This window comes from Anguilla rostrata, chromosome 13 (assembly GCF_018555375.3).
Source record: "Anguilla rostrata isolate EN2019 chromosome 13, ASM1855537v3, whole genome shotgun sequence".
Taxonomy (NCBI): Eukaryota; Metazoa; Chordata; class Actinopteri; order Anguilliformes; family Anguillidae; genus Anguilla; species Anguilla rostrata.
This window is the reverse complement of record NC_057945.1, coordinates 31,605,611-31,677,699: the sequence shown is the minus strand read 5'-3', so window position 1 is coordinate 31,677,699 and position 72,089 is coordinate 31,605,611. Positions and strand designations below refer to the sequence as shown.

Below are 72,089 nucleotides of genomic sequence, written 5' to 3'. Positions count from 1 at the left end.
AGCGTGAAGCGCGGCGGCCCTGCTGACTGCACTGGAATAACCGCCCGCTTCTCCCGTCCGAGAGCGGCGGCGGCGGCGGCAGATAGAGCCGTGAGGACGGCGAGGGGCCGGGACGGGACAGGCAGGGGTGGACGGGGGGGGCGGCGAGGGGCCGTTAAAAAACAAACCGTCTCCACTTTAACTGGGACCTCTCTCTCATCCCCCTGACCCAGGAGCATGCTGGGATGGAAACACTTTGGGGGCATTATTCTGTGAAACTACAGCCAATGTCCCCGCCCACAAAAACAGCCACAAAACCCCTTCTGAATCAGTATCACATCAGGGAACGCGTACGTTCGGAAGGCTGACGCTGAAACGGAAATGAATAGTTGTGTTATTTCTCTACATGTCCTATAGACCGTGGCATCAGGAGAAGCAGGTGAATATTAGCACACCCCAAGCCCCCCCCACCACCACCCACTAGGATTCTGCATGAACGCGAGGGAGCCACGGGTGACTCACAGGATGCTGCAAGGACAAACATCATGGCCCGCAAGCAACCGATATGATACGATCTAGGCCGTTATACTGAGGGCTCACAGCTTGCATACTGAATTTTAACAATCTGGAAACTCAGTACAGCTATTAAAAGAGAGGGGGAAAAAATGTGTGCACTCTGAATGAGGGGGGGTTGATGGTCGTATTTTGTACACATAAAAACGAACGCACAGTACGTTCCGATGGCAGCTTCAGATGACTGTTTGCGGTGTTCATTTTAAATTTCCATTTGGTTACCATGTGTGATTTAGTGACCGATGGAAAGAGGTGGCAAGCACTGGCAGATTCCACCTGACCGACCTTTAAGATAAATGCAACGGCTGTCTCTCTCTCTTAAGTTCCAATGCTACGCTACATTACAGCATCAAGCTTCTGCCTTTTACAGATAGCGAATGAGGGCAAACGTGCGGGTGTGTTCTTCTGAACGTGTATAACTGCACGTGTCGAAATGAGAATCTGTGTGCGCCTATGTAAGTCAGCTGTTTGAATAGGAATGAATCTGTGTGTGTGTGTGTGTATGACAGAGACAATGTCCCTGAATATAAACGTGTAAAGGCAACTATGCATGTGTAAAATAATGAGCAATTGAGTGTTACAGAAAGAGAGCTAGACAGAAATGTAAAGCCTCCTTGTTTATAGGATTTGACTATGAATGTGTGCGTCTGTCCTTGCTTGAAAGAGAATTATGTACCTGTTTGAATACAAATGTGTGCACGCAAGTGTGTGTAAGTGTAAGAGTGCATGTGTTTGTGAGAGAGAGAGGGAGAGAGAGAGAAATGTAAAGTGCTCTCATTGATACAGTAATGCTCAGTGACGATAGTCTGATTCAGTTATTCTCTTCCCCCGTTCCTGTCAAAGGTTTGCAGACAGCTCATGCAAAGACCTCTCAGCTAAAGCTTGTTTTAATGTCTAATCCTCGCTGCTCCATTTATAAAGGGAACAGCGGGGTGGAAAATCTGCTCACGATTTGTTAACTGGATTAGCACCTAATGAGAGCCACCATCCACAATATCCAGCAGGAGAAAAACAGACAGAGACCTGCACGTTTTCCCAAGGACTGGGAGGGGGGAGGCCCTAGCAGAGGCCCTGGCAGTGGGCACCGGAACGCTGTTGTGTGTTTGGAAAGGGGCAGGGAGGCCCTAGCAGAGGCCCTGGCAGTGGGCAGCGGAACGCTGTTGTGTGTTTGGAAAGGGGCAGGGAGGCCCTAGCAGAGGCCCTGGCAGTGGGCAGCGGAACGCTGTTGTGTGTTTGGAAAGGGGCAGGGAGGCCCTAGCAGAGGCCCTGGCAGTGGGCAGCGGAACGCTGTTGTGTGTTTGGAAAAGGGTCGGGAGGCCCTAGCAGAGGCCCAAGCAGTGGGCAGCGGAACGCTGTTGTGTGTTTGGAAAGGGGTCGGGAGGCCCTAGCAGAGGCCCTGGCAGTGGGCAGCGAAACGCTGTTGTGTGTTTGGAAAGGGGTTGGGAGGCCCAAGCAGTGGCTGGGGAACACTGCTGTGTGTTTGGAAAGGGGTCAGGAGGCCCTAGCAGAGGCCCTAGCAGTGGCAGGGGAACACTGCTGTGTGTTTGGAAAGGGGTCGGGAGGCCCTAGCAGAGGCCCTAGCAGTGGGCAGCAGAAGGCTGCGGTGTGCTTGGACAGGGGCCGGGAGGAGGAGCAGCGGTTATCCGAGCAGCGTAAGTGGGCTCCTGCTCACATCTGCAGAGGGCGAGGAGCTCCACAGCCCACGCAAAGTCAATTACCCAAACTCATTAAGCAGGCAGCGACCCGGCTTTGAGACACTCGCGCCTCCACGTCGTTACAGCACTCATTACCGCCAGGCTCGTGCTCAGATGCGCACCCGCGTCCCTCTCACAGTGTCAAACACGACGCCATGATGCCAAAACAATCGCTCTCCGGCTCATTCCACCCAAATGTGGAAAAACGCATTTTCCAAAAATAAAGAAACTTTACCGGCTGCTGGATGGAAAGAGGAGCTGATGGTAGCCGGGATGAACAGTGAAAGGAGAGCCACATCACGAGCGAGTGACGGTATAGCACACTTCACTGATCTGAGTGGATGTATATGTATATACCCATTTGTGCATTTTGTGCTCAATATTCAGTATGTTATTCATACATACTGAACTCAACAAGACCCCAACAGGCTTCTCGACCTGAAGCCAGGACTTCCTCTCACAGTCAGGCTCCACTTCCAGCTGGGTGAATTCTGAGCTACCTGCGCTGCCGTTAGCAACCGCTGGGTCCCAGTGAAACATGGTCCCAATTTCCCACAGCACACTCAATGTGGCCACTTTCTGGAACTGAACCTGCAGTGATGGGCGTGTCACTTCTGATGTCATTGTCCTGGCGCTGTCAGTGGCCCATTGAGCGCTGCAACGTGGCTCTGTAGTGTCAGCGGTCTACCTGCGTCAGCGGTCTACCTGTGTTAGTGGTCCAGCTGTGTTAGCGGTCTACCTGTGTTATCGGTCCAGCTGTGTTAGCGGTCTACCTGTGTTACCGGTCCAGCTGTCTTAGCGGTCTACCTGTGTTAGCGGTCCAGCTGTGTTAGCGGTCTACCTGTGTTAGCGGTCCAGCGTCTAGGTCTACGTAGGCCAGCTGTTCGGTCTACTGTGAGCGTCCAGCTGCGTTAGGTTACTGTGTTACGGTCTACCTGTGTTAGCGGTCCACCTGTGTTAGCGGTCCAGCTGTCTTATTGGTCTACCTGCACCAGCTGCACATGGAGCATACTCCCTCCTCCCAGACAATGAAAGCAGACTGAAGAGAAGCAGCTGCTCTTAGCCCGGAGGACAGCGTGCGTTCGCGCTCTCCTGAAATGACCGCGGACGCTGCGGCGAGGAGAAGGGCAGACGGAGACAGACACACTTTGGGGATTAAAAAACGGTCTAAACCAAAAAAGCGCCGGTCGTTTCTGGGTGCGAACGTGCTGCGGATAAATAAGAGAGATAACGTTTCTCATCGGACTGCGGGAGCGGGGTTTGACACCCGCACAATTGAGACCAATCCTAAGGTCAATTTTTTAGACAATTTGTGTCAAAAAATCTCTTGACCGCACTTGTGTTGACAATGTCTGTATCAGCAAGCTCTGAGCACAGGAGCTACCGCGTCAGATGCCACCGCTTGCAGTGCTCCAGCGAGGGCAGCCTCATCTCCGACCACAAAGGCCCTGGGCAGGAGAACAGCAGCGTTGCCTTCTCTTTTGCAGATGTTCACTGCATTTTATCACGAGAGCGCCCTTTTTGCAAATGCATTCCACCTTCCCGAGCCGCAAGCTGAAGGGACTCTCCGCAGAGCCGCACAGAATCAGATATGAGCAGTGCTTGAGAAAGACGTGAGGACAGATGGACACAGCGCCAGACCCGGGAAAGGTCAGATTTGTCACCGATTTCAGGCCGGTGCGTGTAAACAGCCATTAATCAGTCTGCCCCCATTTCTATAGCTGGCTCATTGGCGCATCGCTATTTCCCACCAGTTCCCTGTCCGCTTCACCCTAATTTCCCATCGTAAAAGATAGCCTAGCTACTGTAGCCACGCATTCGTAATCAGGGAAGGATACCGATCTTTCATTCACAAAGCGGTGTTTCAAGGGCGTGTTTGGAGTCATCTCAGCACACAGCCCTCCCCCCACTCCACTTGACTACACGCACAGGAATTGAAAAATGTTCCATTTATTCCTATGAAGAAACATGCAGTTGTTTACATACTTGAGAAGTGTATTAACTGCATCTCCACTTGGTAATATTTGGTTCATCTTCTGTCATTTTTGATAGGAGTCCTACTTATTCTATTATATATCTTATGAATCTGAAACTCTGCAAAACAGTTCTTTCTGCTATTGTCCATTTGGCTGAGCAGTGCGGTTGTTGCACAATTAAGGAGACATGCATTTAATAAATCATTAATGTATTAAATACATGTCTGATGCCATGTTTGAGGTCAATTTAAAGAAATCAAACAATATTGTGAGATACAAGATGCCTTAACCATCACTAGTTCGCACCACTGTACCAATGAGGAACCTTATGACAACCTCTGCACTTGCGATACTGGCCTTCCCTACGGCCAAAGCACAGCCTTACATTCATTCTGGTGTGAAAAGGGGTCAGTGTTCTAGGGCACACTCAGACCACCCCCACTATCGCTTAGTGACAGCCCTCAGAGCCAATCACGGCTGCTGGACGTCGCCGTGGATCACCGAGTCACATCGGAATGCTTCTTGCCACGCCATTTCCCCAACGCTAGCCATCCCCAGCACGCCTGCAGCGCCTAGCCCTCTAACTGCATGTGCGTGTGGCTTTACTTTACTTTACATTACGTTACATTACTAGCAGACTCTGTGCTGTGGCTAACCTCCCCGAACACACTGGAGCATGTGCTGGAATGCTGCAGCCTGTCAGGATGTTCATATGAAAAAAAATGTAGAGGTTTACACAAAAACATTTGGTTAAAAAAAAAATCTTGTCACAAAGCTTGTAGTGAGTGAGTGAATGTCTCTATTTTCTATGACACATAACACAAAACACATGGTTCACCATACAGCAAACTGCAGTATACTTTTGCACACTGTTTTGACTGCATCCATAAAAAAAAAGTTTCAGTCTATGTAACACACTTAAGTATCTACAGTAATAGAGCAGACGCTTGGCAGCAGGCCAGAGTAGAGAGTAAAATGTTGGGTCGATCCCCTATAACACTCATTCATACACTCGGAGAAGCCAGATAATGCCTTTCCATGGACGCAACTCTCTCCTGGTGATACGCAGGACTGGACATACAGTATGTTTTTTTTATGTGGATTTAGTCCATTTACACCCTAAGAGTAACAACCTTTTTTAATTTGAGAAAAAAACCAACCTAACTAACTTACACAAGAAATATCTGGCATTATTAGACAAATGTACATTTGAAAGGAGATTAATTGAAATTCATCAGAAGATTGGGATTTTAATTACTCACTGCTATACACAAAGTAACACTTAACTGTTCACATTGTGGCCATGATAGTTAATGGAACCTACATATTTCCAACAAATTTCGAGATTATCATTCTGCTTATAATCTGCCTGTTTTGCCAACCATATTCAAAACACATCAGTTAGCTAACTAAGGACTTAGGCCTGTCTTGTATACAGTAATACAAAGGATGTCCCTGTGAAAAGGCAGAATAATCTGGCTATTTTATTTAGGTAGCTGCCACTAAGCTCATTCCCAAGCCAACTAGCCCACCTGCTATTAGCTGGCAAACAGCTAGCACACCAAGCCACTTCAGTCATGGAATTTTTGAACAGGCAGATATGAGCGATATAGCTAGCTAGAGGTTGGTAGACGGCTTTTGGCAGGCAATGCTAGTTTGCTAAATCTTCTCATTCATTTTGCCTTTAAGGTGAAAAGGTGGATTTAACCTTGGATACAGACTAATTGGCTGTGCAACGTAGATTATCCCAACTGATTGCTATCCAATTAGCTATCACAATAAACTGTGTAATAACTAGCATGCTTGTGATCTATGAAAATGGCTAGCCAGTAGCACCAGACAAAGAATCAACTGCAGACATTTGAACTTGTCTCGTGTTTATTACCACAGCTAATATTAGTTAGCATGCTGGTCCAGGATATAATTGACCATGCTTGCTTTTTTTTTCCATTCATGCCTACTAACGGGAATGGTGTGTGCACTTTTACACACAGCACTGGAATGGTACAGTAGGTTCTTCCAGGTGTCTGAATCCTAACTTTGGCATGAAAGAATGATGTGTGAAAAGAGTACTGAACAGGTGTAGAGTGTATAAGCAGCACTGTGTCATTACACACTGTGCTGCTCCAGCCCGTACACTCATTACACTGAGGGTCTAATAACCAAAGCAGGCTTCAGAGACCTGCATCTACGTGCATTTAAATAAACATCACTTCAGATCGCCTAAATTACCACATTATTACTGAATTATAATAAAAGCAATAAGCCACAAACAGAGAATGTCACACTCAGACAACAATCAAATGTTCTCTTTTTCTCTGACAAGGTGAATTTCAGTTTTTACTCACATTTAATATACATATTTTCACTGCCCCCTGGTTTGAGATGACGTGAAGACTAAACTGTGACTGAAGAGAGTGTGGATCTGTCTCTGGCGAGGAACAGTGCAGCACCACAACCGCGCCATTTATATCTGAATCATTATTAATACTGACATTCGCTTCTAATGATGCTGTCATGGTGCCTACATGGCCTGTGAATGCATGCTGTAATCCTGGCTGTGGTATGAAAGAATGACGTGTGAAGAGAGAATTGAACAGGTGTAGAGTGAAAGATAAAGTGGAAGGTGTTAACACACAACAGAATGGGGGGGGGGTTATGGTTGCTAGGGCAGATCACTGGGGGCACGGTGGGAGGGGTTAAAAGGGAAGAGGTTCTACTGGGTTTCTACATTTCCTGCAGCAACACATCACATGGAGTAACCTCCACTGCATTCACTTCCTAGCAGTCCACCCTGTGCCTCGTAACAAGCCCTGAAACACAGTGACATTACAGGGAGGGGGGCGGGGGGAAAGACAAAAAGAAAAAAGAGAAGAACAACTCATAAATAAAGGGAATCGATATGGAAATACACCACCCTGACGTCCTGAACGAACATGTTTAATGTAAAATATTTACCAAACAAACCACCGCCTTCATAAAATAAATAGAAATGTCATCCCTTCAGACAGTATAATGGCTATGGTTTTATGTCACCATAAATGCACTGTTGATTTCATGACCTCTGCATGGTAATGTGACATTTTTGTGGGTCTCTCAGTGATAACGTTGAAAAGATAAGACTCAGGAATATGAACACTGCCCTCTAGAGTTCGCTTAACCCACCGACCCACCCAAATACATGCATGCACGGCCAAATACAGACACGTATGCACACACGCACTCACACACACACACACGCACACACGCACACACGCACACACACACCCACCCAACACTCTCACACACATGAACTGACACACACACCCACACACCCAACACTCTCTCTCTCTCTCACACACACTCACACACACACACGCACACATACCCACCCAACACTCTCACACACATGAACTGACACACACAGCCACACACCCAACACTCTCTCTCTCTCACACACACACGCACACGCACACATACACCCACCCAACACTCTCACACACACATGAACTGACACACACACCTACACACCCAACACTCTCTCTCTCTCTCACACACACACCCACCCAACACTCTCACACACACATGAACTGACACACACACCCACACACCCAACACTCTCTCTCTCTCTCACTCACACACACACACACACACACACATACACCCACCCAACACTCTCACACACACATGAACTGACACACACACCCAACACTCTCTCTCTCTCACACACACACACACACACACATACACACACACACCATGGCTCCCCCTCCCCTCCACTGGAGCTCGTAAATAAAATCATCACAGCCCTGCCTCACAGTGCCCATTCAATAACACTGACATTTCACCTCGTGCATTCAGACAGGAACCATTCACAGCGCTCATACTGCCCGGATGAGGGCGAAAACACAGCACAGCTGCCAGGCGGGGGTTCATTCCTAATCCCCGAATCCTGCAAACCCCACCATCAGTTTGCACAGCATTAGTGTACGTTTACTCATATGTCACATGCACATGCGCAAACAGGAAAAGATGCAGATACAACAAAAAACACCAACACAAGAGCACATATGTACATACTCAACAAACAAAAACACATGCACACACGCGCACACTCACACGCACCCACACACACACACACACACACATATGCACACACACACCCATGCATCATACGCACGCGTGCACTCATTGGTCGGTCAGACACACGTGACTGACAGCGCTGAAGCACTCAGACCCCCGCAATTACCGGAGCTAAAGGTTATTAACTCTGCGGATTAGATCACTGTATCAAACTATCGATCGCTTTTTTTTTTTCCCCCTCCCCCAAGCATCTGCGATTTGATTGGCTGTCGTCTGAAAGGCGGCGCACGGCCCCCCACTCACGGGCCTCATTAGAGCAGGGTGGGAGGAGACCCCGCACTCCGCTCCACTCCGCTCAATAGCACATCACACTCCAGCGCTCCGCCACTGTCAGAGAGCCGGAATCTGATTATGGGCCAGGAAGAGCACAGAGGCAGCGTCACTACCCACTGTGCTGCTCCAGCCCCTACGGTCATCACACCCAGGGCCCAATATCCAAAGAGCTCCTCAGAGACGCGCATCTACGTGCATTTAAATAAACATCGCTTCAGATAAATCACCACGTTATACCGAATTATGATGAAAGCAATGAGCCGCAAATAGAGATAAAGACGCATTCACTACGATCGAACGCTTCCTTTCCCCTTTCAAGGTGAATTTCAGTTACCACATAAAATACATATTTTCACTGCCCCCTGGTTTGAGATGACGTGAAGACTAAACTGTGACTGAAGTGAGTGTGGGTCTGTCTCTGGCGAGGAACAGTGCAACACCAAAACTGCGTCATTTATATATCTGAGTCATTATTAATACTGACATTCGCTTCTAATGATTCTGTCATGGTGCCTGCATGGCCTGTGAATGGATGCTGTAATGTGTGGCTGAGAGAGGGAGAACAGTCATGTAGATATTGTACTAATTCGAGCGAAGACTATGATGCTGCTGAGGGTCAGGGCAGGAGACACCATACAATGGCAATAACATTTATGCAAAATCCAAAATTTCTTCATCAACCCACTGTAAACACGTGAGACAAAAACCAAAAAATCACAAAATACACAATACAGCTTTTGTTCTATGAAGTATGAGCAAGCTCCAGATGCACAGAGGAAAGGAATCAGCATTACCCTCCAAACCGGCAGAGGCAGGGATTCAGGGATTCAGGGATTCAGGTGGGGTCTCGTGGCTCGTCCACACGGCCGGCCCGGACGCAATAATGACCACCTGCCCGTATCATTCAGCTTACGGCAAGACGACCCACCATTTTACTTTCCCCGGTTAGAATGCCAGAGCTCTCAATCACAGGCACGACGAGCGCAGCAGCGAACATTTCGGCGCCGATGTAACCGCTCATTCACGCGTCGAGCGTGCCCCTCCTCCAGCTGGCAGTCGGCACGGCCGGCCTGACGAAGAGCAGCGCGGCCATCGCAGGCTTATCACTCGAAGCAAAGGCCAGAGAGCTCTATGCACAAAAATGACCGGCCCCCAAAAAGTCTCCATCCCCGTATTCACTGAGCAATTCATCTCAGACCGCGCCCCCTGTCCATCCTGACACTGCAACCCCCGCAGCCAGCAACCCCAGGGCCCCCGAAGACTCGCGGCTGCAGCAGCGAATATGCACCCGCCTCCACAGCTCTGCTGACGCCCGCGCAACTCCAAACGGGCGAGCAGACACATCTCATGACTAAGCCTCTCCCCCTCGCCTGATTTATAACGTGTGCAGGGCTGCTTTTCTTTTATTATTTCTCCGTCCGCTCATGTGTTTTACAACAGCTCAACAGCTGATAGATGGCTGCAATTATAGCACAGTAAAAAGATGCTACTGTCACTATTTAAATACTGTGCGCCGTCAGGACACACAAAACGGCAGGCCCCCCATTTTTGGGTGTAGCCTAGCTAGCATTAGGGAACGGAGGAAAATATATCGATGCGCTTTCAATAAACCCTGTGATGAAATTACAGCTACTTTATTTTCAACTGCTTACAAACCGTATGTACACCCACATGGTCACCATTACACCATTAGAGAAGAGCAATGTGGACGAAATTACCCTCTCTACCATAAAGGACTCACACAAATGCCTAATGATCGGTTACAAAATACATTTACAAAAAAAAAAACAATAGATAACTATAAAAATTCTCATAACTACATCTCATTTAATTAAAAAAAAAAAAAAAAAAAAAAAAAAAAAATAAAAAGCTATGATCTACGTGCAGGTCATTAATGCTGCCATGCCGGGCCTCCTGTCTGTGATGCAACAGCCTCAGTCTCCCACCATCCCCCAGCCATCATAAGAACTGCATTATCGTCTCAGTCCGTTACGGGAGCGGGGTCACAAGGTGCGCCGGTGCCCGACCCCGGCCCGTCCATTTCTCTCCCTCCGAAACGACAACAGATTACCGGCGATTACGGTCCATTAAGAGGCGGGCCGGGGCCGGCCGCGCGCCGACCTTTGAGAAATGGAAAGGGCTGCGTTCCTCCTCTAGCCCGGTCCGACCTCTCCTCACCGGCAGGGAACGGAAGGGCGAACAGAGGAGCACCGGGACTGGGGCTCCCATTAGGAAACACATTGAGCTGTCAGCTCCAGGCATTTATCAGCACCGCACACAGCTAAAGGGCTGGGGCGGCCTCTGCCCGCTCCCCCACCCCTCACCCCACACACCCCCCACACCCCCCACCCCCCCGCACCCAGAATGAAGACGCACGAGTCAAAATATTAATTACTGCACTGGCGAACTCTGACCTTCATCCCAACAACGTTTGTGCAGAAGGATGGTTCGGGCGACCTGACAGTGATGAATGCGCTGCGCATACGTAATGCCGAGCTTCTCCGCGGCCGCGCCGCGCGAACGGTAAATTCATTACCCCGCTACAATCATTTAGAATCGAATGAATTATAATTATACCTTCTACCGCAGCGTATAGGACGTACGGTAAGGCAGAGATTTAGCTTTAATTAGTTTAAGGCGGTTTGAAACCCCCCGGCGAACGGGGGGGCGCGGCTGAAAGACGATGAAGACGCCGCTACCTCTGAACTAGCGCCTAACGCTAGCGACGGCCCCCTCCCCGCGTTTCCTCTCCCGGCGACGAGCTTGGAGACGGGCGGGCGGACGCAGCGGCGCCCGCCTCGCCGCGGCTAACTTCCCCGTGTCCGGCGAAGAGGCGCGGCCGAACGAACGTGACGCGACCGTCCCGTCCCGCGGCGCGCCGTTCCAGCGCCGGCTGAAATAAGGAGGGCGGGCTCTGACGAAGCGTGCGGCGCGTGCCGCGTCTTCTCAAACAGGCTCCCCCGCGTCAACGCCCTAAACGTCAAGCGGTGATCAAATTTACAGGCATTCTCCTCCCCTCCCCCCCCCCGCCACGACACATTACCCTGAATACGTACTGGAGAAATTCACCATGGATCCAAAATATGGATCCAATAATGAATCCAAGACAGCACGTCGGTATGTAATCCTGTTACATATGCGATGTGTGTCATCTAACATTTAGCAACGGCAAACATCGTCACGCATTCACGCACACGTGCACATACTAAGCATACACAACCACACACACGCATGCAGGCACGAATGCACACACACACACGCACACACACACACACACACACACACGCACACACACACATGCACACACACACACACACACACACACGCATGCAGGCATGAATGCACACACACACACGCACGCACACGCACACACACACACGCATGCAGGCATGAATGCACACACACACACGCACACACACACACACACACACACACCACAGGCACGAATGCACACACACACACACACACACTCACGCACCAGCCTTCTTGGACTATGGCGGTTATCTCCGTTCAAAGTAAGGCTGGGGAGGGGGGGGGAAAAATGAGCCTAGTTATCAGTCCTGACACACTGCCCTGCGCTGGGAAATAAAAACATGCCTTTCGCTCTGCGGCTGCTGGCGAAACAAGCCCATGCATCAGCATTACACAGGGCTGCCCGGACCAAGGTCAGCTCAATTTCCTACACATGCTATTTCCTATCAAAATCCCAGGAAGGGCAGGTATTTGAAAGCTTTAAAGAAATCATTTTGAAAATGGAGAGGGAGAGAGGCAGAAAGAGATTTCACAGACAGCACGGGGACATGGTGTGAGAGAGAAGGGGCGGACGGGGTGGGGGGATTTATGGCCTGCATTCAGCCCAAAGGAGCAGACTTATCAGTCCCTCTTCAAACAGTCTAAGTGACCATAGAACCCTACTGAAAAATGGATTCTCTGTGATCATCTCTGGCCATTTCAGAAAGGCCCTCCAAAGTCAAGAGCAAATAGCAGGCGAATACCAAGCACAAGCGCAGGGTAGCAAGGCAGACCGGCAAAGGAGAAGAAGAAGAAGAAAAAAAAAAAGACATTTCACAAAATGGTTCCAGTAGAGAGAGACTATTTTATCAAAGTGGCATTCTGTAAGGCAAGCTGAAACCATAGAGAGGGGAAATATTAAAACAAACCGCATTTCAAAATCCCGGAGAAAATGCAGACCTCTGGTGTCAGGATGTATTATTCAGTGAATATTAACTAAGAAATGAAATCTCTCTCTAAACTGCTCCCGTTTCTATTCGCCATAATTATCTCCACTCGATGAGGGAGCAGAAACCCGTACATAAATTAATTTTTTTCATTTCCAGGCACGTTCGAGGACTTTAATGAGAAAACAGGAGCGCGTGCAATATTTATGTGATTGTGAGGCGGAGTGGGGCTAATTAAACCGCAGGGGACAGCAGGCGACACGGTAAAGTCACCTGTGACAGGTACTGAGAGCTGTCGCGGGAGGCAGCGGTGCAGAGGGGCGATTAGGGAGCTGGGCCCGCCCGGCGAAACGATCACAGTCGCCGGTCCCCAGGTGGGACGGGCGCTGCCGCGCCCCCGGGCGAGACGCTTAACCCGAAATGGTTCCACGCATCGCCTAGCAACATCAAGGTGGAAATGAAAACGTTTCCCTGCCCTTGTCTGGGGCTCGGGCTAATCGCATAAATAAATATGAATCTAACGCTCTGTTCATACGTCAAGCGGGCTCTTATTTGCCTTCCATAGCCTAAGCAGTAGTCAGTCGCGGGGGGGGGGGGATTTCTCCTAAATCACCTCAGTTCAGCTCAAAGCATGTGCTGCAGAGACGCACTGACCTGTTACGTAGCCGTACAGTGCCAAGAGGGCTGCTCCTGAACCAGAGTCCTTAAACAGCAGCGCAAGCTCAAATAAACGCTGCGCTTTCTCGCGATCTTTCATGCTCGTTTTATTAGACCCCGAATATATTTCACAACGCCGCAAACGTTGCAATAGCGGGCCAAATTAAAGTAATGCCCCCTGCGATTGCTGTTGTTCCAGGAGACATTTCGCCCAGGCCCGAGCATCGAAAATAACGCTTAGAGCGCAAGAAACATCTTCACTGTAAATTTAGCTAGGCTGTCCTGCACTGCAGTCTAATTCTGCAGATGCCAGTGCTGTTTTAACAGACCGGGGTTTGAAAATCAAGACTTGTTACATATTATATACAGAGGCATCTATACAGATGTTACTGCAGTAAGAATGTCGTATTTAAATCCATCATCGCAAAAATAAACGTAAAAAATTATATTTGCCAATCGTCTTCCATGTTATATTTGAATTTGAGGGGAAATGGTACAGTAAGAACGCAATTTTAAGAAATTAAGCACAGAAACAGCAGGGCATAAATCAAGCGTATGCTATACCATGAGCTAAGTCATCGCCAGTCCTCATAGATTTATGGAGGCAACGCAGTTGTGCAGTTTATGAAGGCAGGGCCTATGCTCCTACATACACAGACTAATGGTGAAACCAGTTCAAGTGAAACTCGTGCCGAAACTCTGAAGTGTTTTGTATAAACAGTACAGTAAACATTTAGTAACCTTACAAAAAGCCTTGCTCTTTTAACAGTGCCACAGAACGTGCACTGACTGTAAATAAAGGTGCAAAATGTCAGACGACCTCCAAGAGCCGAGATATAAATCTATGATCCATGTATCACTACATTTCAAGAGAACTGAGCTCAAATGAAATCCACTTCCCTCGATGGATTCTCAGACCCGACTATGCCATTTTTTTCCCTCTTACCTGCTGGTGTACAGGTCAAACAGATTGAAACACTCAACAATGGCATTTATTTTAACAGTAAAAAGTGAATTCCATCAATGCAAACCACATATCTCAGTCTCATTTGTCAAGAATCCCTGGCTGGCATAACTCCTTAGTTCTTGCCAACTCTTACCTTCCCACAGAATTTCACAGGTAGCCAATAAAAAGAATGGATTGCAACTTCAACACAGTTAAGAGTGTAGAGAGCACGGGCTACATTCAAACAGAATGGAATACAAGGACACACGATGCAGACATTTAGTTAAAGGGAATGCAAACTGTGTTCTGATTGGTCAGACTATAAGTTTACTACAGGTGGGCTGGACTATAAGTTTACTACAAGTGGGCTGGACTACAAGTTTACTACAGGTGGGTTGGACTATAAGTTTACTACAGGTGGGTCCTGGTCAAGTTCTCATAGGCCGTAGTATTTAACTTAAACAAGATGAGGACATTCAGAGCACTGTACATATCTGTATAACGTGCACTATGGCTATTTTTACGGTCAGATTCATACCTGCACATTTCCTGGTGTAATTAGTGTCTTCAAAAGGACACATAATAAAATGAGGCAATGTTCAGAAACTGGATCATGTGGTAGTGTATTTTATGAGGATTCTAGTAAATATTTTCCTTTAAAAGATTCTTAAAAATTGTTTAAGCAAATCACTCCTGCTAACCCCAGACATTCTGTGACTATTGTGAGTTTTATGGTGGACAGAAGTGACAGAAGGGCTTAGAGTGAGACTCCAGGTTAGTACTGCCGCCAAGAAACATGCTTCTTAGTGTATGTGCCCGGAAGGAAGGGCGAGAAAATAAAAGGGAAAAAAATGAACAACAAATTTAAAAAAGCCTCATAACTTGACAATACTTCCTCAATCTCTCCAGCTGAGTTCAGGTAAGACGCAGCAGAGAGCAGAGAGCTTTGGAAATGCACTTTAAAAAAGCTGAAAAGGAGATGGAGAGCGAGCCGTTTAGCCAGAATGAGGGGGGCGGTTTGAGAGGGACGGGCACAGCACACGCCTCTCCCAATGTGTGCCTGCGAGAGAGAGAGAGGACGGCACCGCTCACGGACGGGCCCAAGCGCCGAAAAAGAGAGGAGGAATCGGGAAGGACGCGGAGCGGCACAGAACGGGGGGCCATCGCCGGCCCGCCGCGGGGCGAAACGTGCCATTAGCATCCTGGCGCGCCCTTTACAGCCAAACATTTTGGGCTCGCCGGCAGAGACACATCGTTACCGCCGAGTGCCCGTGAAAACGTGGGCCGCACTCCTCCAGACGCTGGAGCACAGGCGGCCCTTCGTCCGCGGCCCAAAAACAGGTGTTTGCCGGGGTGCTGTTGTGGCTCGGGAGGGGAGCTCTTAGAGCGCATGTGAATTTGGGCCGCTAAGTGGGGGACGGCCTGAACGGCGGAGAGAGAGGGAGGGGGTCAGGGGCGGCGGGAGCTCTCCATCCTGAATAGCAAGCCACGGGAATAAGAGCAGGTAAGGGCGCTGGCACGTTCCCCTGTAGGGGGCGCTGTTTTCGGAGACCCTGACTCACGCCCCATTCTCTGTCACACCTCTAGCCCGTGTCAGGCTTGCCCCAGCAGAAGAACACCAGCGTCCTCTCCATTCGCTCTTTCCTCTCCGCTCCATCCTGTCTCCGACTTCCGCCCTGGATCTCCAGCTTCCATTTTGACGCACGGTAACAGATGGAGGAGAAAGAGGGACGTCAGTAATTAACAAAACCTTGCAGCCAAACAGCCCGGCGCAAGGGCTGTCACCCCCGTGGACTCCTCTATTGATACTGGGAGGTGACGAAGCACTGGTCCGCTTCACCAAACAGAGCCAGCGCTTCGGTAATTACCCAGGAAGAGGAAGGGGGAGGGGGGGAGGGGGGGAGGGGAGGATTATGAAGTAAAGGTCTCAGGAGGAAAGGAAACGTTTCCTGCAGTGACCTCTGGGCCAAACTGTCATTCTGAGTGCCAGCTAAGCACAAGAGAGGAGAGCGCGCTGTCGCAAACGAGGAGCTTAAAACACAGCGCAGACAGGGTGCTGTCGCTCTTACAGTCTGCGCAGCGCGACTGCGCACACAATACTGCTGCTGCTCTTACAGTCTGCGCAGCGTGACTGCGCAGCCACAATTCTGCTGCTCTTACAGGAGTACGGCAGAGTGCACGACTGCGTGTCTGCGCAGCCACAATGCTGCTGCTCTTACAGGAGTACGGCACAGTGCACGACTGCGTGTCTGCGCAGCCACAATGCAGCTGCTCTTACAGGAGTACAGCACAGTGCACGACTGCGTGTCTGCGCAGCCACAATACTGCTGCTGCTCTTACAGTCTGCGCAGTGTGACTGCGCACACAATGCTGCTGCTCTTACAGGAGTACGGCACAGGGCACGACTGCGTGTCTGCGCAGCCACAATGCGGCTGTTCTTACAGGAGTACGGCACAGGGCACGACTGCGTGTCTGCGCAGTGCGTCGGTGTGTCTGCGCAGCCGCGTCCGCATGCATCCTCCCCGCGCGTTTGCGTAAGCTCAATCACGCCCATTCTCCTCAAACCAAAATCAATCGGTATTTTAGGTCAATTCTCTCCAGGCCACACAAGACCAAAAAAAAAAAAACACACAAATCCGCCCAGCTGTATAATCTCACATAAATATGTATGCATACCTGACTGAATAACCTGCACTGCACCGAACTCTACCTGTGATGGGGAGAGGGGAGGGGACACATTGTGACAGGTTAGCCTGTAATCCACCTGAACTCCCGCCCATCTCACACCTCCACACACACCCGCACCTCACACTTCATTTGCTCTCCTCCCCAGGGACGTCGCGCTCTCTCTCTCTCTCTCTCTCTCTCTCTCTCTCTCTCTCTCTCTCTCTCTCTCTCTCTCTCTCTCTCTCTCTCTCTCTCTCTCTCTCTCTCTCTCTCTCTCTCTCTCTCTCTCTCTCTCTCTCTCTCTGCCCCCGCCAGCTCCACTCACCCACCAGGCCATTACAGCCTGCCACACACAGGGGAGGGATTTTAATTAAAAACTGTGAGAGGAAGAAAAAAAAAAAAGAAAAGAAAGAAAAAAACACGTCATTACAGCCTGTCAGAAGGGCCAGGGATTCTGTGAGGAGCTAGAGGGCCTCGGACTCCCCTCAAACCACAGCTGATTATTTTGTCTGCGGTGAGCTCTGCTCGATATAATATCAGATTTGACGTGCGGTAGTTCTGACCAACAAATTACCATGGGCCGGGGAGAGATACAGCAGCAATTCAGCGTCCCCAGTGTCAGACGCTGATTACAACACGAATAAGGCTCTTCATAATGAGGTTCCATTCATGACCGGGTCATATGACACGAAAGCTATAATAGAAATGAATCATTTTCCAGTGAAACTGTGTCCGGCATTGATTTGGCTACTGATATTAAACCAAGGTCACACCTACATAATGAACAGCCTGTTAAAAACAGTCTGTAAAATGTAGCTATATGATTCGGATCCATTAAAGGACTCAAATTCTTAGACTGGTGAGCCTTCACATTACTTCCTGTGTTGATTAGCTACATTTCAGAGTTCTAAATTACATGTTGAATCCGGGTATGTTTGTATTTCGAGAGGCTCTATAATAAGTAGGAATAATTGTTGATGTTTTCAGATTTTTCAAGGAAGGAAGAGATGATCCAGGCTCAGGAACCTGGAATATGATGTTCTGTGAAACACCTGCTTCACCTCCACTCCCCACAGAAAAACAGTATGATCTGTTCATTTAGTACCATGGTAGAGCCAAAAATATTGCGGTTCATGATTATTAAAAATAAAGATTTTATACCATGCATGTATTCTACAAATTCAGTGTAAGGTAAATGAATATTTGCCTGGATACTACCCATGTATTTTTGAGCATGTAAAGGCACAGTGTAATAATTTAACATTTAAAGCCATGAACATTAACTGTTAAAATTAAATGGTAAAAATAAACATATATACTGAAATGTAGAAACTGCATTTGTGATGTTTGGTGCACATTAATAGGAGTTATTTATGCAGCTAACACCTTGCCACTCTGTGGCATTAATGTGTGTGACTAATTCAATAAATTCAGCCTTTCTGGGATAATTCAAATGCCTCCAACTTCAGTCACCCCCGCACACCATAAAATCACACGATTCCAGAACCAAACTATTTAGACAGCAAAAACTAACACTTTAGCATGTAATAGAAACACTGAATCAAGTCATTAGCAAAAATGTTTTCTCCAAACTAAAACAGACTCTGGATGTCAAACAGAGAATCAAATTATTAACAAAAATAGTTCTTTACCCCCCCTAACTAGCTAAAACAAACTCTGGAGTCTGGATGTCATGACAACACAGCAACCAATTAGCATGGTTCCGCACTTCAGGCAATTAAGGGACTGTTCACCACAGACAATATTTCCTATGCTCAGTGGCTACAGCCTGTGTATTTGCCTTTGCATTACATTAAACGCTCCAGTTCGCAGCAGTGCCTGTCCCTCGTGAAAGCTTAAAGCTTTTTAAGCACCACTGATGCACCACTCACGCGGGGAAAGGTTCACAGTTCCATTGTTTTCACCCTTAGTGTAGGCCAGAGGCAGCCTTTGGAACACACGGAATGGCTGGGCAGTAAACCTTCCAGGTACATTCTTTCTAGTCAATAAGTCTTTAATATGAGTTAGGAAGAGTCACAATGCCAAAATCACCTGTCAAACAAAAGGTGTAAATAAACATCAGCAATGTTTTCATACAAACAAAAACAAAGAATACAATGAGGGCAAAACACAAAATCTTCACAGAAGACTCAAAACTACAGGCGAATTGCCCAATACCAGGTGGTACTGAACACACATCTTATCTAGCCTACAGCCAGTAATGACTAATACTATGCTACAAAGATAAGGGTTTGGTTAAAGCCAATACCCAACTGCCATCCATCTTTAAAAATACGACATTACTAAAGCACGCAGAACTGCAGCCATGCTTACCAACTGAACCACGCACTGAAATCCCCTTCCCCTCCTCCACAAACTAGCAGGCCTTCGCTCAGCCTGGTCCCTGGAGCACGGAGCACAGCACACATGAGACGATGTCACTCAGCGCCACATCGACACCACGATCTGGTTTAATATTTTTGCAAAGCAAGCACAAACGGCGCTGATGAACCGGACAGCCTACGCACGGCTAGCAGCTTGATAAACGACTGCAGGCACCAGCAACAAAAAAACACCAAGAAAACAAAATCCACACTTCCTGCTACACTACCTTGCAGTATACCAAACCACGTATGTGCCGTTGCTATGAACATTTCTAACCTGTGAGTGTATCTTTGTCATCTCAATAAGACCAACAATTATAGTGCACACTGAAAAGGCTGATGTTGCCATGACTGAATGGATGGGAGAGTCATTGGACAGTCACGTCAGTATGCGATAGGCTCAATGCAGGCAGGTGCAGACATACAGGGCACCAGCACGCAACCTAAATCATAGATGCACATGCACGCACATACACACACACACACACACACTCTCCCACTGACACATACACAAACACGCACACACACACACACACACATGTACAAACACGCACACACACACACCCGCACGCACACATGCACGGGAGAGTGTGCATGCACGTGCACACACACTCATGCACACACACACACAGCAAGTGCTCTGATCTCCCTGCCCTTGACTCAGCTCCCAGCTCCACCCCCCCGCCCCCCCTCCCCATCAGTAAATAATGGGTGTCAAACCCTCCTGTACAGCCGCCCCCACCTCCTCCTCCCTCCTTTTTCAGAGGCGGATTCTCCGACACAGCTGAAATATTTATCACCTCTATTTCAGAGCGGCTCCAGGCAGGAGCCCGGCGCGGAGCAGCGCTGGCCCGGGTCAGGCGGCGCGGCGGAGGGGGAAACGAGCGGCCGGGGACCCGCCGCCTTATTTAATCACTCCTCACGCGCGCCCGCCATGGCCTTCAGCCGCTCCGTTCGGCTGTCAGGGTCCGGCGGCCTCCGCGCGGCTCCAGCGTGAGAGAGAGAGCGCCGCGCTAAGCGGGCGTCGGGGGAGTTTCCCCTCAATTAAGCAGAGGTAAAGCAGCGGCGGGCGGCGCGGCCGTCCCGAATACATTACCCTCTCCCGCGCTACGCCCCGCCATGCAGCCGCGGGCTCTGGGACAGGGCCGAGGGGGCACTGAGGTAAAGGGGGTGGGGGCACACAACACACACAACCACACCGCGGAATCACGAGGAGCAGGTACGCTTTCCCCCAAAGCAAGAGAGGAGCGTGTGACAGTTTTCTGTGATAAACGTGCGGTGTCATAGCAACCTGACCCATTGGAAAACTGAGCAAAGGTCACTGTTCTACATAGAAAAACTCAATTTTGCGTTTCATAGGAATTTGTTTATATTACGCTATTGCCGCCAGAGCCTGTTCCCCGGGGGGCCCGCACACACGGCCCGGGCGGGGCTGGGCAGGGCTGGGTGGGGCAGGGCGAGGCAGGGCGGGGCCCTCCCTGCCACTGCACACAATCCCGCCTTGTCCTGGGGAAGCTGTCAGGGCCTATTAATTACCTCCCCCTCTCAACACGTTCCATGAAGACAGACAGACAGATGAATCCGTCAGTCTGAGGGCGATGGAGCTCCGGGTCTCTCCCTCGCGCCGACGCACAGCTGCGGTCAGAGGCGGCTGTGACCCAGCTCGGCGGTGCGTGATGGGGCGTGGCCTATCGCCGCTCGGGGGGCGTGTCCCGGGCAGAGGAAACAGGCGGCTCGTTGTTGGGGGCCCCCAGCAGCTGTCCCAGAGCGAGGGGGCCGGCGGCAGCAGCACAGGGCCCGTGTCACCCGCTCACACAATGGGGCGAGGACGGAGCCCGTCCACAGAGGGCGGGACCTCACAGGGTCACAGGCCACCACCCCCCCCCCCCCCGGTGACACGGTTACCAGGCGCGAGTCACATGATCCTGGGGGGGGAGGGAGGGGGTGTCACGCTTTGAACTGCGTTTATGATTCTGTTCCGTGACCTTTTCGCAGTCCGTCAGCCAGTGCACACACACAGCACACGCCCCGTGCTGAACCCTTCACTGCGCACACTGAAGCCATATTGATCCGGTTCCTCTGTTTGCTTGGCTGGCTCTTCCTCCAAACCAGAAGAAGATCCAATATTGACAGTTAAACACAATATTGGAAGGCACACACCACAGCCTAAAGATACTGTACTGGAACTGTACTGCAGCGAGATGCCAATACGCATCACAGTGACATCACTACGACTGCAGAGGCATGAAAATGAATGAGCACAAGATGCATGTTTATGTCCTTCTGCACACGTCACATGCCATGCTGCCAATATGAGCCTTGTATTAGAAATCTGTATTAGAAAGTCAGTATTACACAGCTTTGAAGGGTCAAGTCAGTTTACATAAAAGTCAACTCTGTCACCAGAGGGTTGAAGTCAATACTGTTACTAGGGGGTTGACGTCAACACTGTTACCAAGGCGTTGAGGTTTCATTGTGTCTGCAAGTCACCACCATTCCACACTGCTGACACTAGTATGACAAATTCCACGATCCCATGTGATCAAACTTCACTAAAATAATAAGAAAGGGACAGGGCAGGGGGAGTGGGAGTTGCAGCATACATAGCAATTCTGCTCTTTTATATGTTAAAAAACACCAGTTCAAAATTAGAGTAACAACGATCAAAACAAACCTCATTAAGTCATAACAAGTCAGACACACTCCTGGGCCTGACTGTGAAATTATCAGGCAAGCTCATAATCCATAAATAGAACAGGATAATTCCCTTTTCAGCTGTACCTGGCTGTGGATGTGAGCTGAAGTGCTTTATGTTGCAGTTTGTGCTCGTCAGACTCCGGTTATGTTCCTGATGAGGAGCCTCATGCGCTTGCTAACTGGTGCACTGAGACCAGTCCCATGGTGCACTGAGAGCAGTCCTATGGCGCACTGAGCCCAGTCCCATGGCGCACTGTGCCTAGTTGCATGGTCCAGTCCTAAGCCCTGCAGACTGAGAAGCAGTAGCAGCTGAAGAGTCTACACTCAGACTGGCAGGATCCAGCAGCCATGGGAGAGGCCCACAGACAAGACCAGCCATTCCAATTCAGGAGAAGACAGACAAATAGGGGAATAAATATAAAAAGGATCGTCTTTCTTAGTGTCAGAGTTAGCCTCATTTACTTTAAATAAAGCTACTGCACACAGTAATACACCAGACTGAACCCTTCCTACCACCAGGCCTGAGGGGGAAGTGTTTATTAGGGAGGAGGGGGGGGTACTGTGCTGCTCGTGGAAGCCCCGCCCCCACCTGCCTCCTAAATTAGTTCCAAATGCTACAAAACAAAGGTGCTGATCAGGGCCACAGACCGGCACTGACCTCTTTCCTCAAAACAGGAGGAGCACGGACATGGTCAGCAGGCTGACTGTACAGCGCTTTGTCCTGGAATGTCACCAAAATACTGCACAGGGCTCTACCCCAAACAATGTGCCCCCACTGCTATTATTTCTGTGTTCTTAACAAGTGATAATTTTGTGTCTAACATTGCCCGTTCCACTTTTTCAAACCACCATTGTTTCACCAACTCCCTCTTATTGGTAAATGGTAAATGGTAAATGGACTGCATTTATATAGCGCTTTTATCCAAAGCGCTTTACAATTGATGCCTCTCATTCGCCAGAGCAGTTAGGAGTTAGGGGTTAGGTGTCTTGCTCAAGGACACTTCGACATGCCCAGGGCGGGGTTTGAACCGGCAACCCTCCGACTGCCAGACAATCGGTCTTACCTCCTGAGCTATGTCGCCCCTTATTAACATTGGAACACACTTAGCCTATATTGTATTAGCCTATATTGAACACAAGTGTTCAAACTGAAACAGACGTCACATGTGCGTACACACTTTGAGAATTCTTTTTATTTTTATTTATTTTCTTTTAGGAGCCAGAACTCCCATCACTCAAGTGCATTTCCACAGAACAGCATGGCCCTGTACAAAAACAATGTCGAAGCTACACTTAAGGGAAAGTGAAGCACTTGTTAATCAATCAGACTACTTTGCCAAAAAAGCAGTATTGATTGCGGAAGATAGCGGCAGCCATTTTGGGGATGATGAGGCCTCACTGGCCCATCAATAAAGCTAGTTATTTTATGTTTTCTGTATAGTGTCACAAACAGCCAATCAATATGCACAACCCCCCTTGTCAATCAATATGCACAACGCTCCTATTTTATTAGTTAAAATATTTGAACAGCGTTCCTTATTTGGTTTATATAACACCAGCTGATGTGCAATACATTACATGGTTAAGTAAGTTTTATGCCGAAATGCTTTTCGAAATGCTTTATTCCATCTGAAAGTCCACATCCGCGATGACGTCTAGTATTACACCTCTCAACAGAAGTAGCCTACATTTAAAGGACACAGCCTACAAGGATCTTTGTTACAGCCACACGAGGTCAAAGAAAATCATTATGAACCCGGGCGAAGTGTCGAGAGGTCTCTCAGATAAGTGTGCGGAGGCCGCTATGCTACACAATAACATAAATAATACACGGCACCTCAGCCACTAAAAAAATAAACCAATGTACTAATGACCTCAACAGCATTGCTAATAGCTGGCGTACTGAGAAAATCAACATTCAGCACAAATATTGAAACCCAATACGCACGGCTTGTATTATTAATACACACAACGGCACAGCTTTCAGAAGGGCATGAAATATTCAAATATTCATATAATGCACCAGACTCAGTTAATTCCATTTTATTTGGAAACCATTTTACAGTTAAGGAAAATCAATCCGTATAAACACAAAAATATTTCTTTTAAACATCTTTTTGCTGACGTTGCACTGCTCAATTGTAAGAAACAAATCCTTTCTTTATCCATACATTCTGAAATCACTGATGGCATTGGTTTGCCTATTTATGTTGCACAATAACAACCAAAAAATAACTGAATAAAAAACTGAAATCCATTCACCTTATGCGAACAAACCTGCATAAAAAAGCACTGCATAAGAACTTCAGCACACAAAAAAATAAGGCACCATATATGCACATCTGAGAGATGCACAATCATATAAACAGCTCAAGCACACACATACACCAGGAGAGATAGACATTAATAAGGGATAAACAAGATGGCTTCTATAATCCCCCTGTGGAGATACAAGCACATTATTCCTCGTGAACGAGAGCAGTATTTACAAAAGCTGTAGTGTGTTCCTGGGGGGAGGGCGAGAGAGGGAGGAGGGAGAGAGGGAGAGAGGGAGGGAGGAGAGAGAAAGAGCAAGAGGGAGAGGGAGAGGGAGAGAGAGGGAAAGGCAGAGAGAGAGGGAGAGGCAGAGAGAGGGGGAGAGAAAAACAGAGAGAGAGATAGTGAGAGCGAGACAGAGAAAGAGAGATGAGGAGAGAGAGACAGAGAGAGAGAGGGAGGAGGAGAAGAGAGGGAGAGAGAAGAGAGAGAGAGAGAGAGAGGGAGAGAGGAGAAGAGAGAGAGACAGAGAGAGAGAGGAGGAGAGGAGAGAGAGACAGAGAGAGAGGAAAAGGAGAGAGAGGGAGAGAGAGAGAGAGACAGAGAGAGATGTATGCTGCATTTTCACAGGTTCAGGCAGACTGAAGCCTCATATAAAAGGTGAAACTGATTATATTTGTATCAGACAGTGACTCTGACAGCACAGCTCAGTTAAAAGGCAGCCCAATCACATTCTCCTCTTTGTTCCCAGGGAAAAAAAGGAGACGTGCGGCTTCCCCTCTCACCGTGCTACTGAACGCTCACCACAGTTTGCCCTTATAAAACAGCGCCGGCCGCGCAGAGTGACGGACGCAGGCACCGTAATCGGCCTAAACCGCTCTTTTCCAGCGCATTAACCCCAGTGCCCCCCCCCCAAATCATTTCCCCCGGAAATAACTCCAAAAACAAAAGCAGCAGAAAAATAAAACGCCTGCGTGAAATAACATGGGGGGTCCTGGGAGACGTCAGACAGCAGAATCCCCGCTTTAAAATCACACCTCCGCAGAGGCGCCGCCATGTTCAAGTGAGATAAAAACTGAAATAAAAACAAAAGAGCAAGAAAATGCTAATTATGAGGAGGGAAGGGGGGGGTAAAAACCCCACTCAGAATGCTCTGAGTGTTTTGCTCTCTGTGTCCACAGACAAAGAATGGAGAGAGAGAGAGAGAGAGAGAGAGAGGGAGAGAGGGAGAGAGGAGAGAGGGAAAGAGGGAGGGAGAGAGGAGAGGGAGGGAGAGAGGGAGAGAGGGAAAGAGGGAGAGAGAGAGAGAGGGAGAGAGAGAGGGAGGGAGAGAGAGGGGCGAGGGGACTGCGCTCTGTGTCTTTTACCACACCAGGCACGGATCGATATTATTAGAATTTTTCTTAAAGGCCTGTTTATGAAATGCAATAATCCTTCATTAAAAATGCAATCTGAGCTGGGGGAGCAGGGGAGCGGGGGGGCGGGGGCGGGCAGCGTAAATGATTCATGGTTTGATACATCTCCTGTATAATCTGGTCCCCGGGGAGCCCTGAGCGGCGCGCTTCGTCACACTATCCACCGCGTCCATATTAGCCCCGCCTTCAAACGGGGAGAGAGCAGCGGCGCGCTCGTCAACACACGGTCACATAGCCCGCCTTCAACGGGAGAGGCAGCGCCGCGACGGAAGCCACCCGAACGACGACCGACACCGCCTCCAGAGGAACAGCGGCCCACACCGCCAACTGCGCGGAAGCAGCACCGCGCGGACCCAAAACCCAGATTCAGAAACGCCACACCCTTTCCCCTGGTCCCATACCAATTTTTTATGGACCTTCAACCCCAGCATGTTTTTCTCTCTCCATATCTGAGATTCTGTGCCCTGTGGAAGAAGCTGAGATCTGCCCTCGTCCGACTGGGTGTAAACCGGCTAATGGCAGCGTCTGCAGCTTAGCGTAGCTGCTTTAGCTCTGACTGTCTTAACGCCTACCCATCTTAAATGACGTTTCTTAGTAACAGGCAGAGCAGGGACCATCCCATACACGGAACGGCCTCACTCGATCCATCAGCGGTCTCAACGGAAAGGCAAACGGCTCGCGCTCCAAGGCTGTGTCAAAGGTCCGAGCTGGGAACACAGCGGAACGGGTCGAACTGAATTAACCACACAGCTCGGCCAATCCCCGATCACGGCTCCGGTCACATGGTCTCGTCTGCCTACAGCGCTTCCGATCACCGCATCCACTGGCCTTCCTGCCCCCCCCCATCCCCCCCCCCCCGTATTCACATGCTACATCAGAATTCTAATATCCTGCATTGATCTCCATCTGGGGACAGCGTTATTACTCAAACCAAACGAAGCCAAAGGGATCAGACCACTTAAGAGGGCTTTAGATCGCATTAATATTAATTGCGGAGGTCACTGATGTCATAGCGCAGGAAAGACGCAGTGTTGCAATCGTGTGTCTCTTCAGCGCGTTTGCTGAAGGTGCTATTGAGAGGGCACTCGTGGTGTTAAAAGGGTGTAAAGAATTTCATGTCTGAAGTGTATTCAATGCAGATAAATATTCTAGCACTATTCACTGTGGCAATGGTGTGTGTTTTCACCAAAAAGCCAGTGTCTGTGTAAAAGACAGAGAGAGAAAAAAACAGATCCGTGGAATTAGAAGCAGATTTAACGTAAACCAGAGCACTTCATAATCAACATACCACCCGGTTTGCCCTGAGGAAGTGTTCAGTATTCTTCCTCCTTATCACAGGACAACGTTGCCACCAACACACCCCCTACCCCACGAGCAGCAAGAGGGCTAATGATGATTAAATTACAGAACACTCTCAAAGATAAACCCACCAGCGCTCACAGGAACAAAACAGATAACTTCACCAGGGTGGGGGTGGGGGTTAACTGTGACAGCAGTGCCATCCACACCTCTACAGCCCCTAAATCAGGATCCGGATCCAGCCATCCAGTCTTGACGCTTCTCTCTCTCTCTCTGTTTTTCATTCTTTTTTTCAGCAGCACTGAAGTGGATGACAGTGTGTATCACAGAGTGGCTTTTCAGCGCATTTGTGCTCCGTTGGCTGATTTCACCATCCAGCCCCCCCCCTCCCCCCCCTCCTCCCCCTCCTCCTCCTCCTCATCATCAACGCAGCATTACCAAGTCAAATCAGGTGTTGCTGCAGAGCTCTCAGGAACAAGAGCACTACAAGCATCCAAGAAGGTTCACTCAAACACCTAGCTGCAGACGTACCGGCCACTCTGAAGTAGGAAGCGTGTGTACGGGCGCGTGTGTGTGAGAGAGTGTGTGTGTGGGGGGGAGGAAGCAGAGCAATCATTACCAGCTTAAGGCGATGTTTTATGAGCAAAGCTACATTATGTAACGCAGTGTAATGGAATGCAATGCGACGCAATAAATGACGTGTTTTATTGGTGGCATTAAATATGTTTTCTGTTCTCAGGAGGCAGATTTTTATCTCAGGGGGCCGCTGTAGCCACATTAGCGCTTTTCCCTTTCAAGTGTCACCGGGAATTACGGCGAGCTCCTCATCCTCGACTCCCTGACTTTCCCAGAACAGGCAGCGCCCCTCCCCCGCCCCCCACGCCTCGCCGCGCGGGTACACTTATCGCCGCCTTTCATCGCTCTCATTATAACCGCCGGCACACACAGGGCTGATGAGCTTCCAGAAGAAAGGAGAGAGAGAGAGAGAGAGACAAAAAAAAAGACAAAAAGCACAAAGAGGACCTGTCTTTTTGTTGGCCTTTTTCATTTCTGCCGGAGAGAAAGAGAAAGAGAGAGAGAGAGAGAAAGAGATAGATAGAGAGAGAGAGAGAGAGAGAGAGAGAGGGGGGGAGAGAGAGAGAGAGAGAACACCTCAGGGGAGAGAGAGAGAGGATTGTGCATATTGTTAAATGTGTCATTTGCAGAACACGGTGTTGATTAGATGAGAAAAGCTGTGGCTGGAAGCCCCCCCCACCCCCCCCGGCTCCTGCCGCTGCACCTCCACGGGACCACTGGGGGTGACGGGGATGGGGGAAGGGGGGGCCAAAGACACTTCCCCGGGAGTGAAATTTTAACACGCAGCTGTCCAGAGCATCACTGGGCCCTTCATTACGCGGCTGCCCGGTCCACAGAGCCGAAGCTCTCTCACCGCGGCGGGCGCAGGAGTCCACCGGAGCCCCATGCTTTATTCATTCACACCCAGCCAATGGCTGATGATAAGTGACACTGGGCACGCTCAGTGAGGTCAGCCGCTGGGCCAGCGGACAGTGATGAAACCCGGGGGGGGGGGGATATCAAACAAACGAATCCTCGGTTTAAAATCACACCTCCGCCCTTCACAGCTCCTTTCTGTATTCAAGTTTTAACTGCAAATGGGTCTGCCCTCACACGGTCAAGAGCACAGGCCATTGCAACAGTGTCAGAGCCGCACACGTGCCTGTGCCCTCACACGGTCAAGAGCACAGGCCATTGCAACAGCGTCAGAGCCGCACACGTGCCTGTGCCCTCACACGGTCAAGAGCACAGGCCATTGCAACAGCGTCAGAGCCGCACACGTGCCTGTGCCCTCACACGGTCAAGAGCACAGGCCATTGCAACAGCGTCAGAGCCGCACACGTGCCTGTGCCCTCACACGGTCAAGAGCACAGGCCATTGCAACATTCCAGCAAATGTGCCTGTCTGTGCTCACACAGTGAAGAGCACAGGCCATCCCAACACAGTCAGAGGCTGGAGTCCTGCTGTGCTCTGTCTGGCTGGCTCGTGGCTGCGCTGGTTTATACCCCCCCTTGCAGACACCGGCAAAATGATGGACAAAAGCCCCACGTGTCGCCGTGAGGAAAAACAAAGAGCTGAGAATGAAACACGGTGGATCCCAAACCCACCGGGGTAAAGAAATAGGGTACATACCTTTCAATTACAGCAGAACGCCTTACGAACTGAAACGCTGGCATGGAGGAGGCTGGGGCAAACGGACGGATTTCATAAAGAAATGCGCCTGTGGCTGACTTGCATGATTCAGGGGGTTAAAGGGGGTGTTTCTATAACAACAAGGAAGTCCTTTTAGGATTTATTTACATTTCCTTCCTTTTTTTTATTTTTTATTTACAAAATAAATGCAACAGCACAGCGTGCACTTGCTTACAGAGTGACAAAGACAATCGAGCCAAAACGGCCAATAAATAATCACAGAATACTTATAATATAAGTATAATACTAATAGCTGTCTAATATAATACTAATAGCTGTCTAACTAGCCTAAATATTCACCAGATTTTATTCAGGATTTTTTTCAGTATTAGCCTATATTTCTGCTACAGTGCAACCCCCTGGCAGGCATGTTAAATATAGGAATAATCCAGAAAGAGATAAAAACCCACAGGAAGGATCAAATGCTGTTTAAATACTCAATAATAAATCACTCCATGAATACATTTCCGCTCAGCCAAAACCTTAAACACTCACAGAATGCGCAATCTATTAATGCCACATAATTATTTATTTTTCCTGTTCCGCATAATTAATCCTTTAATAAAGGGCATCCTCTGTGTATCCTCTCGCACAACCTACCCTATCTTGCAGCCACATGCAAAATGTCTTTTCTATAGCCTAGCTGGTGCAGTCTTTTAGTCTGAATTATGCGATGAATGATGTCTAAATATCAAATGGTAGATTGCTGTACCTAGCTCTTGCCTTCCAAAGCCAATAGACTCCATCTGGCTGGAATAACAACCTTCTATTTACATTACAATAGAGATCTGTAACTACCTAGATGTGATTACTTGGAATTAGCCAGCTCACAACTGTAAATTAACATTCCCTGACCATATATTACAAGTTGCCAAAATTGTACCCAGTTAAACGGATAGCTGTACATAACACCAAACTCCATCTCAGATTTGATGGAAAAAGCTAGCTACGTGTCCATTTATGGATTAAGACTCGTGACGGTGAGATGCTAGACCACCTTCTTGGCGTCGGTCATAGAAGGATTATAACAGTAATGTTAATTACTGGTGACAGCAGAGATCACTGTCAGCAGGCAGACTATATCCATGGACTGGTATTGACAGATGAGAAGTAACACCGGAACAACAGCACTCACTGACACCACAGATATCAAAATGAAGAAAACAAGTTACATCGATAAATGTGATTCTATCAGGTGCTAATCTGTGACATTTAACACGCTCAAAATGACAAAGCAAAAAAATAAAAGGTAGAGGAGGAAATCACATGATGCTACAGCCCCTTCTGTCATTTTTGTTTTTACCCAGTGCGATTAATTCAGTGCCCACCTATACGCAATTAGAACTGATTATTTAAATTTTTATTGTCAAGTAGCCTAATTTATGATTTAAATTTACATGTCAACATAAATTTGACTGACTTGTATATTTTGCATGCCTTTTCCTTTATTTTTTCATTCAGGATTAGTGTACATTATGAAATTCATTTACACAATTGTGTATGGAGATATTTTTAAGTACTGCAGTAGTCTATCCTTTATGAACATTGGCTTTCGTTGAGAAACATGATGTATCCTAAAATAACAATCTAAGATTCCAGCAGTTTATCTAGATGATTCTACTGAAGACCATGCACAATTTAGCCTACTTCATGCATGAAATCCCCTAACAATGCTGATTTGGCAATGATTTATTTATGTTAGAGTAATGTCAAAATTAAAATGTATCAAAAGTATCAAAACCACTTCTGATGTACACGACAGGAAATTCAGCTCATATTACTACAGCATTAAACAACATGGATAGCTCCATGTCTCATTGAATACAGCACACAATAAAAATATTAAACAGGATCTACAGAAAGCAATGCTTTAGAAAGACTATCCATATTCCACATATGGGTATTTGAATCTATTCCCAGTTATACAAAGATAACTGCTTTGTATAAAATTGGTTTTTGATTCACTCCTACACAAAGGCCATGTGATCAAATGCATTCAGAGAAAAACTGAAAAAGGATAAAAAAGCTATAAATCACAGTATTAACCAGATACATGCAAATTCTGAGTATCATACACTGAAAAGCCTGTTTAATTTAGCATTTAATCAAAAGCATTATCGTTTCATTAGTATTTTCAAAAATCTTTAACAATAAAAAAAAAATAATAATTTTAAGTATGTATGTGTATCCGACCCAAACTGGACCCCCACTCTATTGAACTGTGTCATGTAGGCCTATTTGACACACACACTGGGCCAGCAAGTACTGGCCACTCCAGACTTCAATAGCTTCAAAGGAACCTTTAGATGCCAAAAAGGAAGATGACCAATGGCATTAAAAACAGTGTCTGATCTTAAAAAAAAGAAAAAAATCAATGAAAAGATCAATTCCCAGAGTCACCCGAGCAGGATCTGCAGGAGCTTCAGTGGACACGTTAGAGAAACGCCAGCACTAATCCAAACCCTCAGAGAGCCCCGGACCTGGGGTCTGATTCACTGCACCGGGCTTCCAGAAAACGCTACGCAGCGAGGTGCTCCTGCCCACCCCCGCGGCAGAGGGAGCCCCCAGGACCCTCGCCCTGGTGGACTCCCCCGTGAGCCCCCCCCCTCGCCCCGGAGGACCCCCGTGAGGACCGGGGGCGCTTCCGAGCGGCCGCTTCGTCAGACAGGGCGCGAGGAAACACCGTTTGGCTTTTTACGGTTAATTAACATTGCAGCGGCTTTGTATGGAGGGGGGAGGGGAGGGAGGGAGGGGAGGGAGGGGGGGGGCGAGCAGCGGCAGGCTGATGGCTGGGAGATCCTGCTGATTTAATATCGCGCTGCCAACATCAATTTCAAAACATTACAGGGAACCGTTAGCAGGGGCTCATTTGAAACGTATTTGACTTTGCTAGGAGGTTTCCCGCCTTTCATTCCAGACAGGCTCAATTATTTCCTTATTATTGTTTTACAAGAAAAGCTTTATTGCTTGATTTTTAAGTTCAGCTAACCCTGGAGCCAAAGAAACATGCTGGATGCATTGCTCCTCAAAGAGGTACATAGTCACCAATGGCTATACAGTGTCCGCACAACACGTCAGAAATGAATCTGCAGCCCCTTTTAACATACAAAATCATACTAAAATCATACTCAGCAAAAAATATCTGTAAGCGGTTCCTGTGTCAACAGCCCAAAGACTTATCTGTTTGTGTTTGAGCAGGGAGCTACAAGGGAGCCTGAAATCCAACTCATGTTTACGGTGGCGTCTGTGAATAAACACTAGAGGGATATAAGAGAAAATCGTGCCAATTTAACTGCACTTTAACGGAAGAAAGATCGCGTTAAGTCTCTTGTTGTCATGTACCCAGAACAGACCCTAGCCTACATTACTGTATGTGTCAGTGCAAACTAACAAAAGCCTTCCTCTTCCTAGCTGGAAAAAAGCGCCACAAACCGCAACCAAATGCATAAACCCATCCATTCAAAGTCGCTTCAAATCAGTACATAAATCAACCCTGGACCCGGTATTCCTCCACCCCTGACAACAATGGCTTTTCTATTACTGGAACAAGCCGGCCGATTCTGGGGAGATCCACTCAGCAGTTCTGAGAGGCGAGCCCAGCACAGGCAGCAGTCAGACCGCCTCGTTCAGGAGACTAACAGCCACAGAGCAGCCTCGGTGCGAGTGTGAAAGTAACCCTGTGTGACAGGCCGGCCCTTTTCCCACTGACATTTATGTTACATTTCGCATCCGAGCGGACTTCCACAGGGAGGTCAGCCCATTATAGCAGATTCAGCATCCGTTTCCCCAGCCTCTTCTCCCCCCGCAGATGCACACATAATAGGCCGAACGTAAATATTCATCGAAGCCCATTACGCCGACGTTTGACATTTTCTCACGGTGGACGGCCACCCAGATGTGCGTTTATTTTCGCGGCGCGGTGTCGGTAAACGCGGCGGTTTGCTTTCGCGGAGGGGGGGGGGGAGGGGGGGGAACGCACGGCTCGGAATCGGGATAAAGGCCGGGGCTCTGCCGCAGTTTCGCTACGCGGTGCCCTGAGAAGTGAAATGGCAGACCCGCCGTGGCTGTGTGTGGACTGAGAGCACCTCTGCTACACTCCTCTCAGTGATCACCCTGTCATCGGGGATCAGCCACAGCAGCTGGTGGAAGAGGGGGAGGCCGGGGGGTGCGTTCTTTTTATTTTTTTTTGCGGGTGGAGGGGGAAGCCTCTATGCCTTCATTCCCCCATGTTTTAAAAAAAAAAAAAAAAAAATGTATTAATAAGCACATGCAGGTGGGTCAAACTTTCACCGCATGTGTCAGAAAACCAAAAGGCAGGGCGGACAGCGTGTCCTTTGTCATTTGTTCGTTAAACACAATCGCCGTTCCTCAATGCAAGGGGTCTTAACAGATGCAAAATACTGTAAACAGCTGAAGGGAGCAGATTTACTACCGATGGTCCGACTGATACTGTGCTGTGATCGATCTACTGTCAGGAAACTGCAGCGCCATAAAGACTAGCTTTAAAAGTGACGTTCAGCATTTCAGTTTGTAAAAAAAACCAAACACAAAAGAAAAGAAAAAGGAATGGAAAGACAAACTCATGATGGGAAATTGTTTTGCATCTCACAGTTTATGGGCACAAAAACCCACTGTGGATCTCTGTTGCTAGCTGCAGTTTACAATGACCTTAGCACAGCTTAAGCCTATATACCACAGTCAGAGTTTTCAATAAAATGACTCAACGGACCACATTTCAATATAACTTTACAAAGAAAGTAAAAGGTGTCATCGCACGGAACAGATTCACAGGTTGTGTAGTAGGGGCAGAGACCGTCCAGGAAGGCAGTGCTGGATACTCTATAGTCTGCAGGTAAATGGTGAGCCTGGATTGGTTGAATGGCCTGCTGTTATGTATCCATAGGTTATAAGCAGGATTTGTACTGGGTAATGCACTGCTACACACTGCTTTCCTTCTGGAAGATGCCCACCAATGCGCACCAGTTCCAAAAATGTACACATACATGTGTGTGGCTACAAGATATCCCAAATTCTAAAACAGCTCCTTCCCTCGAACCATTCATACCCAGAAAATGCTTATCACAATACAGGCCCAGTCGATATTTGCTGCTTTCTGCGGTACCACTGAGCGGAACTGGAGAGCACTCCAGATCAAGCGAAATGTCTCACAGCCACGCTGTGTTTCAAATTGCTCAGGCCCGGTTAGGAGCACTTCCTGGTGTTCTCTCTCTGTCTCTATGATAGCAATACCGCATTGTAAAACAGGCTGTTATACACAGGCCAATATCTCATCTCTCCTGACTCCTCAGTCTCTCCTCAGGGGACTATTGAGGAGACGCACGAGGCAGAGCAGCGTCTGCCGCCCCGCGGGCACACAACGTGCCTTCAGCGTGCCGTGCCAGCTCCTCGCAAATTAAAAGGAGACCGCGGGAGAACAGCGCGCAACACATCTGAGAGAATAGGCCTAGGACAAAATGGAGGCGCTAGCAGGCTCAAAGAGCACGCCGACGCTCCCGAGATTTAATAACCCACACTTACAGCCGGCACGTTCGCACGTCTGCGCTTCTCCCCCTTCAGAGCTGCGATCTGCGCCGCCTGCGCTAGGCGCTAGCTCGCTAGCCAGCGCACGCCGCGCTCTGTCATTAAGGGAGGCTGTCAGACCTGATTTGTAACCCGCGGCGACGGCGAAGCCAGCAGCGGGGCCTTTCAAGCCTGCCCCGCGTCAGCGGTAACAGGAAGGGCAGTAAACGGGGGCACACCGCGGCGACTTTGTTCTGGGAGGCATTTGAACCAGGTCCCCGCTGTACTCAGCTGGGCCCAGCCCGGAGGATATATAACGCGCGCCATTTCTACACACAGTCACACCAACATCCAACAGCATATTTCTTTCAAAGATACCAAGGGCAGGGGCTTCAAGGTTATGGGCAATATCTTTCCACTTCGTTCTCTAACAGAGTACACCGGTACACTCTATGGCCCGGACCAAATCCAGGTTGCATGAGGGTCATTGACCGCAGGGTGTCGCAGAGGGCAACGCAGGCTAATTTTGGGCAGGCTCTCCCCTGGAAGGAGGGTTTCAGACAGCGGGGTATCTCCCGTTCGGCCCGAGACCTGTGGTCCATCAGTGGCAGAAGGGCTGGCCGTCCGGGCCTCTGGAGGTGGATTCCGGAGGCAGTCAGCCAGCTATAGTCCAATTGCGCTTGTGTGCTGCCCTCCAGAACTCACTAAACACTGGGGTTATGGGACGGGTCTTCTGTAACGACACTGCATTACAAAATGGGGTGAAAAACGAGGAGAGAAACTTCCGTGTGACCAGCAGACTTGGGCCCATATTTATCAAGAGTCACTGGGTAAAATACGGGCTCCAGGTGTTCAAAAATTCAAAGTGTGATGGAAATTTTGTTCTAGTTGTTTACCAGATAATAAAAACAAATTATCCAGATTCCTTAAAGATAAAATTGCTCCTACTGATAGGCATTAAAGAGCCCACATGAGCTCCCCTAAACTGGACAGGGGTTATGAAAAGGTGGCACACCTTTCGTTAGAAGGACATATGACAACAGGAGTTATTAAGATGAGATCACGGGGTACGTGGACGAGCCTGACAGCCTCGGATCGAATCCGAACCGCGCCAGTGCCGACTGAGGTCGGTAGATCCACAGGCAATGTGAAGATGGCAATAGCGTCGCCCAGGCAATGGCAGGGTTCTGTCAGATAGTGCTCCACATCACTGCTATCTAGTGACCCCTGCTGGTCAATAAGGCGTGCATCAATTGCAGTCAAAGCTGCATATGAAAGGTCTTCCTGTGACTCAGCTCTGTACAAGCTTAGCTGTAGTCCGTGGTATGTAGCTGTAGCTGTAGTCCATGTCCGACACCATGCGTTTCGGAGCAGAACCGTGGATGGGGGGGGGGGGGGGGACTGGAGGGGGCAATCACCTTACCAAAAAAATAAGTAAGAAATAAATACGTAAGAAATGTTCAGGTAGACTGTCCATTATGGTGGTTGGCAGCAGGACCGTTAGGCCCCACTGCATCCATTGGAATATGCCATTTTATACAGCCATTCATTTTGCTGTACTTCCTGATACAATACGTCACTTAAGACTAAGAAAGAAAAAGACACTCTCAAGCCTAGAGATCAAAGAAAAGATCATTTTTTTGGAGGGGGCAATCACCTTACAGAGAAAAAAAAAAAACGTAAGTCAGGTAGACTGTCCATTATGGCAGCTGCACCATTAGGCCCCCTGCATCCACAGGAATATGCCATTTTATGCAGCGATTCATTACTTACCGATACAATACGTCACTTAAGACTGAGAAAGAAAAAGGCACTCCCAAGCCTAAACGACTGCCTGCTCAGTCAGTCAGGCCCATGAAGGGCTTTAAGGCTGTCAGATCTTTGTCCTTGACTGAGGCGGAAGACCTTGTGCATTTCCTCCAGGGAAATGGCTCTCAGTGGTGAACTGCACTGACATGCTGTTGTCTCACTATCACTCCGGAGTAATTGCTCCTGTTCAATTACAAATGATCAAGTGGGCTTTTTTTTTTTCTGTACGGCCTACATCCGAGCCAGTTCCTTACAGCCCAACTACACCGTTTTTTTCCAAATAAAGAAATAAATTAATTCTGTAAAAATATATTTTTAATTGCTGGATTTAAGGCAAATATATTTTTAATTAAATATGGGTTAATTTCAACCAAATTTTTTAGCTTCTCACACACACAGAAAAAGGTTTTTCATGAAACACACCATCACCTCACTAGGATGCATAAGGATACTCAGCTGCACTGAACAAATACTACCTATTTCTAATGCCCTTCTAACAATGCTCTCAAAACCACTCACCGATGAGACACACAGACACAGACCTCTACAGCAAATGGCTTGTCTTGCTCTTTTTTTTTTGTTTCTGTTTTTTTAATTTGGGCACTTCAGGTAGGAGAAATCCCATTCCAGGGAAAAATCCTCCCCCAGAGGAGTGGAGCGTACCAAATCCCTGCCAACGGAATCCCGCCATCCCTCACGGAAAAACAATAACAGATGGAAACAATGAACAGCACCGCCCTCCTCTGCATTTAGATGCCAAATTATCATGTATTCCTTTATAAAAATGATATGGAACACATGCACATTTAAATATGACAAAAAATAGCTGAAAACAGAGGGGGGGGGGGGCAAGTTGCTGTTTTTATTTCTCTCTTTATTTTTTTATGACCATGCCCACCCCTCCCCCCCCCCTCTCCTCTGGGTAGAGACGCATGCCAGGCAGGCTTCAGACAAATGCACCATCCATGTGGATGAAACAAGCTGGAACAACGCGATGCGTGCTCAGTGCAACTCGGAGAGCTGCTGAAGAGGGCATTATCTAAAGAGGGTGCAATATTCCAGCAAGCTCAACAGGAACAGCTGAAGGCTGCAGCAGAGTGGGGGGGGGGGGGTGCTCATAATGAAACAGCAGAATGCCTGGCCTCTGCAAAGCAAAAGCTTTCCTTTCCAAATTAGTCGCCCCCTCTCTGCTCCTTAGCAATTTAGGGGAGCTTACTGATCAAACTTGAGTAGTGTGATGAAAGGTAGAACACGTGTGCACATGCACGTGGGCAAACACAAACATGCACAAGCTCATGTACATGCGCGTACACACACATGCATAAGCATACACATGCACGCACACACACACATACAAACACACACACATTATCCAGTGATCACTATATCAAGTAGAGGTTGGAATACCCTGCCGATGCAAGACGGACCAGGTACCTGCAGTCTGCCTGCACCAACTGCGCATGGAGCGATCTGCTTTGACACAATGACTGCACAGCTCAGCTGGTCAACTGCAGAGTAACAGCATGGACTGCTGGGAAAAAGGTACACATCCGCACACTCTAGTGATGAGCTGGGACTACAAATACTGGACTGGAGTATTTTAACACAAAGACTAGAATTTACAAACCAGAGAATATACAAAAAAAAGCAAAGACTTTTTCATTAATGCCTACGACAAAGGAACAAATGACTTCACGCAGTGATAGATGGTTCTGTTCACTTGAAAAAATAACAAATCATTTGATATTGGAACCCAAACAAGTCCAAGCAGTCTGGCATTTTCAGTCCTTTTTTTTTTTTTGTTTTTTTACAAGGGGGGGGGGGGGGGGGGTTGTGTTGAACAGCTTGCTCATTAATTAAACCACAATACTGAACAGTTGGACAGGAGCCGGTGGGATATAAGGTGACATTGCCTTGTAGTCTGAGACCATTTTATTTTTTTTCTCCCACAAAAAACTATCCATCCTTCTGTGAGACATTTTTATTGGAGGAGTGTGAGCCTGTACGAAGTCTCCCCACCGACATGAACGGGCTTTTATCGTACAATTACAAAACACTACGCAAAATCGATGCAGCGAATGTTAGTCTGCCGGAATTTTCCCCCGTTTCTGAGGGAGAAATGTAAATGCGGGGTGTGCGAGACAGCCCCCTGTCAGTCCTCAGCGTGACTGGAGAGAGAGCCCCCGCGCTTCGGCGGGGGAAAAAAACGCCTCTCATTTGCACCGGCGCGCCCAGAGTGTCTGCCTAATATGTTAAAGCAACACGCGCGCGGGGCGCTCGGCTGCTGCCAATTAGCGCAGCTTTGGGGCTCCAGAACGACGTCCTCTTTCTGAAGGGGAAACCGGGAGAAAGCCGCGTCGCGTGTTCAGCCGACAGCGAGCGCCGACAGCCCGTTAAATTTAACGACACCACTGCACTCGAACGCGCCATCAAGAGCTCGTTTGAAAGAAAAAAAAACACACGGTTACCTTGTTCAGAGCATTAACTTCTCAGTGTAACGGGTGGGGGACGGAAATGGGATTCCAGCAAGTTTCGGAAATGAGTAGGCAAAAAAAAAGACCGCACAAAACACCTCAGCCTTAATCTGTTTCAGAGAGCTGTGTGTGCTAGCTACCAGAACAGACAGTACTGACACACATGGCACTATTCAAAAAGACAGCCTGACTTTGCTGTGGGTGACATCACTGAGGAGGTAAGCTAACCTGTGGCCTGCAGGTTACACCATGTCAGATTACTAACTGCCTGTACAGTAGAGACACAGAATGAGTCCTCTCTTAAAGGCAGCCCACAGAGACCCTGGGCACAGCCCGCTGCCAGTCTTCAGCCCGAGGGAAGCTCCCTGCGCAGCACATCTCCAAAAAATGATTTTTTTTTTCTGCTGAAGCAAGACGCCCTGATGCACACTTATTAAAAATTAATCATCTCAAATTAGAATCGCTTGGCTGTCATGAAGAAGATGCAGTGCCTCCACCACCCAATACCAGATCCTGGTGTATTTTAGATCATGTTCTGCTGATATCTCTTGTTTGTTCCACGGGGGTGGCTAAACCCTTTTTCGATACCTCCGTGTCGATACCACAGATGTGCTGCTCCAGAGGTGTCGAGACCGGTCCTGGGGGGGGGGGGGGGGGGGCACGCAGAGTCTGCTGCTTTTTTGGTACATCTCAGCACTTAAGCAATTAATTCAGGTCATTGATTGGCTAAAGAGGCCTTACACCTCCTTTCACAGGTCTAAATGGGCTGCTGACGGAAAGGAAAGCACAAAACCTGCATACAGTGCAGTCCTGCAGGACTCCAGCCTCATGCCCCCTGTTGTAAATACTGACTGATAGGACTGGATGGCTCAATGTACCTAGCCCTGGAATTTGTTTGGACCACTGAGCTCGAAAGCATTATGATTTGTTGGCTTACTGCGTCCGTGAAGGCATGCAGCCGAATAGCTAACCTAGCTAGGGAAACGTCAGGTTCATACAGCCAATACAATTCCTGTGTGGACACTGAGAACAGCGGTCTTAGACCCAGAAGGGCCAGAGAACGCAAACGTTAACAAGGGAACCGGTTCGGTCTGTCGGCCATTTTCCGCACACTTGTCAGCGATCTCACGGCGAGCATTTAACACAGTTTGACGCGCTTTCGCTGGGCTGTTTCTGAGCACCGCTAAGCAGTTTTCCCTGTGACTGTCGACTAAGCACCGCTCAAGGTGTTCTGCTAGCGGCAGGCCCACTCACAGCACTCTGAAGAGTCCTTAGCGAATTCATTCTTCCCCAATGACATTACAGTATAGAAGTGATATCTGTCACCAACTGTCACTAATCACATCGTTTACCTTTCAGTGCACGATGGGATGAAGGTATGTGTTCAACTCAAAAACACAAAAACACAAATAAGACATTCAAATTATTGCTCGGGAATTATTCACCTAGACTAAAAATGTATGCCACTATTTTTTTTTAAAACATTGGTTTACAGCACACTTTATAACTGCAAAAGCTATTTCCCTTTGGATTTACCGTCATACCACTTACCACTGGAGCCTTTATTTTCCTTATCTCATGCATGAAGATGTATTACACAAGGCCAATTTAAACATAAATCTACAAGAACAGCTGCAAGGAGTGAGCAAATGGAAGTTATATACTGTTATGTGCCAAACCTAGCCTTTGAAAAATCTATTTTCAGCCTCCCGAAGCGCATCTGGCTCAGTTTGTTTCTCCGTCACAAGAGCTAAGGCCACATCATATAGGCTAACGTGAAAACAACGCATGTCCAAACATACACGCGTCTATAAGAGCAGAATGCAGAAAACCCAAGGCATACTCTGACATGTAGTAAGCTTACTTCAGGCCTTGAGCACTTGCAAGCAAACTCCAGTTTGAAACAGTTAGCCTGTTGGATCAAGACTGTGATGATGAGGCACCAGTACAGAGCACATCTTTCCGTTTACAAACCAAACACTTACAGCTACAAACAGCTACTGTGGCAATCCATAGATTCAGACTACCAAGTTTATATTTTATCGCATTAGCATAGCTCAAGCGAATCCATGTGAATCTGTTACGACTAAAATGTGGACTCCAACGGTCCTGCTTACTCAAAAGCGGCATTTATTTTTTGGCTTAAGAACAGATTACCACACATATCCGTCAACCCCAAATCAAATCTCAGCTTTAGTCACAGGAAGAAGCTTACATGTGACCACGGGGAACTACGCGCGGGTTTATGCGCTTACTCCAGCAGCATAAAGATGGCTGCCGTCATTTGCATCATTACACATATTTCAACATGAACAGCTTGCCCGAACCACGGCTCTGCCTATATATGGGCCAATACCTGAGATGCTATCTAGGCCTGGCCTGAACAATGGAAGCCATTTGAGCTTATCTGGGAATGCCGTCTCCACGACAGCAGGCAGAGCTTCAGCTGGCATTCGAGCTCACGTCGTTTCAAAAAAGCTTTTGTTTCCTCGTGTCATGTGACGAGGGCTCCCGTTTTAATGAACCCAGTGATGCAACCAGACCCCTGTCTCAGCCATGCCGACTGAGACCATTCCAAGCCTGATGACATCACCACCCCGACATCATCGCCACCCCGATCCTGGTCAGGAAAAACCCGGAGTGTGAGAGCAATTGCTCGGGGGACAGTACCATCGATTGCAATTACGTGACTCAGTACATCATTCAGCAACAAAGACAGGGAGTAAAATGCACTGTTGAAAATTGCAATGTGCTCTCGGAACAGATAGCCTAACCGAAGAACAAAAAATTTTAATACGATTTAAATACAATTCTAGCAATCCCTTTTTTTCCCCCCAAATTTGATCTTATTACGCAATTAAAATACAAGCTTTCTCCGTTGTCTGTATAAAGAGTTTTTTTTTTTAAATGCCCTCGAGCAAATGGAGAACGGTCACCGCTAATGAAAGCTTGCTCCAGCGTTTGTCTCCCTCTCTCTCATCCTCGCTCGCCCTCGTCCTCCCTCTCGTTTGATCCATATTAATGAGAGGCGAGTAAATAGCCCGCTGCTGAGAGGAGCCCTGCTGCTGAAACAGCTCCACTGACTGCTTTAAAAATGACAGCCTTTGCCGCGCTCACAATTATCCCTCCGAGGATGCGTCTTCTTTCCCACATCACAAAGGGAGAGAATGGAGGTTCGCCATCATTCATTAAAGGACAAGCAGATGCTTGTGAAAACCGCAGCACAATGGAAAGGTTATTTCACTGAAGACAATATCATTTACGCATCGCCACGGCGATGAGAGCTGTTCAAGCAGAGCTTAACTTAACAGGTTTTTTTGGTGACAGCGCTGTTGCATCTACTGTGACATATTTAAGGCTTAACACGCTGAAACATTTGTTTGAATGCATTAATAGCAACCGCAGTGCGATTCATTATTTATCAGGCTCGGAAGGTCGAACAAACACACCTTGTGATTCTGCCACTGCATAATTAAACAGCACACCTGTCAAATGTCTTTTTGTATGCTAAACACAGCTCTTACTCAATTTGCTGCCTTTAACTGAATGCATGTTGGAACATTAAAAATGCTACAGCAATAAGATCTGATTTATTCTGGTGGCAACTGCGCTGGCGTTCAGAAAAAAAGAAAAATAAAAACCTACAAATGAAGCTATGCACTAGGGACCCACAGACATACTGAGGTTATGGTTATAATTATAACTCTCGCAATGTTTAATTATGTGGCTTTATGAAGCTATTTATACATCCATTTATAATGCGGAAAACTGTCTTCAATGCAAGAGCTCATAACCGCTAAAAATAGATTTGCAAACAAAACAGATCAGGGGTTCTTGAACTCAATCCAGTGGACCCGCCGTTTATGGTGTCTGTTACAGTCAATCTCTTGATCAATCAGGGTTTTTGTAAACATGCTTAATGTTTTCCATGTGTAACTTATTTAAACAATGTAGGTTTGGCCCATGGCCAACTGCTTTGTCTTTGAACACTGTAGTTCACACAAATGGTCTTGCTTCGGTAACTAGGTGTCCTGTTTTTCCAGCACCAATTGTCCCCTTTCAGTCTGTAATTTAATTTAATAAACTTTAAAAAACTGTAACCCCCCTCCCTAAAGAAATCGTTTGACTTATAGCACATTACATTAAATGAAAGCATTAATTCATCAGATTCATTAAAAACCCTGGAATATGAATGCAGGATATTTATTCTATGGCATGCACAGCCATTTCTGGTATAATGTGGCCTTAAGACAGTAATTCATCCTTCAGCAGACATTTAAAGTGTCTAATTAAGAACTATTAACAGCTTACATTTCAGAGGTTGCAATTATGCTTGGAACAAGCCCGATAACCCTTGAAATAGATCATCTTATGCTCTGGAATACACTTTCAGTGAAGTAACCAACTGAAGACATATTTCCCCTGTGCACAAAATGCCCTTCAGACGGTTTTTTTTAAACAACATCAAGCTCTAAACTTTTAAGTGTTCATCATACACAGCACTATGGTAATTCATTGGCAGGCTTCAAATGTTGAAAATTACTGACACATTACATCGGAAATCCAGCGTGTAAATATAACAACCGAAACATCTCCCGTCCCAACAAAGAGGTAGAACATATAGTGGGGCAACTGCAACCAATTTAGAGGATATTAAACCGCAGGTTAAAACGCCTAGACCACGGAACTGCATTAAACAGAAACAGCTGCGTTTATCTCACATACAGTTCTCCGGTCTAGACTCTAGAGGTTAACTCTGCCAGGCTGACTGCAATTGTCCCAATGGCCAACTATGCGACTGTTTCATTGTTGCGTTAAATCATAAAATAGTTTCAGTGGAAATTAAATGTTTATAAAACAGTGGTGGAAGTTTCTAATAACTTTCTAATAAGAAGAACTGTGTCAAATTGTAATTGTAGTTGGTATAACGAGATGATTTTTGGTTGTTAACCAGTCACATCCTAGCATTCGTAACTTGCCAATCCCGTAGTCAGCAACATGCTCAGCTAAGTTACTTGAAATTATCCCAGCGTGACAACCCATTATCCATTGTCAACCCCGCTGAAGCATATTTTGGAGTCCAGCACGTCAGTGTTGAATGGGCTGTTAACGATGAAGTGCAGGATTGCAATACTATGCGATTGTGTGGTGCCGTGCCAATACATTCAGCAAATCAATCTCAGAAGAGCCGAAATCATCCAGCTCTCAGTTGCTGTTCTGGTTTATGATTTTTGAAAAGCTTTCGAAGTGCTGAGGACCGCATGCCTCGGAGATCAAAACAAAGCCCGGCTCATGGACACGTTTCCTTCCTGCAGCTGAGGCACGAATGTCCTCTGCAGTCTGCCAATTTGTCATCATGTGGTTTTTCACATTTATGATGGAGAACGAGAACCACTAAAGCGTTTCCCCCTCGTGCCGCAGAGTTACAAAATAACTTAACCGTGCAGAAAATATAATATGCTCTTCAACGATAAATCTAAACAACAAATGTAACAAAGGCGGATATGTTTTGTGTTTTAAAATCCTTAAATAAATAGCGCTGACTAGCTAAATGGTTCAGCAACCTCATGTTTGTAAAACAGCTTGACTAAAACATTATGCTTTACCAAATAGATCTCTTTAGTTTGTCAGTAAACCAAAATAAAATAACATAACAACCTCTAACACAGACCGCTGTCAGCCAGTGAATGCACGGCTTCGGCAAATGATCAAAATGGAAATGACGAGACTAATCAAAGCCATTTTCATACATGCCTTCGGTGACTTTCATTATTTGCATTAAGAGACACGGTTGATACATCTACTCATCTGGAACTTCCAACCAAGAGGCAAGCTTGCTAACGATGCACGGCTTTGTATGAATGCAACTAGCGTAATAAGATAGCTACCAACCAGCGTGGGGTTAATTAAGGAAGAGCATTGTAGCCATCAATAGTTCAGGCATGCACTTGCTGAACATGGCAGTTCAATTCAGACTTCCTTGTGAGTCACCTGCTGTGATTTGCCAGACTCTGGTAGTGGAAATGCCTTACTTCATGTTTTATGCAAGGAAAACAAATTTCTGGTTCTGTTCTTATTAACACGACGAACAAAAAGCCATCGTATAAGACGCTCAATAGCTAGCAAGCTATCCATCGATTATAGACAAGGAGTTCGCCAGCTAAGCGTCTCTTGTCCTGTTATTACTTAACATTAGTAGCTTGTACAGCATTATAGCAATGTTTTCGATCCTGCTTGCAAACGGGGCAACATTTATTATTACATATGGGACATGGCACCCAGCTATCTTAATCGATCTAGCGTTTAATTTACAATTGTGTATTATTAACTACTCAACTATCGTTGTGGACGTCAGCAGTCCTGTAGCTTGTTATAACAAGGAATAATCCTGCATTTAACATTAGACATAACTTTTCTTCCATTGGAGTTTCCTTCTGTTGGCTAACGTTAGCAAACTAGGTAGTGACGTGCTAGTGAACAATATCGATACATAGTCTACCTAACAGTTTACGTTTCCAAGGCATGCGTGACCTGTATACTAATGCTATGTAATAACAATAACGACGTTGAACCTGCTTTGCAAACTGACCTTAACTAGCAAGCTCTGTCATTGTAAATTAATGCACAGTGAACGTCTGAGTAATGTGTTTCAGTTCAGTAACTGTTAACGTTAAAACTAACAATGTTCAATTCTTACACGTGTCTGTGGACATTAAGATAAGCATGCTATCAACAGCTAGTCGGCGAATAAAATAGTTTCAAAGGAACAATCTATCTGTCCACGCCACCACTCGCACAACAGCAAGCTAATGTTAGCTTGGCATCCAGGACTAATTAAAATAGATATCCAACGTTAGCACCCTTGACTTGACACTTGCGACTGACGGCCACATTTTTCATTAAAAATTAGCGTAAATCTAGCTAAATTAATTGTGCTAGTCAGCTTGCAGAAATATAGCTAGTTCCCAAATATCAATGCTGTAGCAGGCGTGCTACTTGGAACATGATTCCAATTTAAGACTTACCTTTTCTCTTGTTCTACATCAGTTTTTGTTTCAGATCTGCAACACAAAACAGGGAAGGCAGGGAACAACTCACGTTAGCGGTCTAGCTAGCTAGTTAACGTAACGTTAGCTAACAGACAGTGTCTGCTGAGCTAGCAAGAAGGGGCAAGTGTGTGCCACTTTTTGTGTTTGTATAAACGTTTGCCACCACTGTGATGATTCGTGTTTTGTCAGTAATATTTATGCCTCAGAATAAAGTGTATGTGTAAATATCAATGTGGGGATTTTTCGCTCCCTTCTCACCTCAATCTTAAAGCACCTCCTCCCCTGCAGGAGAATGGTGAATCAGAAAATGTTCAGCCCACCTTGCAGTATTGTATTACCCCATTGGCCACTCAGGCGGCAGGGGCGCCGCAATAATAGCCAATTAGTTTGAAGCATGTAGTGATTTAAAAGCTGAGATTGGCGTCTAGAGTATAAATGGGCGTCCACGAGGTAGGTGCTGAAAGATGTGAGGAACGGTTGTAGCCGCCTAATCTTGTATTGATTCACTTTTAGTTATGTTATCTCCCATTATATGAATACAGATAGGATAACTACATGGTTTCACAGTATCTGTTTTTTTGTCTTTTGGAAGATCTTTTTTCAATAGGCTGTTTCCTCCTATCAGTCAATGTACTTGCATATTTTACAACCCACATAGCCTAATGAAGAATGTATTGAGACAATCAATTTTCAGTGACCCATGTTTTTAAAGGCTACTACTACTACTACGAATAATAATAATAATAATATGAAGAATAAGAATAGCAACAACAATAATAATAATCTTAGAATTGTCTGGAGTGAACTGAATAGGTCTGCACATTAACCGACTTGTGTGTTCCTCAAACTTTATTTCTACATTAAACCTGTCCAGGCCAGCAGTGGCACATCTTAAACTGTAACAAGAACGGTGACCCCAAGAATACTGTATTCTTTTACCAAGCATTGATGATGAAATGACTCCATCATTCCAAATACATTTCTACAGTCCCTCTGGCTCCTGGTAATTCAGCATCCGGATGCATATGGCACCCCCTGTGGAGCAAAGGATTGGTTCTCTGTGTATGGCAAACACGAGCCAGCAAGTGTCACTTACTCTCACATTGGACAGATTCCCAAGGTGAGTCACTTCATGCAGAACATGTCAAGAGAGAAGCAATCCAAGCCCTTCCTGCAGCTTAACTGAACCATTCATTATTTTTATTAGTTTCACCAGCATACAGTACAGTAACTTCCTGATGAACACTGATTAACTGAAGTGCAATTCTTAGTATAACCGACTGGATGGTGTTCGCATGTTAACGGCTCAGTCAGTAAAACAGATTGATAAAACAGGACGAGGACTAGCTTTGAAAAGGATTTGCCTATATTCTGTAACATTTTGTCATAAGAAGATGTGACACAATCATTTCAACTTTTTGTGTCTTTTCTCTGACTCGGTTACACGAAGAGTTCTAATTTCAGTGAAGATTAATGCAACAATGTAGCATTAAATATTAACCTAAGATAAATAATAAAAAGTTTTGTTTTTTTTTGTTTTTGTTTTTTTACCTGGAACTAATTTTGGCTGAGGTTTTATTTAACTGGAATCCAACAGTGTGACAGTGTACAGAAGGTTTTAACTGAGTGACCCATTCACAAGATTAATAGGAATAAAGCTTCCTGCATGGAAAATTAAAACGGTACACTGTAGTGTGCACAGCAGGTGTATGAGTTATTTTCATGTGCCGTGATGAAGTGATGGGCAAATGACAAAACAATAAGTAGTGAGCAGAGCCTTTAGTGAAAGAATAAAAGTGACATTTAAAAAAAATGGTTCTGTTGCAGGACATAATGAACACAGCTGGCTATTTTCTCTTCTCATTTCTGTAAAGGCATCAAGGGCTCTGCTCCAGGATATTGTGTTCAGAATCGCATGGCTTGCCGCTATATTGTGACATGACATGCTGGATGAGCGTCAAAAAGAAAACCGGTTTCTCGGGTGGATGCTGCTGCTGAAGTGTAAAGTCAAGAATTCAAAAAGGCAAAAACAAAATCAAGGATTCCTTGCAAAAGAGAGACGAGTTCAAACAAATTACACTCCAGCCTTGAGGGGACAGAGGCAAAATGGGGTGGGGGTGGGTGGGGGGGGACTGTCAGGAAGCGAGGGCTGGCCACACTGGCACCCACAGAAGAATGGTTTGTAATCAGAGAGATGACAACTGGAACAAGTAGATGGATTTTAAAAATGCAGGCTTTTGCCTCACCGAAGGAAATTGCGTGTGTGCCTTCTTTTGTAGCGTAAAGAGAATGCATGTTTAATTGATATCCTGCAACTACAATACCTCCATCACTTCTGCCAGCGCCAGATGGCTTGAATCTCATTTCCATCGCTAAGATATCGTGTTTTGGCAGCAATTCTGAAGCTATGACAGTCGTTATTCTTTGCATGCTGAATGCAACAATTAAATGGATATTAAACCAATGCACAATTTCCATGGATGCTATATACTACGATTTGAAGTGAAAGCACAATTCAAAATAGATTACTTTTTTCTTTCCCCAAGCACTAGGGTGTACTTATTAGATTAGTGGGCTGGAAGCAAAGAGGATCTTGGTAAGGCACTAAAATAAACCAACAGAATGTGAGTTGATTATAATCACCTTAATCTTTCAGGTTGAGTGGATATACACACATGCATTCTCATATAGACTACCCTGTATGACTGTCATGCGATTTCTCTGTATTATGGCTTGGAAATGTTAGGGTGAAAGTCAGATATTCTTAAATTATATTGTATGTGTAAGTATTTTAGTTTTAGTGAGTACATGTTCTCCTGGATGTACCAGGCCTTAAAAAAAAAAGAGCAGCACATTTGGATTCTCATGAAATATTCCCACCACATGCTCATTCCAAAAGGCACAGACATTTGTTATGATGTACAACATTAACTTGATACAAATGCAATGATGCAATTTAACCATTGTTCAATGTAGGGTAAAAAAAACCTGAGCATCTTATATTTTTATGGTATCTTCAGCTGCCTCTGAAACTCATTTGTCCAAAAAAAAAAAAAAAAAAGACCTGAAAAAATTAAGGCTTGTTCCAAAGTGGTCCCATAATTTTAAGGACAATTTTGCTTTGACTGAAACAAGGTAACACAGCACATGCGCATACAATAAGTACCAATCCTAAACAGCAGAGGGCAGCCCGTATTCAAGCACATGAAAGAAAGCCCAATATGGCAATTGCATAACAGGATGCTCTATTGGTGTTTATTCAGAAGGCATATGTGTGTGTGCACATGTTTTACATGTGACAATATATATATATTATCATCATGCTGTCTTCCAAAATTTACTATTAAAAATGTAAATTGCAAAATGGGTATAGGGGTAGGGTCACTACTCAGGCATTCATTGTTTTTTGTCTAATCATTTCTGAATGTCATATGCACACAGGATCTCTTTATGTAATTTCAGAGTGCAGATGATTTAGGCCTAAGAGAAGGTGCAGTACAGTGCACAGCACGGGCATTGATATTTAAAGTGTACAGACTGCTCTTAAATAATGCACACGTGAAATGTATATGCCTGAGTGGTGTAAAGCTGTCCCAAAAGAGAGGTTAAGAATGTAGGCCATGCAGACCCCCCTGAGAATGTTCGCTTCATTGTTTCCAGAGCAACCGAGCCCTTTATTACCAGAGACAACAGTATTTGAGCTCTGAACTCTTTACTTGATACCTTATCATACGTTAACACTCTACTTTAATTGTTAATAGGACCCAGCTGTTGAAGCAGAGACAAACATCTTACAACAGAGAAAACTTCTTAGGTAAGCTACATCAGTGGATAACAATAATAAGATAGTAATCATAATAAAGAGGAACCTAAAACTCTGAAATATCATGAGATGATACAATATGGGTTAAGAACAAATTATAGTCATGAAACTGCCCTCCTTACGTAGATTAACACATTATTTATTAATGAGCACTGGTTCTAATGCAGCATCAGTCTGTGTGTGCTGTTGACAATGTTGATCTCTTTATTTTAATTGGACACCTAAGGGACTTTGTGGGCAAGTCTGGAAAATTTTCAGACTGATTTATATCTTTTCTGACAAACACGTTTGCACATCTATATTATCTGTACTTAATGCCAGGGATACATTCTGTACCCATTTTTATTTTCTGTTCATGCTTCCTCTTGGCCTTGAAATTGAATTCATTCAATATACTGAAATCTTAGTGGGATCTAAGAAATTGGTTGATAGAGCAGGCTTGATTCTTGTACTTGATTCAGTGTGTTTTGTAGTTGTTCCAATGACCTTGATATGCATTTTTGTACGTCGCTTTGGATAAAAGTGTCTGCTAAATAAATGTAATGTAAAGTGAAAATGTCAGTGTTTGGGATATCACAAAGAGTATTGCAAGAGTTTGCATCTTATGATGGTGATATGGTTATCTGTTCAGTCTCAACTGGACTGAGTACAGCATAAGGCACAACTAAAGGCCTTATGTATGTAGTAGTGCCCAGTTTAAAGATGAAAATGCCATAAGCTGGCATCTGTTCACGCCCCTAAATTGTATAATTCCCTGCCTGAATACGTCACCATTTTCATTCAGATCTGAAGACCTACCACCTTAAACCTATCTGCCTTTCTTTTTTTCCTATGCCCACTGCTCCTGTGACTCCTATCAACCACAGATTACTCATACTTGTGTATGTGCCCATAGGTACAAACAGGTCATAAAACCCCTACCTGAATTCCTGAAATTATCCAAAGGTAACCGATCTGAATGAAACCAGTTTTGAGGGTTTTAAATCTTGCTGAAGATTCCTGAGCATATCCTTGAAATAGAAACCCAGTGTATTCAAGACTGTGTTCGAAACAAATGAATATATGAAGTGACGATATCAATGCAGCCACAAGATGGCACTCATCAGTTTAAAATGAAAATCTGAGCCAATTTATTGCTCTTGTTTGTGCATGTGTTCAGACATCCAAAGTTGTTTCCACTGTTAAAAAACACATTTTGCCTTTCATCCAGTGAAGTAAATGACATTTGCAGCTGAAAGCCTGTTGATGAAAGTTCATTGACATACCGTCTTCATAACTCAAGTACAGAACTCCCACAGGGCAAGCTGGCACAGTCACTTTGGTGCCATAAGTATTATTCCAGCTTTCATTGGGTTTGAGATATCTCATTTGAAACCTGCCTGCAAGATCAATACCAGCAATCACTTCTATCAAGAGCATCCAATAACATGCACATCGTGCACCATGCCTTATTTGTGATCAATAGATCATAACGGATAATGTTCACTTCCTGTAATTGGATGCACAGTGTTCAGTGTCCTTGCAGAAACTTTGTCAGCCATTTTGTCACATTATACAGGACGCTCTTGGATAGCTATACTGCACCTTCGAGACTACAGCTGGCAGAAACATCCAGAAAAACCCACCCATACACTCCTAGAGTAGTAGAGGACTGCTTCCTTATATCAGATTGTTATTTTTTGCCTCTCAAGATAAAAACATTTTTTGTTATTAGATGAAACAGAGTTCAGCTGGTAACTGAAGGATCTCTTAGAAGGATCACTCTTCTCAAAATGATATATTTGAGTCAGTCTCTCTGATGGGCTGGACAAAATGATGGTGACAATGCAAACATGCGAGGTGCATTAGGAACCATCTGGAATAAAACATTAATACATTTATGAGTAAAATAAATTATGGCCTTTTTTATAACCAGCATCTCTATATACTGCATTTGGTTTAAATTTATGTTGGTGCCTGCTTATGGCAGACTATCAATTCCACGTTGAACTCAGCTTAATAAATCAGATTGTCTTATTGAAAGCTTCTTTATGGCATGGACATTTGGCTAAGAAAATGCTTGTGGATAGAAACTTGAGTAAATGGATGTGAATGGAGCCTGTAAATCTGGGGTCTTAAACTCATATCCCAGTGGGCTGCAGTGTCACTTGCTTTTCAGTCTTTTCCCACCCTTAAGTGCTTCTTTTTAAATTAATGATTGGCTGGGGTTGTTACACCATGTTTAAAAGGCCTGACTGACAGGAGGCCAGGAAGCTTGCAGACACAACGGCCCCCCGTGACTGGAACCTGAGATTGCTGCTGTAAACTAACAGTAGCTACAGCTCTGTTAAAATGGAGCAGCTAATCCACTTTGGAGTGGCAAGAATAATTTAAACATCCAACAAATTGGGCATTTCAAAATGAACTTTGGGAAAGGGGCATCACACTATAGTAGAAAGCTGCACGCGCTTTTAACTGACTTCACACAACAATAGTTAATTTAATGTAGCAGTGGTGCAAGGTACGTTAAGTGCAAATCTCAATGGCTTCCCTGTGCCTTAATGCACTTATCTCACCCTAGTGGAAATGTGCTTCACATGTGGCAAGAGTCAAGCATCAATGGCTTTGTAGCAGAAGTTCATTAAGGGGCTCACGAACAGGATCATATCTGTCTGTGCATTTGAACTGAAAAGCTACCTCCAAGAGCTGACACTTTGTCAAAGGTGAAAAAACGAAAGGTTATTGAATGAGCAAATGATCTCATCAGGGAAAATGTGAATCTCCAGCAGATTACCTGAAAGGATGCTACCCACGACATCATTACGCTCGGAAGTGAATCAGGAGTTGAAGACGGCAAGCACAGTTTTTATGTTGTGCATGAAGTGTAAAATGCATGTCAGATCGTGACAAAGCTGATTAGACTTGATCCTTTGGGCGATAAAATTAGCAATAGAGACGAACAGTGTTAGTGTCCGTTTCAGAGAGGATGGTTTATTTAGTTTTCTGCCACACATACAGCAACACTACATCTCCTCAATAATGTGACGCATTGCACGTGATGTTTCTTCTCTTCACTAAATATAGAATTAAGACAACAGAAATCGCAAAAAAAAACTCCCTAGCAAAACAAAGAAAAACAAAAACAAGTGTCTCACAAAACGAACCGAAAAAAATACACATTACGGGACCAGTGCTATTCAGAAGCCGACAGCTAGGGGGCAGAAGTACGGACGAATGGGGAGGTTTCAGTGCGACAGCCTGCAGACTAGGACCATGGATTATAATGCGCCTCGTTCCACCTGCCCTTCTGCCTGAAATACGAGTGACCTATCCTGGGTTGGGTGTGAGAGAGTGTATGTATGCACGAAGAAGCTAGCCCCGGGAAGTGGCTTCCATTTCCTCAGTTCACCAGGGGGTTCCTGAAGTTCTTGCCTGCAAAGCGAGCCTTGTCTCCCAGCTCCTCTTCAATCCTGTCAAACAATTAGAAATTTGAATTAAAATTTTTTTTAAAGCACTTATTGCTTCAGTACAGGAGAACAATTACAGTATGCAAATAACGTGGATCACAGGTGTGAATTTCATTGTCGGAATGCCTTGGCATGTTCTTAAACTCACAAACTGTGAGGAATCCTTCCCTGTTTGTGTCTGAACAGCTTTGGTTTTGGTCTTCGTTCTCTTATATATATGCATGCATATAATAATTGCGTCTGCATTTTAGTCTCTCTACTGCTGGCCATACTTAAATAGCCAGTGAGTCAGAGGTCTTGGGACACAGTGGTTAAGACTCCAAGTGGCCATAATTCAGCGTTACACAAAATATATAACCAGTAAGAATACACAGAATGCATAAACAGTAAAAGCAGTCATGGAAACGGGTGTGTTCTTTTGCCTCACCTAAGCAGCTGATTGTACTTGGCCAGACGCTCAGAACGGCAAGGTGCTCCGGTCTTAATCTAATGGGGAGAATGCATAATTAATGATCACATAATTATTAGAACAACTGCGCTGCAATGAGTGACATATTAATCATAGTTATTAAATCAACGAATGTATTAGACTGAATTATTTCTGAAAGGCTTCACCATTTTCTAAAAACATGAATTTAATAAAGAGTCCACCATCGTGTTAAGATAGGCAACAAGTAATCTTAAAAAAAAGGTTATTTAAAATAATCAAATGATAAACAACCATCGTTGCTGTGGTAACTGGCACCCTGTTTGAACAACAGCACAATGATGGTTGAGACTCTTAAGGGGAATTTTAAAGGTAGCTGTTAGAAGGCAATGTAACAGAAGAACGTCTTCAGTTTGCACATCAGGTTTGTATAACGCAAAGGCTCATGGGTGTTTGGTGTCAGGTGCGGGCGTCCCCCCTACCTGGCCTGTGCAGAGTCCCACCACCAGGTCAGCGATGAAGGTGTCCTCCGTCTCCCCAGAGCGGTGGCTCACCATCACCCCCCAGCCGCTGGACTGCGCCAACTTGCAGCTAGACGGGGGGGGGGGACACAGAGTGACAAACAGAGTAAGACCGGGCTGATATGATATGCATAATCATTTTAAACCTTTTCCACCGTGAAATATAGGACAATGTTGTTCTCTGTGCTTATGTGCCAAAAATGTGACAGTGTGATGCCAAAAAAATGGTTAAGAAAAGTTCCCCTCACGTGTATTATTTATTGCCAGGACGTGCAAGAACAGCATGACTAAGCGAAACGACAGGGTTCAAATAAAGAGATCAACAATGTCAACAGCACACAGAGACTGACGCTGCATTAGAACCAACGCCCATTAACAAATAATGTGTTAATCTACGTAAGGAGGGCAGTTTCATGACCATAATGTGTTCTCATCCCATATTGTATCATCTCATGATATTTCAGTTTTAGGCTCCCCTTTCCCCTTCCAAGTTAGTCATTCTTCAGCAATGCTCAGAAAATGGGCAACAGCTTCTACCCGCATTAGAGACGCCTGGAGCGAGCATGCCAGAATACCCCTAAAACACTCTCTTCAGTAACACTAGCGGTACACTATCTGGCTGAACGGCGGCCCATCCACCCCGGGGTGGGGAGGGGGGGGACAGAGTGCGGCTCTGCGGGGGGGACAGAGTGCGGCTCCGTGGCGGGACAGAGCGCGGCTCCGCGGGGGGGACAGAGCGCGGCTCCGCGGGGGGGACAGAGTGCGGCTCCGCGGGGGGGACACACTGCGGCTCCGCGGGGGGGACACACTGCGGCTCCGCGGCGGGACCTACGCCTTCAGGGACTCGGTGACGGAGCCGATCTGGTTGACCTTCAGCAGCAGGCAGTTGCAGGCCTTGACGGACACGGCCTTCTCGATGCGCGTGGGGTTGGTCACGGTCAGGTCGTCGCCCACCACCTGGATGGTGGTGCTGCCGGTGAAGTTGGTCCAGGCCTGCCAGTCGTCCTGGTCAAAGGGGTCCTCGATGGACACCACTGCGGACCAACAAAAAATAATAATAAGGCCATAGGGCAAAGAGCAAAAAATTTTCAATGCCCTTTGAGTGCAGTTTTATCCAAAAAATCCATTTTCACCAATATTCTAAAATATATAATTCAATGCGACTGTATGATTTAGTGAGCAGCATCACAGGCATCGAGAGTTAAAGTATTTAATGTACAGGTTTCCTACAGTATTTAATTCTACTAGTTTGTGTAGTTAGTTTAGTTATGAACATCCATTATGGGCAAACAACTGTTTTAATAGATCTGATCTTCACACATTAATCACTTTTCTGACATGCTTTGAAAAACGAATACCGATGTCACTGTATTCACAACGGATACGTGTACGTAGAAAAGGGTGCTTCACAGATAAATGCATTAACCACACCTCCCAGCCCTTCTACAGCCTTCCATTTCTCACAGTCAAAGTCAAGCACAGTATGGACCCAACAAGCAGAGCTACCGAGGTCTGGGGAAAGCCTGATGGACCTCCCGAGATGGACCACGCTAAAATTAGGCTGTTCTTAGCCCCAGTGACCACATTATAGAGAGGCTGTTCTTAGCACCAGTGACCACGCTATAATGAGACTGTTTTTAGCACAGGTGACCACACTATAGAGAGACTGTTCTTAGCACCAGTGACCACGCTATAATGAGACTGTTTTTAGCACAGGTGACCACACTATAGAGAGACTGTTCTTAGCTCCAGTGACCTCATCAGAGCCCCAGTGACCTCATCAGAGCTCCATGACTGGACTCGCGGCGCAGGCTAGCGGTGGAGGAGCGTGAGGGCTCTCATGACTTCAGTGGGATTAGCAGGGCCTGAGTGAGGGGCTTCCAAGGGTTCAGAAGCAAGAATAATCCAGATTAGGAAGAAATACGGGCGGAGGGGGTGTGTGGGGGGGGGGGGACTGACCTGGGTAGTCCTTGACGAAGCTCTTGTAGAGGTCGGCCAGCTGGTCGGGGCTGATGTAACGGCTGGGGTCATCGGGGGACTTGAAGTCCAGGTCGTACTTGCCATCCTTGTAGAACTCGGAGGCGGCCACGTCCATGCCGATCACGATCTTATCGGTGTAGCCGGCCTTGCCGATGGCGTTCTTCAGCAGTTCCAGAGCTGCAAGGACAGAAGCGGCCATTACAGGAGTGCTATCAATGACCTCATGCTGATCCTCATAACACCACCTCTGTAGTGGTACTATGCTGGATATCTGGTACTATGCTGAACATTGCAGGACTGTAATATCTGTTGCCTATACAGCAATGCAAGAAGGAAAGACAATCATTGGGCAGGTGAAAGCTGGGGAACCGTGATCGGTGTAATTATGGCTGCCGTGGCTGCAGCAGCGAGAGCAGTGATTGTGAAAGGATGCGACTGAGGGGTGCGTTTGGCGGGAACAGCGACCGCTCGTCTTTCTGATGCTTCACGAGCAGCGGTGTCCACGGTGGTGTTAGCATGGAACTCTGGCATCCATTTTAAGTGCAGGGCAAAACACAGAAGCAACTTCTGATCCAGCCAAAGACCCGTTTCAATGTGAGGTGAGAACAGGTGGATGTAAAATATGGCAGGCCTAACACCCTGTTAAGGGACTTTACACTGGCATTCATATTTTTTGGCCAATACCTGTAGATTGCAGACATAGCCTAGAAAGCAGGCATTTCATCAAATGAAAGAGAGAAAAGAATAACAGTGGCAAAAGGCATGAACAATAAAACAAATACAGTATGAACACATGCGTTTCTGGAGCCTTCAAAGACAATACTTCAGACCAACGTGTCGTTATTGTAGTCAACTACAATGTGCAAATGTTCTTTCCAACAGAACGCCAGTTTAACTTTCTAGTAAAAATAATTAATTGCAGCCAGTAAGCCAGAGTCACAATTTCTAACAACCGTTAAATAGATAAAAGCGCTTTATGGAAGTACTTTAGGAGTAAAGGAAAATGTTCTGGATGAAGAGCAATATGGCCGACTGAAGGATACTGGCAACAGCAGTTGTTCAGGAGAGTGTTGTAGCAGCTGCTGACTGTGCAATTGCTGTTTTAGGACCTCCCCTCAACAGGCAGGTCAAAGGTCAACCAATTCAGCGACTGGGAGTCAATTCAGTTTACAGTATCAAGTTAAGGTCTTTATTTGGAAGCCATGTGCTCTCCCTACCCCCATTCCAGCATTCCCAGGCGATGTCCTGCACGGTATGGGCTCTCCCCCCCCACCCCCCAGCCCCCGAAACGGCATTCCCCAAACGGCATTCCCCAGGCACGGACCTGGTGCTATACTGCAGGGATTTGTGCCTCCAGCTGAATAAAACATTCACTTTAAAGTTCCACTCATTTCACATTCTTTAAAGTAAATCCATCTTACCCCAAATATTGTATATTTGTACATGGATATGATGCAAACTTGTGAACAAACTTTCATAAGCCAGCTATATACGGTGTATGTAGATAACTGTGCTGTGAGCCAGTTCTATTCAACTTAGAGCCTACAGCTGATGTTGAGGTAAATGTGATGCAGTAAAAACCTGCTGCCAGTATTTGGTTCCTCAGAGAAAAACGTGGTTGGTTTGAGAAAAAAAAGCATAATTGGCAAAAAGCCCAGTCTCGTCCTCCCACCTTCCTTGTTCTCCAGGATGTTGGGGGCGAAGCCGCCCTCGTCTCCCACGTTGGTGGCGTCCTTGCCGTACTTCTCCTTGATGACGTTCTTCAGGTTGTGGTAGACCTCGGCGCCGATGCGCATGGCCTCCTTGAAGGTGCTGGCGCCCACGGGCAGGATCATGAACTCCTGCATGGCCAGCTTGTTGCCGGCGTGGGAGCCACCGTTGATGACGTTGAATGCCTTAAGGCAAAAAAATAAATACATTTATATCGTGATGGGTGAAAAGGTCCAGAATGCAAAGCTCTCCTGGCTTAACCTAGCTTTCCCTAGGTTAAAAAACAAACGGTACAATACAAGCAGAAGAGACCGCGGATGAAAGGATGGCGCAAGTCCACACAGGAGCCACTTTAACAGAGCAAGCACAAAATTGACAGCGGGGTAACTGCAGGCGTACAGGGACCGGGAGGATGACTTCGGGGTTTCCGGCGAGGTCGGCGATGTGGCGGAACAGCGGGACGCCCTTCTCCGCAGCTCCTGCCTTGCACACGGCCAGGGACACGCCCAGGATGGCGTTCGCACCAAACTTGGCTGCAATTCACAATTTAAAAAAAAAAAAAAAGAAAGAAATGAATTCATTGCAGAAAAAGCTTTTCCAATGACATCTTCACTACAGCTGTAGATCTAGGTCACTGGGGGCCGTTAAAGCCGTCGGTGTGGCAGAGTGGTGTAATGGCTAAGCTCATAATAAGGACTGCGGGCCCAACTCCCCCAGGAAACACTGCGGCACCTTTAAAGGACTTAACCTGCAGCGCTCAAGCAAATGTCAGAAGACTGTATGACTGTATGAGCTGTGTAGCCACTCCGGATAGAGGCCTGTGCGCTAGGCACACAGACGGCAGAGCACATCTCCAAGCTGAGGGAACGTACACTTGTTCTCCGTGCCGTCCATCGACAGCATCAGGTTGTCAATCTTCTCCTGCTCCAGGACGGACACATCCTGTGGGGGGGAGGGGAGGACAGTTCACACGTTACAGGGGCAGAGAAACAAAAGCAGTCAGCCCGGCAACTCGGCAACCATCCCTCATTCCAGTCGTCTGAGAGGTGAATATTACAGTGTCCATGTCACCGTGCAGTTAGTTTAGATTAGTCGAGTTAAAGCACACATTTGCAAGGACACTGTCACTCCAATACAAATGGTGTTTTCTGAGACAGTCTGATGTGGAAAACCCACCATCCACATTTCATGCCACTCTGACTTTATAGAAATCAATGCTATAAGGTCTGAGTCAATGCTATAAAGCCTGAGCTAATTAGGTTGCTGTACCATTCTTAATTCAGGCCATTTCAGTCGCTTGTACAAAAATACAGAAACACTAAAAGAAGCTAAGATTCTACAGAAATCCCTTTTAAAATATCACATATTCAGAGTATTAGTCAAACAATAAATGTTCCTACCTTGCTAACCAGTGCAGGTGCAATTATTTTATTGATATTCTCAACAGCTGTTGAGACACCTGCAGGGAACAAGCAAATCCATCACTTATCCAAGGAGAAGAGGGACATGCAGAGCAGGCAAAACTAGACGATCAAAGATCAAAATCAAATATTCAAGGTCGCCTACTCAGAGACATACAGACAGGAAGAGAATATGCAATGCAAAGGAAAGGTGATTTTAAAATGAGTCGATTTAATTCATATAAATACGCAAGTTGAGATTAAGACACAGATCGTCTACAAATGCCTGCTTGAGTTAGTTGTCCAAACCAAAACCATGTATTCATGCCTCTATGAATTAGAGCTCAAGTTGTTGCATTTCGCCTCTGTTATTCCACACACACACACACACTGAATTACCTGATTACACAAGGCTGGTGCCAAGAACTCATTAATATATTTAACGGCTCTTTTCACTCCTGACAGAAGGGAAGAGAAGGATGGAGGAGTGTAAAGGTTGAAGTGAAGAGAGTGAACAGGAAAATGAAAGAAAGCAGGGGGCACAAAGCCACCCAACCGACCACCGGACTCCTTCAAATCTGAGCAGGCGCCAGGCTCAAACACCCTCTCTGCACTAGGCCATCTGTCCGTATAACACAGCTCCTCAGACGTCTGCTACTAGTCTCAATACCCCATTAAGAAAGGGGCGGGTCTGGATCTATGGGCCGCCGTGATTGGGCGAGATCTTACGTTTAAGTGGCCAAAACACTAACCAAACACCATTAACAACACCAGCTTATCATATCAATGGAGCCGTTGTTGAATATTCAGCAAGAATGTTTTTAAGACCCCAAAATGGACTGAAGGCAGAGGCATGTATCCCATTCAGAGGGAACCTAATTATTCAGTGGCTTTGATTAAATTAATTGGGTGTTGAGGCTCTCTGAAGGCAGCCTCTGCAGAAGGGTTCGTGATGCACCAAATCTGAAGCCACTGATGCACAAAAACATTCATTTCCCAACATCCTTGATCCAACAGAATCTGCTCTGTTGACCAACACCATGATTTCCTTTTTTTGCAGAAAAGAGGAACTTAAGCCATATGTGACCGATGAGCAGGGCTGTACAGTGCCCCCATTTTGCTTCTTAAGAGCACACCTACTAATAGGCATGATTTGCGTTTTAAATTTTTTAACTTAGGAGCCTATGTGCTCCATGGGAAAAAATGTTAGCACAGAGCCCTGGCAATGAGGTAAAAGCTGTGCTGGGCTAAGGGCGTTCACTAAAGGAGATGGATAAGAAAACACTTGCCCATTTCAGTAGATATACAAGTGGGGAAAGAAAGGATGGAAAAACCCTGTGTAGTTTGAGCCTGTATAGTATAACAGTCAAATAAAGCCATATGAATCGTATCAAATTTATTCTAATTGTATTTAAAAGCATACTATGCAGGATTTTACCTTGAAAATATAATACAGTATTCATGCTAAGGCACATCTATGATGCAGTGGCCATCTCTGTCTTTCTGCGCTTTTGCCAAATTTGTGCACCTTCACCACTATTTGTTATTCTAAAATATGTTTCTGGGTGTGGCCCTGTTTTCTGCGTGGTAAGGGGTGGGTGTGGCTGCAGAGCTAGCTAGCGAAGAAGTCCAGATACAGTGAAGCAAAAAGACAAGCCGACAGGGCTAGTTAAAGAGCTAGTTAATGCTGGAATTGCTTTTACTCCGTGGCGTCAGCTGAAGTTCAGCAAGGAGATTAAAAGCGACGTGAAGTTGGCTTGTTTTCCGTTGGACCTGTAAGTAACGTTACCGGCAGTGTGAAGCTGGTGAAAATAAGGACATTTGGGAAGGTCGGACATTTTCTAATTTAAAGGTCCAACAATAAAATCACTATTATGTTCAACATAGTGGAATTAACTGAGCTATAATCACATCTGCCTTCTTCCTGTCGCTCATTTCACGGTACTAACGTTATGCTAGCTATTCAGCTTCGTACGTTAGGTGGGAAAACTTTCTCAGCGTGAGTGGGTGGGGCTGAAGATGACATAGGAGGCTTCTTTGATTATAAACACAGGCTAAAGAATCCTGCATAGTATGCCTTTAATTTAAAGTTGAGTAAAATGGGAAGATGGCGGCCTGGCTGGCTGGCTGGCTGAGGGAGCCCGGTGGCCGCAGGCACCACACGCACCTTTGCCCAGGTAACGGGTCTTGTCGTTGTCACGGAGCTCCAGGGCCTCGTAGATGCCGGTGGAGGCGCCGCTGGGCACGGCGGCTCTGAACAGACCTGCGAGGGAGGAGGAAGAACAGCATTCTGGGTATAACGCAGTGGAAAACAGACGAGAGCACAAAAACAGGACCGTGAACAGAACGGTTCAGAGAGCAGCCATCACACGCCCTGATCATCTGCGGATGAGCAAGTGAATTTAACCTACATTAGCCTACTTAAATGGTCATTATATTTATAAAATCACTTTATAAAGACCATCTCCATGGATACAGAGTGGGCCAAGTTATCACTACTAAAGCTCAGATACAATTTTTAGAAGCATTCATATTATGGCTAGTCTATATATCACATTGCACTCTTGCACTTACTATATTACTATACACGGACAGTGTGGTTAAAATGATAAAACCACGTTTAGATATTATACATGTGAACAATATCTGCATGTACCTTTACCTAAATACAGTGCCCTCCAAAAGATATAACAAAAATAACAAATTTCACTCTACTGTTCCCACACTTTTGAAGTGCACTGTTTGAGATTGCTCAATTCATTCCCCTGCTCAAAAATCTAAGACAAACCCCCAAGCAAGGGGGACCTGACATACAAATAACGGATGAACATAGAAAATATCCAATCAGAGCAGGGCCTGACCCACATTAAATCAAATCAAATTCTTCGAGCATTTGAAATGAAGACATGCTCTCCTGTCTGGGCAAGCCTGTCCAGGCACACTGTGTGCCCAAGGCACAGCCTGTTTCTTTGGCTCCAACGTGTACGTACAGTATGCATGCATCCCTGCACGTACGTGTGCATGTGTGGGGGCGTGCCCGTGTATGTGTGTGCGCGTGCGGGTGGAAAGTCCAGGTTCTACAACTTGTTGCTGTTAACCTTAGTCAACTGACGGTCAGGGTCAAGAAACCAATAGTGAATCTAGAGCTTAACCACCGACTCATTTGAAGTTGTAAGCCACCAAGTCCAAGCTGAATCGGTCATCTCCAACACAAACGCGCGTGGCAGACTCCCACAGTCACCCGTCTGGAATAACAGCCCATACTGATCTGCCGTTAAGACAAACCTCTCAATTTTGACTTGAGAAAAGCAGCCAAAGCTTCTTAAACTTAACAAAAAAATGAAGTTTGTTCCCCTTGTGTGTTTATGCTTATCATTAAATCATAATAATTTAAATAAAATATGGCTATAGTTTACGCAGAGAATACTAAAAGCGCAAAATTGCAGACATTCCGTAAGTGAAAATAACTGTGTAAAAATAATTTTTAAAAAGAAAGAAAAACTGTGTTTAGAATTTCAATCATTTTAAGGAAATTAAATCAAAAATTAATAAATTCATTTTGTGGCCATATTCTGACCATCCTGGAAGAGTATTGCTTCAAAAGTTGAAATACTGCACTCGACTCCCGACCTGAATTTTAACTCTGAAATTAACAATTATCAACCCCCAAGTAGCTGGTCAGTTTTCTATAGAAACAATTTTTCCCCCAGCTTTCCACTCCTCTAACAAGGAATTTAATGTCAACATGTAAACACATAATAATTGTGTAGGCCATATGTAAAAAAAAAAATAAAAAAAAGTAAAAACATTGCTGGATGCAAACCCAATAATCTTATAGTCATATTCATAAGACTACATGTGAAAACTGAATCTTTTTATCATTCGTCATTCATCTACACCACAGTACTACTGAATTCAATTCCACCTATGAATGCAAAGTTTTGATTCATTCAGGACTCACACGCTCTCAAGTCAGTAAGCAGTGTGCCAAACACGCTTCTAAGCAGGATCCCTTTCTGAGCACCTTGCTAAAAATACAGTGCAGGGCTGCAGGTTACGTAACATCAGTTAGAAACCCGTTATATCAGGGTGACTGCCCCCTCTTTACGCTCCAACAATTAAATCCTCTGTGCAGCTCAGGGAGGTTGCCAGAGGAAACCTGGCAGACGGTCAGAGGTGAGGTTGGGGGTGGGGGTGGGGGCAGACCATGCCCCTGCAACAGCAACGCAGCGGCCAGTATACAAATTAAGCTCTCTTTTCATCACTCCGCCACACTTTAAGCCAGATCCGTGCTGGTTATCCGCCCACATCAATTATGCATCTGACCTCATTAACAGTCTAGTCATTTCGAAGGACTTTCGGTGAACCTTTGTTTCACTTTATAAAAAAAAAAAAAAAAAAGGGACAGCTTTACAAAGGAGAGTTTCCATGACTGAGAAGTGCACTGAGCAGACTGCCCCTAGTTTAGCACAGTCCACCACATGTAAATCATCGGAGTCCCCATTTTGCATTTTCTTCATCTTAAATAAATAGGTGGTATTCAGGGTCAATGCTACACCGCCATTGGTTAAGGAAGGACCAATGTAAATGGCCTGTGAAATGAGTTTGAGTCATTTTCACCTGAGCATCAATTCTGTAGTCTAAGTCTCTCTCAGTTCATATGTGATAGAGTAGCAATTTCATACTCAGCTCATTTGCTGTTTCCAACAAGCAAGAAATTGGTCAAATTAAAACTAGGTCAAACAATTTTGCAACACCGGTCAGTGTTGGTTACTGGGGCTGGTCTTTTGGAAAAACGGCAAGTTCAGTAATAAAATAAGTAGATATGACACTGGAATATTCATTTGTTGTTCAAATTGGGTTCTCATTATTTTCCTAAGATTATATTGCCACAAGCACCATAATCCTAATTCTTCTTGATGTTCATTCTGACAAAGGAACCAATATTACAACCGTTTCAATCTGTGAGCAGGGCCACCATTTTAAAACAGCATCTTCTGCTAATTCACAGGCTGGGCTTCAAAGCGCTCTTGTGACATTTAGTGGTTCTCAGGTTTAAATCATTAGCAAAAATGGTTGGCATTGCGGATGTGTAGCATCAGACAGGCTATTTTTATCCAACCTCCAGTCCCGTCTCCTTTTTCCAGTCTACTGTACTTCTACGGGGGCTCAGACCATGAGCAGAGAGAGTGACGTGGCCATCGCATGCAACAGAACCGGAATCAATTGTTCTGGACGTTTTTTCTCTTCTATTTTTCTGATGCCAGAAGCACCAAGGCTGGAATATCAATCTGTTGCTTTTCAAATGATCTCGGGTTACTCTGGTCCCTTACACAATTAAGGCCTCCTTTTTTTATTTGAAGGGAAAGATATTTCCACTTGATGTCCTCCGAGCGATCAACTGAATTATTAAACCTGCCAAACTGAACTTCCATTCTTTCCGACCTCTGGACTGTGGCAGAAGTCACGATCCACAAACCTGCTTGCATGCGTCAGCCCACAGCTTACCTTTCTTGGTGTAGAGGTCTACCTCCACAGTGGGATTCCCACGGGAGTCAAAGATCTCACGGGCATGAATCTTCAGGATGGACATGGTGCTGGATCTTTACAGGAGAGACAGGTCCAAATTTTAAAAGATGCTTCATTACTTTTCACATTGGATAAAACGCTTCTCTGCAATTTAGGAAATTTATAAAAACATTCATACAGAATTGCCCATTAATATTAACACTATGGATAGTGAGTAGACAGGTCCAACATAGTACTGACTTGTTCTCTAAATACAAGTGGGTGCAGTCAACCCAGGCAAACTACACACCACTAATATGCCTAAGAGAATGACATCATGGTCTAAAACAGAGTTCCAGAGCCCGGCCGGCCAACGCGAATTTATACACTTTTATCTATCTAAAACGGAGCCAATACAAAAAAAAAAACATTTAATATCTACATTAGGCCCACCCAAAATGTCGTCGTGAGAATAATCAGGTATCTGGGTGAAAGCATATTTGGCTCAACAGTACAGCCTCCTCGCTAGTTACAGTAGCTTCTGTATCCAGTGTGGTGAATATCTGTGTTCACCGTCTTGTCCAAATAAAGTCAGCAACAAGTTATTGTAGCTAGAACGTAGCAGAGCTAGCTATTGGCGAGTGTAACATTAATATGTTTGAAATGTAGGCACATCAATGAATGGAACAGGTTACTGAATCTTGGGGAATGAATGAACAAAATGCCTGCCGTTGACTCACTTCAGGAAACAGGCGTTGCTGGCCATCTAGGCTGCTTGTAGGCAGCATTTCCCCACCCACGTACGTACGTGCAGGCAACCTTATCGCATAACTCTCCCGTGGAGAAAATAAGACCGCTTGATAACTGCCTTATAGACTACACCGATCCAATTATTTGCAGTCAGCGATACATTTTACTGGCAAACAAGCAACATAAGCTACAGTTTGCATTTGCAGACATTGCATTAGGCTACTGTTAGAATATTGAATTAACTTGATTTTAAACATCACCAAGAATGTATCACATAGCTAGGCTTACACACAACAACAAATTTGCGTCTACACTGGCAGGAAAATATGTCCAAAACCTTGCCATGACAGTAGGCCTAATGTAATACGGCCAGTTGGCCTAATATCTGCAACTGGGGAGGCACACCGAATTTGGTAAGCAAGTAGATAGCTAGAAATGTGAACACCCGGAACACCCTCACGAGGCATGGCTGCCTGCCCCGTTAACGCCTCTTAAATCACTGTAACACTACCCACATAATTAGCCGCTGTGTTAAAAATACATTTACGTGCCATAAATTAGAAACTATACAACTAGCAAGCTAGCGGCAACTTGCCTTCGTGCAAGCAGATATAGATTGTTAATTGCTGGAAGTTATCAAGCGAAAGAGCTAGCGTGTATGGCATAATCTTTTGGATACGTTGACACCAGTGTTCAGTGTCTAATATGAAGCTATATATGTCTTGGGAATGTATCCAATGATTTAATTCTTCAAAGCGCTTACCTTATCTAACTGCGCAAGGTGAAGGAGAGCGGAAGGGCAGAGCCGTCCTCAACCAGAATAGACAGACTGACAGAACAGAAACGGCCGTTCTAGTGCAATAAAATCAGCGAAGTGAACGCAGCACGCCTTTCGACCGATCTGATTGGTTCTGTACACATCGAATACACGCCCACTGAGGGCAAGATCTTAAAATGCGGGGGTTTAAATTACCAGCCTAGTTATTTCACAAAATCTCAGATTTAACAGGTGTGTAACTGTTGCGCGGTTTGTTCTGCCTAGGAGAAACTGAACATAGCTATTTCGATTTTAAAATGGAAAGCCTGGGAAACTTAAAATGCAGTATTGTACGGACCCTGTTGCTGCAACCAATGGCAATTGGGCAAGGAGGACGTGACGATTCTCAGAAAGGGTTTTACGTGAGTTCGGTTGTAGCTACAGTAGGCTACGTGCGGGGAGTCACACACTGAAAGTGCGTCATTGTATTTAATAAAAAGACAGCCCCGATCTCAATGAGTAACATTTGATATTACTTGTCTTTAATCTTTTGTGGTCGCAAAATTTCCCTTGAACAGCCATATCACATTCCCATGCATATTTTTTCAAATCTCACAACCGACGGATGATTAATAGACTGACTGATGTGAGTAAAGAGAAAAGGAACTGGCTTTATGGAAATTGCCGTAGGCCTACATTTTGGTAGAGCAAGTCCTCTTACTCTGTGATGATAATTATTTACGATTTGAAACTAGAACGAGTACGGAAGATTATCCTTGTAGCCTATACCGTGGCTTTATGAATGTAGCCAACTAGTAATTTATTATTCGTCGAACGATTTATATCTATCTATATGCATCATATTCAATTCGAAAATAAAGTTGTATAAAGTCACAGATAAGTTTAATGGAGTAACCACGATATTGTTGACTTGATCTCGGCCATTGAACGATGCACGTATTACAAAATCAGTGTTAGCATAACTGTGGTTTCCCTGAACATACACCCTTGTCCAACTACCCAACTTCACTGCGGGGACTTAGCAAGGACATATGACTTTAATTTGACGTATTTTTTGTCTGGAATCATGTCAGCCACTGTTAATGCACAAAATTAATGAAAATTAGTGGCATGTACAGGTAATACAAAATTCAGGGGCTTAGCAAACTGTTTGGCATCCACTTAAGCAGAATGCCTAGATAGAGAGAAACCTGGCAAATGACATTCAGTATCATTAAATGTTAATTTAATTTTTGGAGTTTTGGGCTTTGGTGAACAAACTTGATGGTTTTAGAATTTAAGTTAATGTATTAGGACCAGTGTTCAATTATGTACTGGGAAAGTGCTGCAAGATAATTCAATTTTCAGGTTTTAATATTCTCAACCCCTTCTTTATATGAATTTCACGTAATTACTTTGTCTGTTGGAAAGGAAGTCAATTAGTCATTTAGCGGAACTGTTAGAACGGGCCATTGCATAGCAGGGATTAGAAACGGCTGCTCATCACAACTAAAATGAATGTGTGCCACCTAGTGGTTTGTCTAGATACCTGCACCTGTAAAAGTCTGGAGATTGGATCTGATGACAATATCTGTTACAAAAGCCACCACAACAACCGTAATAAAATAAAATAAAAAAATAATAATAAAGATATTCAACAGTACTAATTATCTCACTATCTCACTGCTGTTGCTGCTAAGACACCTGAATTTCACTCCGGGGATCAATAAAGGTTTATCTATCTATCTATCTATCTATCTATCTATCTATCTATCTATCTATCTATCTATCTATCTATCTATCTATCTATCTATCTATCTATCTCAATGTATGTGTCATATTCACTGTCAGGTTCACAGCGATGAGGGTTTCTGCATTTCTGCTTTTTAAACACTGTTCTATACATGTATCTTTCATTGTATTGTACTGTACATCTTAGTGCATCAGGTTTCATTCCACCATGTCTATTGCCCCAGAAATGGAATGGTAAATTTAGATGTACGGTGAAAATAGAGATTTTCTCAAAAATATTTTCTTGGTAAAGTTGTAAATACACTTTTTCCAACACATTGCCCTGTGCTGATCTATGTAAGTTAAGAAACGGGTTCTTCTTATTTTATGCCAGTGCCATAAATGTTCATAAAGATTTGCAAATTGTAAGCTTATTCCTTTTTTTTGATTATCTATAGGGTTATGCATACACCTCATAAAATCTAGGTGCTGTGGGAAAAAAATGGTTGGTAGGGCTTGTGTCATGATGTTTTTAAGCCTCCATTGTGTCACCTGAATATGTATTAGATATGCAGTGTTTTAATTTTGTCACCTTGAGTAGCAGTAGAAAGAATGGGATTGTGTGATGACATGAGTAAAGGCAGCCATTTCATGTAAGCAGCATGGAGTAGGGCACTGGTGGGCAATTCCAGTCCTGGAGTGCCAGTGCAGGTGTTTGTGTCCACCAATTATCCTGGCTAAATGAGCTAATTGGCTGTATACACTCACAGCAGTTCACTCACAGATTACAGTAAAACATTTCATTTAGGGACACAAGAACTTCGGCTGTCATTCATGCGGTTGTCAAGAAATATAGCAAAACTGTCAGATGGCGTAAATGTCAGGGCTAATTAAGTAACTCAAGCCAGAAGTTGGCATGAAAAGCAGAAGCAGATATGTGTCTCCACGCCCATCTCTGCAGTAGGGGGTTTAGTATTTAATTGGCAATGAGGATTGGGTTCAAACTTAAGTTTGAATCCTTGATTGCTCAGAGCAGTTGAAACCCCCTTAAAAAAGTGATTGACTCATGAAGACATTTCAGTTAATTGGACTGCATGGATGTCTGTTAAAACAAGTGTACAGAATAGCAATCAATTAATAGCCCTCAACAAGACTGTAAATGTAGGCTTCTACAAAGGAAAAACTATATAGCATTTAGTGCTTGTGGTGTTTGCGTGGCCTATAGGCAGCTTTGCTGCCAAGCTGTGCACACCAACCTCTGCATTCCAGCTTTGAAGCAATATCACTGGCCAAACTTCCAACCAAAATCAATAGTACAGTAGAGTAGAATAGAGTAGAGTAAAGCTTTAATGTCCCCAAGGGGCAATTTGGCTTGCAATTTTCATTTCTAAAGAATGATAAAGTGACAACCAATTATTTTATTCTGCTGTGTAAGTGAATCAGAAACACCTTGTTGAATTGAACAGTATGCACAGGCCAGCACACACTGGATTACAGCTTGTTCTGGCTGGTTTGCTTTTACAGGGATTAAGGCTGCGGATGTCTTCAAACCAGAGTAAGCATAATATGTATATTATATAGAAATCAGGAATGAATGAAGTTCAGGAAGTGTCATTTTAATCACTGTTAATGGACCCATCTTAATCTTTTACTAAAACGTGACAAGACATAACAATATTTTCAAATGTAAGGGTAAGAGTTCATAAAAATGGCTATAAAATAATAATTTTTAAACGTGATGAAATGGTTAATACAATATGTATTCTCTACTTTGGGTACTTAATTTTCTTGGGATTGAGTCCAGTATACTAATAATGCCCTTCACCTTCACATTACAGACAGGCTTTATAGCATACGCTACATAGACGAAATGCAGAAAAGCATCCCCGATATCTCATTCTATGGGTGTCCAGCTGCACACCCTCATGCAAGTTTTGCTAAGGGACTCCTACCTGAAAAACTAAAACACAACTCAATGCACTATAATATCGCCTCACCAAACAACACAACCCAACAGAACCAACACGAAAACAGGTGGCATACAGGAAAGATGAACCATGGCAGAAGGCAGCCTTTCCAACAGGGATCCTTCTTCTGTAAATAAAAACACGGTTCATCTGTGCCATTCGCTGTCCTGTTTATTTCTCCTCTGCTCTTGTTGTTGGCCACAGTGTTGTCTCTTATCATCTCTCACCCGTCTCTTCTGTGTCATTTTTCAATTGAACCACAGCCATTTTTAGAGATTTGTGGTCTGCCAGCAACACATCAACACGAAGACACTCGTCTTATCTGTGAAAGGGGGGAGAGAACCTTCGCCAGAGGCCTTGGCCCCTGGCATCCGTCTGCTGTCTCCTCAGGCACAAGCATTGTCACCGTGGTACACTGTCCTGCGGCAACCCCTTGTCATGCAGCCTTTTCATGATCTACTTCCTGTTCTGCTCAGCGTTCGGACGCCACTCTGCACGCGCTCTCAGCTTTCATGTTTACCAGACCTGCGGTCTTAGTTCTCTTCAGGGCAGGGCTGCACGCACCTCTCTCACTTACCACCCTCTCCTTGCCCACGAGTGGGGCTGTAATCAGGGACACACTGTGTGCTCATGAATCTGCCCAAATCAGCAGTTATGTATGTTCTCATGAGAAGTGATGCCGGTTTGGACCTACTCACTAATCAGTTTGCTATTCCAACTGAAAATACCCCAAAGGCTGTATAAGAATGAGGTGTGGGGTTTGAAGTATTGCCTCCAACATCAGGGTAAAACAGATATGTCATCACCTGCATCCTTCCAATGAGAGGTAGTGCCTAGCAACTAATTGTAAAGACTGCAACAAATAGAACATCTTAATTAGGCATAGACAATTCCTCACTCTCTTGGGCATCCTCTGGCCAACAGAAGCTAGTTTTTTTTTGCCACACTTCCATGGCACTTTAACTCCTAGAACTTTTTATGCACCTTTTATGCAGGAAATATGACTTGTGTAATGTCCACTTTGCCGTGCAGTACCCTATTTTGATGCTGTGGATAGTTCCTCTCTTGCCTCTGGGTATCTGGACAGGGAAATCAAATTTCTAATGACGGGATATTGGATCTGGTGCCGCTCCAATATTCATCCATCAAATAAATCTGCCCCCCTCCCAATTTCAATCAGGAAACAATTTCTACATTTATGTTAAATAACTGGCAAAGACCTCACATATCCTCTCCTATTTGTAGTTGGTACATCCCAGCACTGTTCTGTTTTGCCCAGAGTCAGGGTTAGCAAATGCACAAAGGGGATATTACCCAAGTTCACATTAAAGTAAGCAACGGTATCAAATCTCCCTCTGCTTCATCCTCACATTCCTCTGCAGGGCTTGAAGCTCTCACTTCAAAGGTTATACATTTAGGTTTTCCTGGAGGGTGCAGGTTCTGACTAGCATGGCTGCTCTCTGGCTTCCTGCCAACTTCTGCGTGTGCAAACACAAACCCGTGTCTCCACAGGCTAATGTTCCCAAGCGGGCTGAATGAGTGAGGGTGAGGGATATCGATGCAGGCCAGATGTGGAGTACCCAGCAGCACATTCTCCAGTCTGGAGAGGGTGGCAATTCTAGATAAAAGGAGAGAAAGGTACAGAATATCCGATAAATCCAACAAAAAAAAAAAGCTTCTACCTGTGTTTATCCTACCTGAAGATTTCGGCCACTGTTTCATAAACGGTTCCAAATTCGAAATGTCAGTTTCAGTATTAAGTGAAATGTAATATTAGCTAATTATCGTCAAGAAGGACATTGGTAAAGAAGATTGCATATATTTGCAGTAGTCCACATTCTAGGTAGCAGAGTA

At 45.6% G+C, this 72,089-nt stretch overlaps 1 protein-coding gene and 1 long non-coding RNA gene across 4 annotated transcripts; one reads left to right on the top strand and one right to left on the bottom strand.

The window, feature by feature from the left end:
• The first annotated feature begins 45,104 nt into the window (after positions 1 to 45,104).
• On the top strand, positions 45,105 to 49,340 carry LOC135237685 (uncharacterized). Of its 2 annotated transcripts, none has more exons than XR_010324891.1 (3): positions 45,105 to 45,180; positions 47,204 to 47,335; positions 48,090 to 49,340. It is a non-coding gene; the product is annotated as an uncharacterized LOC135237685 (long non-coding RNA). The 2 variants fall into 2 exon arrangements; XR_010324890.1 differs by lacking the exon at positions 45,105 to 45,180 and adding an exon at positions 46,627 to 46,665.
• Positions 49,341 to 52,988: 3,648 nt separating this feature from the next.
• eno1a (enolase 1a, (alpha)) lies at positions 52,989 to 66,697 on the bottom strand. 2 transcript variants are annotated; one of them, XM_064305034.1, is made up of 12 exons: positions 66,544 to 66,697; positions 65,031 to 65,125; positions 61,690 to 61,785; positions 59,922 to 59,980; positions 58,995 to 59,064; positions 58,522 to 58,655; positions 58,085 to 58,307; positions 56,392 to 56,589; positions 55,265 to 55,466; positions 54,394 to 54,502; positions 53,912 to 53,970; positions 52,989 to 53,487 (listed from the first exon to the last, which is right to left on the bottom strand). In XM_064305034.1, exons 2-12 carry the CDS (start codon positions 65,113 to 65,115, stop codon positions 53,418 to 53,420), a joined length of 1,305 nt encoding a protein of 434 aa, XP_064161104.1. In that variant the 5' UTR covers positions 65,116 to 65,125; positions 66,544 to 66,697; the 3' UTR covers positions 52,989 to 53,417. The 2 variants fall into 2 exon arrangements, with proteins under 2 accessions (XP_064161104.1, XP_064161103.1); XM_064305033.1 differs by lacking the exon at positions 59,922 to 59,980 and adding an exon at positions 59,523 to 59,581.
• Between the last annotated feature and the right edge of the window lie 5,392 nt (positions 66,698 to 72,089).

What these genes read in the sequence shown, in the direction of transcription:
- eno1a (XM_064305034.1), bottom strand. Translation starts at nt 65,115, where the DNA reads ATGTCCATCCTGAAGATTCATGCCCGTGAGATCTTTGACTCCCGTGGG. An exon ending in GGACGGCACGGAGAACAAGT is followed by an intron (nt 58,656 to 58,994) that starts GTACGTTCCCTC and finishes TGTGAATTGCAG; the next exon opens with CCAAGTTTGGTGCGAACGCC. An exon ending in TGGGACTCTGCACAGGCCAG is followed by an intron (nt 53,971 to 54,393) that starts GTAGGGGGGACG and finishes TCTCCCCATTAG; the next exon opens with ATTAAGACCGGAGCACCTTG.